Source organism: Gymnogyps californianus, chromosome Z (genome assembly GCF_018139145.2).
Source record: "Gymnogyps californianus isolate 813 chromosome Z, ASM1813914v2, whole genome shotgun sequence".
NCBI classification, from domain to species: domain Eukaryota; kingdom Metazoa; phylum Chordata; class Aves; order Accipitriformes; family Cathartidae; genus Gymnogyps; species Gymnogyps californianus.
This window is the reverse complement of record NC_059500.1, coordinates 55852455-55923704: the sequence shown is the minus strand read 5'-3', so window position 1 is coordinate 55923704 and position 71250 is coordinate 55852455. Positions and strand designations below refer to the sequence as shown.

The following is a 71250-nucleotide window of genomic DNA, read 5'->3' as shown; positions in this document are numbered from 1 at the left end:
CTGAAATTCCTAACCTTTGCTGGCTACCGTCCTCAGCTGAGGCTCACTGCCCCAGGAAGGAAAGAGCCCTGTGCTGGCAATGGGATGACCGCTCTTTTTACTCAGTGCAAAATCCACATCCTGTATAAGATGTTGTGGATGTTACTGTACGAACACCCAGTAAAACTGGGTGTTAGTAACACTGGACGTTACTCTAACATGTATTGTCCCTCTGGACTGCTGGAGAAAGAATTTTTGGAGGTATTTAACGATGTAAGTCAAAGAGAATAAATATGAAAACCATGGGTTTACAACTTGATTCTTAGTTCTCTGCTGCTTCTCTTGCACTTGAGGTTCCCAAACTGGTTTACAAAACTACTAGTACACGACTAGTAATCCAACAACAACAGGAAGCAATTCCTAGCTGATGGGTAGTTGACATTAGACTTGGGACTCGAAATGCCTCCTTGGGAAACACTCAGCCTTGCAGCACACAGCAGCACAATCTCTTCCCCCACCAAAGGACTTGGGATGCCAGGAACAGCTCTCGCAACAAGAGATTCCCTGTCCCAAGCCTCACAGCTGCATTCTGGCCTTCACAGAAAAATATTTGACTGCCAGTACATTGCACAGCAATTGGCACATCACCTGAATGATAAGCACTGATTTGTAATGAAGAAAGGTTTATCTGACCCCTCAGATGATGGTGAGTGAGATACAGGGACAGTGTCTTTCCTCTGAAGAAGAAGGAACAAGTTGCTTTACTAGAAAAAGTATTGCTACTACAAGACTTAAGGGCTGAATGAAACTGTCGCACATTTTTGTGTTTAGAAAGTCTAAGAGTCTGTTTTAAGTAAGTACAGAAAATGTGCAAGCACTTTCTTTTCCCTGCCACGTGCCGTCCCTTGCATACCCACAAGTCTTACAGCTCAGTTAAAGGTTTGCATACAGAAAAGACTCAGATCCTGGGAGACAGCACAAGGTACAGAGAGAAATTTATTAGGGATCAGTCTTATCCAGACCTGGGATCTTGGAGCAAGTGTGAAATACATGTGGGGCATGCATCTCATGTGTGAAACATGAGACAGGCGAGGGACATGTGCCCGTGGGAGAGTGCTGTGTGCTCTGGAAGGAGAGAAAGAAGCAGATATGAAAAGTAATGCCATGTGTAAAATGCAGTGCACCCAGGTAGAAGAGAGCAGGTGCTTATAACCAGCATTGCGTCCCAGTGTCGCAGCCGATGCCTGGCCGCGTAGGGATCACTGTTGCCATCTACTCCAACAGGCCCCAGGTACACAGCTGTGGGGAGGGCTCCGCACTTGCAAACAGACCTCTTGCTCACCTCCGACACCACAGACATCCCAGGCAGCAAGTCGGGACAGGCAGACCCCAAGTGCTAACTCATGGCAGTGCCGTGCGCCCCACAGCCCGGAGTAAGTGCAGAGGTGCTGCTTGCTTTGCCATTACAAGAAATGCCAGGCTCCGAGGTAAAGTCTGGGACCATGCTGGTGCGGTGCCCACTGCACTCAGCTCTGGTTAACCTGCTCTGTGGGCAAAAAAACCCTCCAGGCAGAACTCCTGACTGACACGGCCACGTTGGGTGGAAATACCAAGATACCAGGTTAGCAAGGCAGCAATGCGCGGTCTGCCAGCTGAGTGCTGAGACAGCCCGGGAGAAACCCGGGAGTGGAGAGGAGAGAAGGACCCACCGTCTCCCCCTGCATCCCACAATTAGGGGGTATCACCCACGGCAGCCAAACACCGCAGGGGTTGAAGCACAGGGGGGAGCCGGCACCACCCGCAGCCAGAGAAGGAACAAGGTTTTTCAGGAGTAGGGGTGAATCACACAATTAACACTTACTCAGTTGTATGGGCTAAACTAATGTTCTGCAGTGGATGAACCTTATGCCCCTTGTTATTGGGCAAATTGAGTGTTCTGGGAATGGGTACTCTGAAAGGACAATCTGGGGTAGCTAGCTGGGGTAAATGGGAACTTGGTAGTCCTGCCATTAGAGGAAAGACAATTTGCCACATGATTAAGCCTACAAATATACTACAAATAGCCCCACCCCTGCCTAATAGTTAATATTATCCATTAATATTCATCAGTATAAGCTACTTGCTTCTGCTATAAAACCTGTGACAGAATTAATCAAACAAACAGAGCAATGGGGTATTACTGAAAAAAAAGAAGCATTCACCATATAACAGCCTAGTATGGCCTGTTAAAAAAACTATTGATTATCAGGGTTGATATAAAAACAGTGGCCTTTCCACTGCCTTTGTTGCCAGCATCGTAGATATAGTCAACACGATAAATTGACCTGCTTTTCCGTGGATAGGAGTGCCAGGTATAAAACACATGTTCTTTGTCATGATGACACAAGAGCAAGACAAACCAAACTTTGCTTTCATCCAGGGTGTAACATAATGCACCTTTAACCGCCTGTCCTAGGGCTTTAAACACTGCCCCACCATTGCCCTTACCATGTTAGCTAAACAGCTGGAATCCACCATCCTCCCACCTGAAGTAACTGTTTCTCAATATACAGTTGATATCTTAATCGGAGTGCCAGATAAGGAAATAGTTCACCAAACTGTTTTTAGGTACCCAATGGACAGGAGGGCAGAAAACTGCCAGGATCTGTTTCAGCAGAGGGCACCTTGTGATAAAAAAAAAAGGTGTTGTGGACTTCACCCGGGTCCTGCGGGTTTTGGAGTCACATGTGCCAGGTGTCCGTATTCCTGCAAGACCCCTGTGCAATTTGCTCAAGAAAAACATGGTGTGGAACTGGGAAAAAAACATTGTGAAGCATCCAGTGCTTTAGAAGATGAAATTTTTACTTACCAATCTACGAGGCCCATTCTCTCTACTCGCCCCTTTACACTACTGGATATCAATGGAGATGATGGCAACAAGAAGGGCAAGGTAAAAAGGACTGCCCTGCTACTGCAGGCTGTAAATCCTGGCCAGGCTCCCTCTGGGAAAGCGCTGCTGGCAGCGTGGGCAGGGCTGCTGTGCTAGTCTGGTCACTCGAGGAAGGGGAATCAAGCTTTGTGCACCCACTGCTGACGATTTTAACCAGTGAGCCGTTTCCCCTGGGGCAGCACAGAAAACTACTGCGCAGCTGTATGGGGGAAACACTGGGAAAGGATTTGTGCTATAGCGCCATCTGGGAACATATCCATAGGACATGTACATGCCCACAAAAAAAAAAAAAAAGAAAAACCAACCGAAAACCACACCACCTTGGACTAAAGTGATATCAGATGATCAATGGTTTGGCTGAAGTAAACGGCGGGGCAGCATGGCTAGGAAGGGGCTACCCGGATGCCAGTCTGATGCTTCTCCCCCACCACAAGAAACACCCTCTGTCAACAGGTCACGGTTTAAGAATAAAGAAGTGCAAACCTGGTGTGGCTGGGACGGAGTGCATAGATTTCCCACCTGCGGTGGGAGGGGGACAATAGTGGGAGGGACTCTAGTCCCACCTCCCAGTGCGGATCCCACCATGGGGAGTCATATGCCAGCTAAACCAGCGGCAAACCCCTGTGGGAAGTCCCATACAAGGGGTTCATGTCAACAGCAATACAAAATCCTGTTAAAGCTGAGGTAAAACCCCCCTGAAGACCTGGAGCTGAGGTTGTGGTTAAACATGCAACTTGGGGTACACCAGGTGACCCTTGTTTCACAACAGAAAAGTGCAGGATGCTGCTGACATCAAATGCAGTAGGTCAGCCATAACTTGGGCTTGCATGACACCCAAGACCTCCAAGTCTTGTGTCCAGGTTTTATTCTCTTGCAGGAAAATGTGGAGATACCTGACCACTGTGGGAACACTGGTGGTTGGGGCATAGCCCTGAAACCAGTCCCCTGTGTGTTCACCTTGCCCGTGGAGCAGCTCAGGTATTGAAAATTAACCACTACCCAACTTCACAGCCACAGTTAGATTCTGCTCTGCTACTGGTGTCTGGCAACATGTCTGTGGTAACGAGACATGAGTATATGACAATGGTTTGCAGGCAGAGTATCCACCTTCAATACTATTTGCTTCAAAGGCAAAATAAATTTTGGACCTGGCAGCATTTGCCATTGTAATGTGATGTGGTTTTGACCAAACTACCAAAAGAGTTGTTAGTTAACCTCTCACACAACTGAGCAGGAGGTGCCTTATTTTGCACCATTTAAAACCTCAGTAGTGATTGGAGTAATCTTCGGTATCATAGAATCATAGAATCATAGAATAGTTTGGGTTGGAAGGGACCTTTAAAGGTCATCTAGTCCAACCCCCAATATGCTATATATGCGCTATGTGTGCTATATAATTCTCTCAAACTAAGTAACAAGGTTACTCAACATCTGTCTGAAATTGGAAAATGCTTAGGGGAAAGAGAAATAAAAATGATATATGGTAGTATTACACTGATTCAGCTGGTGAGGTAGAAACCATCCTTATTCAGCGTCATCAATATGATGGCTGGTCACCAAAAGCTACCAATGTACTGCAATGGATGTTATACCTACACTAATAATCATTGTATTGTTACCTGTAGTAAGTTTATTACTGGTTTGTTGTCTTAAAACTCAAATAGTACATATGAATGAAATAGTAATTCAAGTTAAATCACACACCAAACTGTTGTAAATTGCCATGTCTTCCATTATACACATGCTCACTCTCACAGTGCACAGGCAAGAAGGCTGGTCATTCACATGACGAATTAATGAATGAAGCTCGCAGTGCAAAAATGGTTAACAATGGTTAAATGTTGGTCTGAGCCAAGGGACCAATCAAGGGATCAGTCAGCTCCGGCAAAGGCAGAAGGGCCACATAAGGGCCACTCAGGGGCTGGGCAGGGGCTCCATCCTCATGAAGCTCAGGGAAGAGCGGATGAGTGACTGGCCATGGCTGTTGAAAAGGAAGCTGAACTTAGCTTTAAGTAAAGAACCCGGAGTGTGGTGTTGGCTCTTGACAAACAGCTGGTCGGAGACTACTGGACTTGGACAAATAGTTTGCCTTATTTTTAAATCTATATCTTCTAAAAAGTATGTTGTCCAAGTATGTGGAAAGTCTCACCTACCAAGGAGGTATGTTTCATCTGCAAGCATGCATTAGCACTGGACTTCCCTTAACCTGCCAGGCGATTAGTTGAAAGTCAGCTTCCAAGGCAATACGAAGCCCCAGTCCTCCAGGGACTGCCACAAGTGTTGTGTGGTGGCTACGTCGGTAAACAGAACCAGTCCTTCATTTTGACAAACTCCATACCACAGATACTCTTAAAGCATGCAAAAGGATTTAAAAGATTTTCGATTTTGCAATGCTTATCCTGAATTGGCTACTGTGAATGATGGGGGGTTTTATGATAAAATCAGTCATGGATTTTGTATCTAAAAAAATCATCTTGCTGCAACAAAACAGATGACCATAAACACAATGCAGAACACTACTGTGAGACGCTCCATGAATATGCCAACATTCCTCTTTCAGATTTGTTTTACTTTACTTATAGTAAAAAATACAGAATCAGCACTGTGAATTCATTTTAAAAATTACTGACTTGATAGGCAAAAAACTTAACAGGAAAAAAAGTTGAAGTCATAGGTTCTTAGATCAAAAAAATGCAGTTACATGATATCTGATCTGGCTTTCCTGCATGTTATGGTACAACAACCTGTCATATTTCATCCAGTAGCTCCAGGTTGCTTCAAATTGTTAAATATCTGAAAGAAAACTTCAGCGTTCCACTGCTCTGAATGTGTCTAGATCCAGCTGTGGTCTTCAGCTCTGGTTGTCACCTCTCCTGCTAGACTAAGAACACTTTAATCTGTGAAAAGTCTTTCACAGTGATGATTAAAATAACTGACAAATAGTGCAGACAAAAAAAAAAAAGCATAACATTAGAAGGGAAAAGCAAACTAAATATAGAAAGCACAAGCCTTCAAGTCATTCTGATAGCTAAAGGTTACTTCTAGAGCTGTGAATTCATCTTAGTTCCTAGCAGAAAAAACAGAGACCAGCAATCTCCACTTTCTCGAGGGGCAAAAAATTCTCATGTCTTCAGCGAATTGAAGAGTTTTCCAAAGCATGTTTTAGCACCAGCAGACAGAAAGAATTCTAATTGACTTTCATATGTTCCCTTTGAGAACTCTGTTTATTTTTTTGTGCTCTCTTCTGACAGAGAGAGGTTCCAGAAGACAAGCTGTTTTTAAAAAATGGCACCTGCTAACAATGCCACTAAGAAAATTGTGCAGTGAATTAAGCTATTGTAATGTAGATCACCCCTTTCAGCTAGCACGGTTGAAAATATTATCTTTTCCAGGCATGTATTGCTGTTCATCAGCTGAGGTTAATGCTCTTATCAGTCAGTGCAAACATGATCTTCAGTGCAGTGTCAGACCAGTTTGATGTTCAGGACAACCTGACCTAACTGGTTTGACCTGGCACTGAAATGGTTTAGGCAGCACTGGCTGGAGCCCTTCTGCAGGGAAGATGGACATCTCCAGGAGAGGAGCAGTAACTGTTCACACCATGACAGCTTTTTTTTTTTTTCCCAAAGTGACCGTGTCAGTGCGTCCTAAGAAAATGTGCTGACAGAAAAGGGGGAAGAAGGCTTAGCTGGCAGAAAAGGGGGAGGAAGGATCAGCTGGGAGACCTCCTGGTGCAGGAGGCCAGCCCTTCCACCCGCAGGCTGCTCTGCTCTGCCCTGCTGCCACTGCACAACAACCAGGCCGCTTCACCCTCTTATTACATTATAATGGCATTACATTGTTATACATTGTTAGGAGCTAACTGTAGTGTTGGGTTTTTAAAAAAAACTTTCTGCATAAGGAAAGATTCAATGCTGTGATTCTGAGCAATCTATTGTGAATTAAACTTCTGCACTGGACAAAACACAGAGAACTGTAGTCTTTCCTCTTGCATTTAACTGAAAATGAAATTATAAAAATACCAATATCTTAGTCATTTTAAGAGTATAATAATCATCATTAGCTGCTCATTCCTACTAAAAAGAAGTTTCAAACAAGAACAGTACAGAGAGAGTAATAAAGAAACCAATTAACAAACTAACTGTGCTTGTAGATGAACAGATTGAAATGATGAAATTGAAACAGATGCAACAGATTGAAATCCTGTTAAGAGAGCAATGTGAAAGTAGTAGGTATTTCAGACTACCTGAGTGAGGACAGTAAGATCACTGGGACTCTCCATTATGCGCAAAGGCTGGAAGCAGTGCAATAAAACTACACTTTAGACCAATATTTATAAGTGAATACAAATGGCAAGTGTTTTACTCATCTCTTAACAAGCAACACATGTCCTAGACTGCCTGATGCTAGATCTGTTACAGCTCAGTTCTTTTCCCAAAATTTCCATGGATGTCTGTGGATGCAGGACTGAGACGAAGCTGCACTGGAGCCCTGACACCTTGAGCGGGCTGCCTCTGTGAAGCTGCTGGCCCTAACCAGACTTGGACTTCCTCTTTGCTCCGTTTGCCCACGTGTCTGCGGCTGTCTGAAGGGAAGGACCATACGTAAGGCATTGGGATGGGAATGTAACCATGTCATCCTGCAGCATGGCACTGCCGCTGCCAGTAACAGGCCATAAGCTTTGTACTGACTAGGCAGGGCCTCAGGGCTGAGCTTTGTCACATCTGGTCTGGCTGACCTCTTCTTGACCTGCCCACAGCTTTGTGTTATTTGGTTTACCTGTAACAGCAGTTTCTCTAACTGACGAGGTGTCTATTGCTAATATGTTTTACATTTTTATCCTTGTATGTTACAACCATAGTTTTTTATAGCTAGCAGGAACAAGCTGACATTTTGTGTAGTACGAGATATTTATGGCTGTAATGTAATGATGCAGCATAGAAAAACACATGCCTGATACAATATCAGCAGCCTTGACAAGTGGAGACAAGGATGTGGTGTAGGGGAGTACAGGCATGGGGTCAGAAGAGATGGGGTACAAGCTTAGCACTGGGACCCCACTGCTATAAACAATTCACCCATGGTCGGTTAAAACAATGCAGACCTGGACCTGGATAAAACTGGGTTTAAGGGTAAAAAAAGAGAACAAATGCAAGGTATCTAGGATTTGTAAATGTATATAGCAAATTGGGATGCAATGTGGAGCTGCAGAGCAGTGAAGGAAGAGCAAAGCATGGTAGCAAACATACAAAAATGATGCTCAAGTGGATCTGAAAAGGAGAAAGAAGAAAAAATGGACGCTGCTCAGGCCAGCGCTCCCAGCAGCAGGGCAAGTGCTCCAGGTGGAGGCCCGGATGCCGCCGCTGTGGGCTCTGCAGGGCAGCCGGGTTGATGAAGGCGGTGGAGGAGCAGGGTGGCTCATGGGGACAGCGGGCAGCTGGGACCCCAGCCTGACCCGTCCTGTCCCCTCCAGGCACATCCTGCCCACGGGGGACAGGACGGGACATGGACAACGACCCGCTCCCGTGTGGTGGGAGGGTGGGGAGGGAGGTCATTATACTTAAGGATTAGAAAGTAAGAATCTAGTGAAAATCTAGCAAATTCAGAACTGCTTATATTTTAAAGGGCATAATAAAACAGAAAAATTAAACCTCATCCATCTGCCTGGGTAATTCCTGAAGATTAAACACCACAGGTGATATAAACAAATGGCATGACGGTTAGCGCAAGGAGATCATTTCTGTGGTTTATTTTCGAGTTTAACAGAGCCTATAAAAACATGTGGAAAGCAGAATACAGTGGAGAAAATGCTGTTTTGGAAAGGCAATTTCTGTACATGTTTGATGTTCATGAGGGTGCAGAAGTGATCAAATCATTGCAATTTGCCTCTTGGAAAGAAACTCCTCTGCCTCGGCTAGGGAAGAAAATGAGTGGGTTTTGTTGATGAGATCGATGCCGAGTGCATACTTAGTGCTTAGCGTGTCTTGGAGCAGCTGAGCGAAGTGTCATTATCCTGGGAGTTATTTTGGCTTGGAAGCAGGCCCAGATGTGGATGGCTGCCCGACAGCCACGAGAGCCACCGTTTTCTCATGAGAAGGTGCAGCTCGCTCCCCGCTGTGCCCCTCTTGGGACCTGTATGGGGAGAAACCTGATGCTTTTTCCTTGCCAGACTCCTCCTCAGCCCCCCTGGAGCATCCCTCGGCCGCCCCACCATCCACGCCACTGCCAATCCAGGACAGGGCTGAGCGGTGCCCACCTGCTCCCTCCGGCCTCCTGCGCAACCTCACTTTAACCCAGTCCCAGTTCCTTGGAGGCGGCCATCCGTGATATAACTGCCAGTAAGATAAATACCGAAAGCATCCAGCAATAGTTCACTATGGGCAGCTTTTACTGGAGCTCTGTCATTTACCTTTTCTCCTCTTTTCATTTTGGCATGATGTAAGAACAAGACTTAGCGCCCTAGGCCAGATGTGTAAGAACAGACCAGAGAAAGACAGTTAAATAAATAGCCAAGCAAAGAAAACAGCAATCTTCTTGGGAGAAGAGGATAAAGAGCCAGCCCTTGGCTGTGTTACCAGTGTCATTATGTGTGAACAGAATAGAAGAGGACAAGGCAGAGCGGGCAGACGGACAGACAGCAAGGATGGAGAGGTGCATATTCTCACGCTGTCCGCGAGCTGCTTGCTCTCCATCCCAGGGGCTCCCTGGAAATACGCAAGCAGTTTACAGGAGACAAGGAGAGACAAAGCTGCGCACACTGACTAAAGCTTCTCTGACACTACTACTACAAGCAGTGCAGGGAAAGGCCTACAGAGAAAGAATGAGTAATAGCAAGCTGAGCTATACAGAAGAAGATTCCCAGCTGCAGAGATGCCCCATTACAGCAACAAAAAAAAATCCCAGTATATTGGCAGTCATTGTGGGAATTTTGGAGTGTGTCGTTGCTGAGCAAATATAAAAAATAAGCATCTAAAATATGACAGTAAGTGTGTAAGCCATCCGTGGCTTGTCCCCTTATGACTCACGGTTGAAGCTCTTCCCATTAAATCTCTGGACTTTCTTTTCAAATGGAAAATGAATGATCAGTTGGGCACTACAGAGACTAACATTTCTAAAGATAACAGAGTTCTTCAATTACATGAGGCATTTATAAGATAGAGGGTATTTGATCGCTTTCTCTATGACAAATGGAAGTATAAGCAGCAACAAATACAAATGTATTATCCACAATTTTGCATTTACATGATGTTTTATAACTCAATCCATAGCACTGATGGCACTGATCAGGGAATGGCCTCCTTTCTTTTTTTTTTTTTTTTTTAGTTTGAGGCACCTTTTATCCTAAAGCAAATGTTAGCTATGTGACAAGTACCACACCACTAGTACTGAAAACAAATTTCTACTTATCCAGACACATCAACAAGCATCCATGTAGCACTGTAGCTAAGAGTCCATTCTTCAGAATATCTGCTGCATGTCCTAGAATTGTTTTGAAACATTTTTAATTTCACCTTATCTTCTTGCATTCACTCGTTTCACATTCACCCAGCTGTGGTCAACAAATCCCTCTAAAGCTAAGAGGTGAACGATGACTACCAGAGAAGGTACAGGGCAAGAAGTTCAACTCTAAATTGTAAAAGTAATGAGCACAGAGATAAAAGCTTCAAACTAAGTTTTCAAAACAGCACCCAAAAGCAGTGTCAGAGAACCCTGTAACAAATCATGCACGGCAGCCTAGACAATGCAGTGAAAATGTGCTGCCTCCGGTCCCCCAAATCCTGAACTGGCAGGCTCATGGCCTAGAAGATCTAGGAGGTCAACCACATCTTTCAACACGGCTATGTGACTGAACGCTGCATTCATAGCTGTTATGCAGACAGTATATATTCCATGTGATCCCGAGCCTCTGCTGTCTATGTATTTTTAGTTTCATTTATACAACAGGTTTAGCAGTACCTGGGATGGATGTATACATTCAAAAATCACAAAACAAGTGGAAAGAGATGGAAGACAGTTTAATAGTAAACACTACATACTTTTTAATGTGATTACATCTCTGGCAATAATCCCTGTTGCTTCATTTCCAGTAGCAAAAGAGAGTCAGCTGGAGAAAGCACTAGGCTTCAACATGTTTACCATGTTCCTACTGTAATACTTCACATACAGCATAAACAGCCTTTTGCCTATTTGCATTTCTGCACAGCTACATGATGTTACTGACATAACTTAAGCCAAATCCAAAATGGTAGAATTCTTTGTGTTTGATTCTAGACCATAAGAACTAATCTTTACGCAGTAAGTCAGCTGCGATTCTTAGGAGGACTTTAGGGTTTAACTGTTGTGTAAACTGCAAGAGGAAAAACAAACTACTATACTGCATAACATTCAGTCTTTTCTGTCATAAAAAGCTTGCAGGGTTAAGCACAGACATTTCATCTTTTTTGTAGTTTGATGTCAACTGTTCTCTTGTTTCTCTCTCACGGTGGCTATGAATACTTCTTTGATGGTCTCCTTCTCCAAATTCCTGCCTGTAAAGAGAAATAAATTAGCTAACTAGATTTTATAGTGTGTTACAAAAAACGCATGCAAGTAGCAACCTGCCAGTCTTCTCAGCAAAGAAAATGTTTATTATGCCAATAAGTGAAAACAGCAGTATTAAAATTAAGCTGCAGGTAACAAGATAACTTTAGATTTTACAGGCAACAACAGACTTCAAGCTGTACAAATAAGGGAAAGGAGGAAAAATAGGGATTTTTTTGCCATAAAAACACTTTGCAAAGCAGAGAGTAACAAGTAGGAAATAGAAATGTACAACCTCCGCATTACAAGCTTTTCAGAAACAAAATGGATTTTATACATTTTCATGGCTATAATCACCTTCCTTACAGTTACTGAATATTTGATCAAATATTCAAACCATTCCCATCACCATATTTATTATGGATTTTAAAAATAATATTAAATATGCCAACATAATTTATAAATACTTAGTATTTTATTTTATTTTAATGTCACTAAAAGGGGTACTGTAGATTCCTCTCAGCTGGAATATAAAACTGCAGGAGGTCTTGATGGATAAACCTTTGACTGAAGGTTATGCTGAACATACTCACTGCTATTATTCTGGCCAGTTTAGGCCAGTTGCTTTTCACTGGACAAGTCACAGGACTGTCTGCTGAAACAACAGGTTCTTAAAAGTCAAATGAGGAGATATGTAATTGCCTCTTACCTATTAGGACCAGTCTATTTGTTCTCTTTTCGTTTTCTTTCCAGGCTACTGCAGTCTCTTCCAGATCATAGAGTTCATGGACACCTTGGACTATCACCTGATGAGATTTGCCTTGAATAGATACCAGTCCCTTATCAGAAAAATAACTGTTAGGATATATAAACAAACCTTTAAAGAGGAAATACATAAGAGGGAGAAAAAACTTTGAAACTAGGCCAAGCAGGGAAAAATATTTCTGGCAACTATGCACCAGTTAGTCAAAATAACCATGTAGTATGATCACTTCTACTCATAAAATCCATTCTCACATCTTCTTATTTTGTTAAAGACTAATAATTACACTTTGCCATACTCTGCCTTCTGTTCCTCATTTGGCCAGTATCTAGCATGTTCGAGCAAAAATAAAATGTCATCAGCTACTATGCCACTTTGAATATATATATGGTGTATGATGTATGAGTCCATGAAAGATTGATTGCCAGCAAAGATGATGTAAAATGAGCAAAAATGTTTGATTTCAGATTATTCTGATTAAGCTGTCATGCTCAGCATATTCACTATTCTGAAACAGCATCTTTGAATATCGGAGAATAAACAAACACTTGTGAAATAAAATGACTAGCAACAGAATTGGAAGGGATTACTGTCAGAGTGAGCCCATTAACCCAGGTACCAAAAGTTGTATTAAAGAGTTTTCATCACTTCATGTAAAACTTTATAAAATATTTTAGTGGAACACATTCTGTAAAACATGTCTTATACTTTCCTAAAGAACAAAAAGTTAAAAATATTTCATTAAAAAAGGTCTGCATTTGACATATTAGTTGGAATTCTACGACTATTACTGCCAAAAGGATTATGACTGCAAGTAAGATATAAATATAAAAGCAACAAACTTTGGAACCCATTCTATAATTACCTGGGGTTCATTTGCTTTGGTGCATTTGTCTGTTACTGAGGGCCAGCACACAGCTTATCACAGGCCTCAGATCTCCTAAAGAATCACTTTGATTCCAATGCTTAATACAACAAAAATGTACTTGTGTGTAGTAGTAGTGTTTTCAGACAGCTGAAGATGCATCAGTGGCTATTTTCTTCTATTTGTCAGGAAGGGGAAGACAAGGATATTCTCGTTTTGTTGCTGAAAGAGCCAGAATACAACCTTTCTTCCAATGAAATGAAAATAATTATGTCACTATCCATGATGCACAAGTGTTCTCAGAAAACAAACCAGAGCATATTTTCTTGTAGTTCTTACAGCCTACCAAATGACAGACTTGATTCTCATTTTTTAATGATTGACTTGGCTGCTTGGTATAAGGAAAATGAAAATATATCCTAAATTGTCACCTATACTCCTCTCAAAACCATGCAACTGAAAAACATATGAAGTGCCCATGAAGATTTTTTAATACTTATGGGCTGCATCTTTAAAACTACAGTCTGACAATACTGTAAAAAGTTGTACTGTAGACCACAACTAGTATTGCATTGCTACGTTATGCCAAATTCAACTTCTGCATATTATGCCAACAATTATAAATACGGATAGCAATCTATAGTATCCAATCTATAGTATCCAATCCCTAGATAAGGAGACATTTATGTGAGATGGATGGAACCTTTCAAAGCAATGGACATGAAAAATGAGACAGTGATTTAACTATGTCCTGATTATTAACTCTGCCACTGATGTTTGGGACTGTACATCTTCCCTCTGAATTCAAAACAAGTAGGATCAATGTTAGCTTCTCTGCCAGCTAACTCCTTTTGAGTTGTTCCACCAGGCAGCAGATAACAAACTGTCTCTACACGGAAGAATGAAAAATTGCTATTCTCCATTTTGTCTGCTCTGCTATAGTGATCCAGTAGCACCTTTGATAGGTCCGTAACTGACAGCACACTGCAGTTTTTTAGGTGTAAAAGAGGAAAAGCACAAAACAAAGAAGCTGGTAATTTCTGACTAACCTTCAGTCTTATGACGTCCATGGGGCGCCCAGTCTTATCTTTCAAATTCTTCTCCCACAAAAGATTCTATGAAAAGGAAAAATGTTTTCATAAACAGAATGGCATGGGATGATTTTCTATAAAAAGCCACAGTGATTTTTCAGTTGACAGTGATGTATTACTTACCTGAATAAAGAGATTTAAGTTTTCTTCTTTTATATTTCCTGGAACTTCAAATGTTACTGTAATTATACCCTGCAAATGGAAAGACCCATTTATTATTACAAAACTGAATAAACATTTCATTATATTAATTTCAAAAAGTCTTCTTTATAACTTGGCCTCATAAAAAAGCAACTATACACCCATGTCAAATTTAAAAAAAAAAAAGAATCTCCATTTCTGTTCTGCTCTAATTTGGTTCCGTTTGGGTGTGCCCTTAAGGGGCATAGCAATACTTTGAATAGTTTAATGCCATCAGCTTCTACTGCATAATTCTTTGCTGTAGCTGATGTTTGTTCTCAAAGAAAGCCTAAGAATTTTAATTCTTATAGGCTAGTAAGATCAATCTTTCAAGTATGTTTAAGAATGCTATTTTCTTGGCATACTGATCTTTGTCACAATTTCTGATCTTCATCACAATTCTATCAGACAAAAATTAATCAACATATTTTTCACCTATCTGTATTTGCCTGTTATGAAAAGCTTTTTATATATAGACTGTGTAGGAATAGATTCCAAAATAAACATGTCTGAAGTGATGTTTTATTCCAAAGCAACCACCAGCTTACTGCTCAGAACCAATTATCATCAAAGCAGAAGCTGAAAATAAATGTGTAATTTAAAATTAACAATTTATTAGCAAATAAAGGAAATAATGTGTCTTAAACTTATTTTTGTCACTGTAACCTCTCAATGGCATAGAAGAACATACAGAGAATTACTTTTTGTACAATCTAAAATTCTTTCAAATTATTACTACTTTCAGATGACTAGTCTAACTTAAGAAAAAAAAGCACAAGCAGCAAATCTAAATGTTTATCTAATGACCAAGTAAACTCACCAAAACAACCACGAGCTAACACTTTGAGCAGCTTCAAAACAAGACAGACAAAAGTTCACTGTGCTCCACGCATAGTGCAGTATTGCTTCTGTTGACCTTCCACATGAAGATAATATGCACACTTTATCATCCAACAAGGACTTGCAGCCTACTATGAGAGGTGTTCTGCTCTCATTTATGCCTCATCTGTCTCAACAACTATCTTAAAAACGTAGGTGTTTAACTAAACAGGGATAGTAACAATGAATTCTCACTGTTTCCTACTTGTTGAACAGCTCCACACTACAAAAACAACAATAATTTCCTTAATAATACAAGCATGCTATAACTCTCCTAACATTCAGGAAGGTTTCTACTTAACTTTTTTTCTACTTTAGGGATCTATTCAGACTTTTATTACTATAACTGAACATATTTAAGATGAACACAAATTTTAGTTAAACAAAAAACTATGAACTTAAGATTCTGATTGCAATTACAGTTAAACATGAAACTGATTTTATATTTAATCTTTAGTTCCAAAAGGAGATTATAATTGCCTTTTGCTGTTTTCAAGACTACCAACTTCACAGTCAAGATTTGCAGTTCAAAAAGGGAAATACAGGCATTATATGCATCATATTTTAACCTGAAAATTGAATGTAATCATAGCAACTTTCTAGAAGGAAAGCACACTTTTCTAAGGTACTGCATAAAAATAGAAGTTTTTCTTTTTTTGCAGCCCCTGAGGGGACTGTTGCCCATGGGTGAACCACACACAACTGGGGATACCCCAGAGAGGACTGTGACACAGAACTCATCCACAGAGGAGGGTACCTGCCTATGGACTGGGGCCCGTGGGTGACCCATGGAGCAGGGACACTAAGGACCAGAGCAGTGACAAAACCACTAAGCAGCAAAAAGGAGCAGAAAGCTACTATACAAAACTACAGGCCATGGTAAAAAGTCTCTCTGTCTTTCTTAGAAGCCCCCTTTAAGTACTGAAAGGCCGCAATATGGTCTCCCTGGAGCCTTCTCCAGGCTGAACAACCCCAACTCTCAGCACCTGTCCTCACAGGAGAGGTGTTCCATCCCTCTGGTCATTTTTGTGGCCCTCCTCTGGACCCGCTCCAACAGGTCCATGTCTTTCTTGTGCTGGGGGCCCCAGAGCTGGATGCAGTAGTCCAGGTGGCGTCTCACAAGATTGGAGTGCATTACTGCAATGACCTCGGGAATCCAGAAGGAGCCTTGGTTCTCGTACTGGGAGTCTGTGATTGTATATTCTGGTGCGAGTGGTGTACCCATTACATGTGTGAGGATGTGTGTAGACAATGTATAAACTGTTGGAAAAAGTAGGGACCTGTGAAAGCCCTAGTAGGACAGGAAGATGACTGGGAAGACACAGGATGGTGCCAGCTTCAAGCCCACGCGCCCATGGCATGGAGCCTTAACAGTCCCCTAGGGCAGCATCCAAGAAAATTAGCCCAGGAGTTGCAAAAGGGATACAACTACCACCTGTAAAACACTAGGAGGTGTGCTGCTTGGCTGTGGGAGTATGCCAGAGTTCACCATATGCTTCAAATGGAGCCTCAGAAAGATTGGGACCGCTTAAAACTCATCACCGTCAGACTGACAGTCACTGTTAGACTAATGGTCTGCTAAAAGATGCACTAGCAAGTGCTCAGCAAGAATGACAAAACCTGGATCAAAACTTAGCAGCTGGTAACACTGAACTGGCCAAAGGGAAAGCTGTGTGACAAGCCATCCAATTTACTATGGAAACAGTAAGCCAGTTTAAAATTAAAAGAGTCCTATCAGGCAGCCCATGTTACAGTGCTGCAGAAATGGGAGCACTGCTCCCCAGAATGCAACCACTCTACAACCTTTTACTCGAAGTAAGTAAAGCGGTGCAGGACACCTACTGCTGCTGCCCCCAGAAGTTGCTTCTGCAGTGGCTGTGGTGGTGCTGGGAAGCTAGTGGAGGGCATTTGCAAAAGTAGGAAGCTCTGGGATTTACTGATGGAGCAGTATGCTGAGCTCGATCCTTCTGATCCCACAAACAAGACCCCCATGGAGGGACTGGGAAGAAGGGGCAATCGACTGTGGTCACTTTGATTCCTGCTGTGTTTACAGGCAAGGGGTAAGGGACCCCAAAAAGGCTGAGGCCACAGACAAAAAGCTGACAGCTAGGCACAGTCACTGTTGCCCCTCTGGTATCACCTGATAACTGGTGGGACATCCTATTAATCAAGGAGTGACCTAGAGTATCATACGGGGGGGAACATGCCAAACGCAGGTGTGAGATCAGCCTCATGGCAAAGCACAACAAAATTGCAGCTGTGAAAGTGTCAGGAGGGGATGAAAAATCTCCATGCTCCCACCCTACAAACTGGGACTTGGAAAGAGGAAAAGAAGTCCTTCAAAGATCTACACCTGGGAGCTAAGGAATAACAAGCTCAGGAGAAAGGTCAGAGCTCAGCTGATATGGTTATAGGATGCAAATCAAGCTCTGGGAAATCTAAGTCATCTGATGCATCATCTTACTCCCCAACTGGGGAAGTGCCCATGTAATATCAAATCAACATTGGTCACCACGCATTTGGCTTCTGGATGAAACTACAGCTGTTGGACTCAGAAACCAAGTGGATATCCAATAGTAGTGTTACTCAGTGGTTGTATTGTTTGTTTGCTTGAATATTTACTTGTATACTAAGACATGGTGAGTAAATTAAACAGCCGAGTGTCTTGGTGTGGTGTTTTGCACGAACAAGGCCTGAATTTTGCAGTAAGCAACGCTAACCTTACTAATCTACACCAAAGGGTGGAGTCTACAATGGAAATAAGTAAATTCAAACACTTATGATACTAACCTCCATTGTCCACTTGGCAGGAGATGGAGGTTAAATACAACAATTTTTAACATGTATATTATGACTGCTACATTAACCCCTACAGTCTAACTCCCAGTGGCAAGGAGTGGAATACATGCTAGGTGTACATTCAGTTTCTGATGATATTAAGGGTGGAGTCTATAACCAATATATGTTCATACAGTTCTTTAAGTATGTGTAAGCTTAAGAGGCGTATGTAGCAGGGGGCTGCAGTGCTGAGGGGTATGGGAGGAGGCCATCAGCTGCCTTACGTGTCTCACAACCTGTTCCAGTCAGCTCTGAAACCATACAACAGTAAAAAAAAAATCCCACACATCTTCAGGCAGAGAAATGCATGGCACCCTGTTACAGACACCTCCAGCCACTTGGGAATGAAGAGTCTTTGGAGGAGGCATGCCATGCCATGCTAAAGGGGTACATACACCCCTGAGAGACTACAGCTCGTTGTTTACCCACAGAGCAGGGGCACTCCATGGATACTAAGGGCCCTGCATGAACCACAGGAAAGGAACCCTGAGGAACAGAGCAGTGATGAGGAAAAGAAAATCATTACAAAAACACCTCCAACTTCCTATGCCACATGTGGCCTCGCTGCGAGAACTTGGACAGACTTAAGTGTAATCCACTGAAAAAAATAGGGGAAGTTGGGGGAGAGAGGGAGAGAGAAGGAAAGGTGTTCATGTAAGTGTTTGTGTAATTGTTTTGCATTTCTTTTTTTCAGAACTTGAATTAGTAATCATAAGTTTTTGTTGCCTGGCAATAAATTCAGTAATTCCATGACTTAAGACTGTTCTGTTTTTGAGAAGGGTCTAAGCAGGAAAAGATGCTGTGATCAGAAAAAAAAAGAAAATCAGAAGGGATCCTTTCTAGTAAAACCTGTACATCATGGATAAGAGAGGTGCTTAAAAGTAGCAATTAGCACAGAACTGTTTATATTCTGTAGGGATGATGGATGAGACCTTTTTTCCTTAAATTAATCTTTGAAATTCGGTATGTTGATCACAAAAAATACTCTATTTGCTCAAACAAAAGCCACAAAAGCAAAAATGCTATTTGCAGTTGCACACAGGGAGAAAAAAGATTCTGCCCTGATATAAACACACATTGGGTTGAGTATCGGGGCTGCGGTGGGGAATACATTTTAGAATTTAATTTGACATACTAAAAATAACATCAACAGAACTGTTTCTTTTTTTTTTAGCATACATGTGCTTACAGGATTGCTACCTAGTTTATAGGGCCAAATCTACTTCATTGTTACAAGTTAAATTGTTGCTATTTCTTGTGAAAACAATGGGAAGCACTCACAGAATGGAAATCTACACATGCTTAACTACCCAGTGAAGTTTTATTATTACAGCTTTAAAGAATGCAAAGTCACGAATAACATCTCCCTTATATCTACATACACAGACAACATTTGGACAGAAAACCTACAGGATAAAGACTGGCTACAAATTTAGGACTTGATTCTGCAAATATTAAAAAAAGTAGTGCTTTTTGTCTGTTTCAGTAACACTCTCCATGTGAATCAATGAATGATGTGACTGTCAGGAGCAGTGGAAGCCTATAAGGTATTTTTGAAAGTAAGACTTACTGTATCCATTTAGAATCTATCTACAACAAAGCACATTCCTGTATGTATTCTATGTAATCTTCCAAAGATATTAAAAACACATTATTGCCTAACTGAAACCTTCTGACAAGGTAACATGATTAGCATGCAATGCTTGCAATTGCCCTGAACAACCTTGTTGTTACAAAAAGACTGAAGCAGTATTTTTGGTAATTACCTTATCTAGATGTGCATGTGTTGTCTTTACATACTCAAGCTTTTTCTGCAAACTGAAAATAAGTAAAAGTTAAATGTCGCATTTGAGTAGGATGGACAAAATGTCATTATTTCAAAATTTATTTAAACTCTTCAGTATTGCAGAGCAAAACTAAAATATCAAAGCTAGACTATATACTCAGAATAAGCTTCAACCGTTAATTGAGTTTTAATCTCAAAATAGAGATGTTTAATTATATTGGTTTGATCTAGCTAATGATTTGTGTTAGAACGTTAGGTTTTTTAAAATGTAAACACAATTAGATTATAGCAATGATCTGCAATATCTTTGGGATTTTAAATATTTCTACTTCAAGAAGTACACCTTTGATACTCCTCTGTGTAGGAACAAAAGTCAAACTATATCATTAAAGCATGAAGGGAAAAATAAATCACTAGAATTTGTCAATTTATTAGACGAATGATTTATTAAAACGATTTGAAAAGCAAGAAGAAAAAAAATGTACAAATCTGTTGCTTGTGAGAATGAAATCTGTAACACTAAGTGAAATACTATGTACTAGCTTCCATTTCAGCTCTGCTGTACAGCTCACTCCTACTGTGCAGTGTGCCTGCTAATTTAAAACTGGTCCTCTCTACTTCATAAAGGAACTTGGGGGCTTGTTTCGTAAACTAAGATTCAGGGTCTTACTGTATCATTTTGTGTGACAACATAAAATTTTACTGCAGCTTTAGATTACACACCCCCATCTGTCTTTAATGAAGACAGTGCAAGATTTCTTCAAATACTGTTTCTGTACCAGAGAACATTACCGCTGTCTTATGTCCAACACACAGAAAAAAGAATACCACAGCAAAAGTCACTACGATGACAGCTCTCTGCTACTTCAGAGAAGATTGCCCATAAAAATCTCTCCTCCTACTTTGATGACTGCAAATTTTAAGTGACTGCAAATTTTAAGAAGCCTTTAACGGTGGGGAAAAAGGTACTGACTGCTACTGTCACACATTTCACACTCCTACTCGCATCTTCTTTGCTTTGTTGTCTTCTTCTCATACTGCGTTCCACAGAATCCAGAACTCTTGATGTGTTGCCTGTCACTTCAGGGCATGTATAGACTACAAGGTTCTACCAGCACAGTCACACCGATCAGATGTTGTATCTGTCTGCTATGCTGGCAGAAATTCTTACTGTAGTATGCAGTTAAAAGAACAATTTTATTAGTGTACTGGTGTGTATGTGTGCTCAAATGGTGCTGGATGCAGAGGTTTTCTGCTACAGATGATAGGGCAAGAAGCCACCGCTAATATTTTATGTAGGGATTTCTGCATCTATGAACTGATACAAGGGTAAGCAATTCCGCTGTACAGAGCTCAAATAAAAACAAAAGAAATGGAACTTCATTTAAGTAGTCTACAACCTTCTTGGTGCTTTTAGAATTTGTCTTTAAATGCTGCAATTTTGGAGTGTTTCTTCTGTTTTAATACCAAATATTGAGAACCTCTAAAGGAACTATGAGTGAGATAAGAGACAAGACTAGACCAAGGAAAGCAAGAAAGATTTTTTTTGGTCAGCTCCTTAAGGACTTTCTCAGATTTTTAGAGCACAGCACTTCCTCGTAAATCCTGCAGAATGCCACCTAATATTACAGCTAATCAGATCTAACTGTGAATTGCCATTATCAAGAACGATCCTTTTCTGGTTCACATCTTACTGCTTTCTCTCTGTTGTGTGGCTCCAGGATGAGTCAGTTTAGCTAGGTGATCCATCACAAGAACGCAGGACATGGGTTTATGATCTGGTTTATGACCTAATAGTTATCTATTGCCCATAAAGGATATATTGGCCTTCCTCCTCCCTTCACTTTCTTTTGGATGCCTATTCTGATAGCTCCCTGATGCTGCCATTGGTACAGATCGGACTGGTACATTCAAGGAGCTCAAACACACTACTTTTCACAGATCAGAAAAAAGCCAGTGCCAGCAAAAAGAAAGGGCAGCAGAGAGTCAGTAAAAGCAGGCTATCCTTTGGGTAGCACTGCACCAGTTCACTGGGAAATCTCACGAGTGCATCTCATCTACTAGAGATTACTAGCTTGCATCTTCTGCAGTGTCTCCCTTCTGTGAATAAGGAAGTGGCTACCTTCCTTTACCTGCAGTGAACAGTGTGCGTCCAGGAAGAAAAATGAAGCTGATACTGCCAGTTGCATAATCTCTCCTTTCCTTACTATGCTCTAGTACTCGTGGCTTTCTTCACTGAACAACTTCAGCACACAAAGTGAACAGAAAGTCCTTCTCCCCTCGCCTCTAATTTTACTTTTCCACCCATCTAGCATGCTGAAGCACACATTTGGCATTAAAAAAAAATCAAGAACATGGAACACAGTAACCAGAATTTATAGTGGCTTTGTTTGTTGTCGAACCTCACTCCCTCACTGTTTTCTGAGAAAACTAAGGAGGCCTCCAGTTCATCGTGATGTGAAGTGAAAAAAATTTTGAAATCCTTTAAGAGAATCAGGAAAGAGTGTACAAATCTACTCTACTACTGGTATTAAAGCAAAACTTGTATTTTGGGAAAAAAAGCCAACCAACCATGCACACTCTGGCTCATTTAACTTTACAGGGTCAAAAAGCTTTTGTTGCACACATTTCAAGTGGAAAAAATTCTCAGTCTCAGATTACCACTTACAAAGTGAGAATTTTAAACAAGTGACTAAACTAGAATTTCTAACAGAAACTCAGATGCAAGTTTGAGCCAGGATTTGAGTGTGTCTATTTCATGCATGTCTTTATACAATGGACACTATTTCTAATAAAAGATAGTGAAATTATCACCATACCTTATTCCAGATAAACTGTCAAAAGCATGCAGGTCCAAGACATTGGAGAGATCAACTCTAAACAGAGGGAAGAAAGAAAGCTTTGTATTTTTGCTATATTTAAATATTGTGTATACTTAAATAATTATTTTTAAAATGGTTCACTGAAGCTTATGTTTGTTTTCCTGTCTATCATACTAATGCCATCAATCCTTAGCCTTATTTTTGGATGTTGGTGGTTGGTATTGTCTCCTACAAGGAAACACAGTGTTTATTTACACAGTAATATGTAAGCACAGAAACGTATTTTTAAAAAATATAGTAAAATACAAGATATTTCCAAGAAAGATGATAAAACCCCTCATACTGGATGCCTGAATAACAACAGATTTTCCCTAAATGGAAAAAGGAACCCTGAAGTTCTTCCCAGCAATTATTCTGCACCCTTGATATAGACCCTCTCAACACACACACAAATCCCTGGAATACATGTAGTTTATACTGACACACTGTTAGCAAACAAAACTGAAATATGCTATGAGGCAAGTGCTACTATGAAGAATTTCAGCCCTAACATCTGAAACAGACAAATGAAAAATGTAACACGGAACAGACAGCACAGATCATATTTACTTGTAAGCACAGCTACCTATAAACTTGCATAAGAAACTTTTCTTTTTAAAAGCAATATAGACTATAGGTTTCACTGCTAACAGCAACTGATAGCTTTCTAAATGCAATTAATGATATGTGGCTAAATACAAGGAACATGAGACGTTAAAAAAAAAAGACTGCTGGAGTGTAGCCAGTATCATTAAAGTTTTACACCCAACAGTAGCTTTACAAAGCAGTTTCTAAGATGAAAGTTTATAATGTAACACACATAACTAATCCCTCTCTAAGGTTCATGACCAGCTCAGTGCCAGTTGTTTGTTCTCAGCAGTGTTCTGAAAAATCATATAGAAACACTCAAGAAAGTGCTATATTGGTCCCTTTTAAACATGGGCTTTTGAGGGACAAAACCCCCTAATTAAAGAAGATAGGTTCTCAAATACCATCCTAATAAATTAATTTTGTGCTTATTTCACTTTTGGAATGTTTAATCATGGGAGAGACAGTATGTGTCATTCACTAAAGAATATTTACTAGTAACACAAGAGTTGTCATTGAGGACTGAATCTGAGGTCCACTTAATCTAATATCCAAAATTTAACGCTGGCTGGCATCAGCCACCAGAGAATGATACAGATGTGGATACTACACTTCACATACTGGATCTCTTCCTAATGGACATGGACACAAAGCCTCTTCAAAATTGTTAGCCATGCTGGATACCATCATAACCTTTACAGAAAACCATTTTTTTTTCATGTTACAAAAATCCTGGCCTCAAACTTGCATTAATTTCCTAGGGCAGTCAGACCCATGCATATGCAATTTATGAGCAATTTAACTTTATCAATAAAGAGTTTGCTTCTTTTCCCCCTCCAAAGCATTTCATTGACCATTTCTGTACTCTGCCTTGCAACTAAAGAACAAGGAACTCCTGATCTGCTTTCTCAAAACCACTGTTTGTTCTCAGTAAAATCATCATGTTGCCACTTCTTTGATTTCAGCTGGAGCAATCTCTTGCAAATCTTTTTCATGTAAGTGTTTTCCTAAGCCTTGGTCATCCTTCATGATATTCTTCCCCAGTCTGTGGCAAAGGTAAAATTTCCCATTCTTCATAATATGAGATAAATTCCAGAATTTTAAAAACGAATATCACGTTCGCAAAAGTTTACTAAACAGGAGGAAAGGGAAATGCTACAATTGTATCTCTGCAACTCCATCCCTTTGCCGTATTTGTTCTTCTTTTGTCTTTCAATCATTTAAGCTGCACTCAAAGTACATACATTAGATGAAGAAATATCACACTGCATAGATGTCATGAAAACTGTAAGTAATACAGAGGTCTCAAAAATAAAAGATAGCCAAATTTAGATAATGTAAAATTACCTATGAGTAAATATCTAAGATTTACCATCACAATAAAATCCTGATTAAATTTAACCTGGAGTCATCAGAGCATTCTCACCTCCATTTACAGACAGAGAAAAATGCCAGTAACATTATTCTAATACAACTGAACTTTACCAAATACTAACTTAATAATACTGAATTTACAGAATAGGACAAATTAACAAAATTCTAAACTTTGCAGCAGAATCTAGAGTGAAACTAGACACATTAAAACTCTTAACATATCAAAAAAGCTGATGAACATTAAAAGCTTGATTATAAGAATTGCTCACAAGTTTATTCACACTTGCTGTTTTGAACGTAAGTCCCTAAACGACAATAAATCCGTTGAAGAAAATAATGTTTTATGTAATAAACACACGCGCTGACCTAAGAGAAATGATTTACTGAGGATCACTAGAAGAGCAATAAATGAATGAATGTGAAACACCTCTCAGTAACAGAATTTATGATCCCCGTTATAATATTGTTTATTCTTGTTCTAAGCATTCTTCAATAGATTTGCAAGTTAACAAGAAAGGAGTGTGAAGTTGTCAAAGCTACTTAAACATTTCACCTTCCTGCTTGAACAAAGTAATGAAAACACTATGAGAATAAACCTTATAAACTAACAGGATAGTCACTAAAGAGAATGCTTTCCATAGTGCAACTGTTCAACAGCAGAGCATAAAACTTCCAGTGATCAGACTGTAGACAGCATTCAAAATAAGTTAAAGCCAAGAGAAACGTTAACAAGATTAACATTTTTGGAAATGTAAACTGAGCTGATCTTTAGATTAAAGTCAGACAAGCACCTGTCTTCAAAACCCTGGGTTACCAAACAAAATACATATTGTACAGTCACTTGCTGGTCCTATCTGATCAGCCAACAACAAATATTCTTCTCTACGCTTTCCAACTACGTTTGACAATAACTTTAAAAAGCCAAGTATACTTTATTAAGATTATATCTACTACTTTCCCTTCAAAAATTGCTTAAAACAGAAACCTGTATTATAGGAACGTTTATCACAATATAGTCAAATAACAGATGTAATCGTACACAAATCAGTCCTAGCAGTCTGAAAGATACACTGCTCTCCTAATATCCCTGGGAACACCATATCCTTTTAATTCCTCATTAAAAAAGAAATCTAAGTCAGAATTTCAATGAAAATTAGCAAAAGCAATGCAATTACTTTTCCTTCTTATAAACTTTCTTGCACTGCTTTCAAAGTCATTTTGTAGCAACAACTTATTTGCAGCAGCCACCGTAGAGTGAGAAAACTCCTTAAGCTGACACAACAGAAAGAAACATTACGGTGCATGTAATCAATGATTAGCTCAGAGACAACTTGGCCTTGCAAGTTGCTCTTTAGTTACAAGATCTGGTTAACAAGTTACAAGAAACTTTGAATTTCTACCTATAACATTCCCTTAAAAATCTGTTACATTTTTGGAATATGCTGAAGCCAATTAAACTACATCTGTATTAGCATTTTTCAGGAACTTTCCAAATGCTATTACTCCATAAATGGCAACATGACTGAAATGCAACTTTAATAATTAAAAGCCATATTCATATTAAACTTAGAACAAAATGCAGGTTTGGGGGGGGGGGGGGAATGCTCAAGCTTTTGTAAAATCCACTTCTCATGTAAATAAGAAGTATTTACAGTTATATCACGAAGTCCAATAAAACCTACTAGTGGTAAGCTCTGTAAACTAAGCTACATCTTAATACTGATTTTTTTTAAAAATAGTTATACACTAGAGCATAGGATGTGAACAGTAACAAAGAAAAATACAAAAGAAAAATACATTTTTACTTCTTTTAAAAAAATTCCTTTATCTAGACGCTTATTTGTAAAATAAATATTGAGTTTAATATTTCCAATTCAATAGTTTTCCTTTAAGCAAACTGATCTAATAGTATACTTAAATCTGTCACAAAAAAAGTAGGATCTGGTACCTAGTAATAGTGGCCATTTAATACCTTGATCTTTGTGTCTCTAGAATTTTAACAAGTCCATTTATTGACCTAAAATAAAATAGAAAAACCAGAAGTTAGATGAAAATGCAACCGTAATATATTGCTTGAACAAGTTAATCATGGAAAGCAGCATGAGAAATAGCACCACAACAATAACCCCAACTCTGTTATCAACTTGTTGAACAAACCAACAGACATCCCAATGGACTTCATTTTTGTGACTTTTTCATCTCCTAAGTAAGGGCTGGGGAACTTTACAAGTTCTGACAACAAAATACTACCAGTGAGAATAGCGTTTTCCTATCCAAGACTCCTCATGATACACTCTGCTGGGTCTACGCATTTTTATTTTTAGAATTCAAACCACTAATAAAATTGTAAAGTATTTAAAAATTCTAATGTTTCATTTTGTTTAGCATGGTATTGATAGAAAAAGATGGGGCATGTTTTTGGTCACTAATTTGATTCAGACAATTGGTTCTTCTGCACCTATGACAATTATTTGGGACTTCCTCCATATATCTTCGCATTTGCTAGTGAACTCATATCTACTAGCATATTTTTTTTTTCCCTGGCGCTAATTGTGAAAAATGGGAACAGCTGCCCAGAAATGTAAGAGCGTGGACACTTAAGACAAAGGCCTGTCCTTAGTAAGTAACATCAGATCTTACCTAGATATGCAAACTGCTAAGATTGTGTAAGCACACAGAAGTACTGAAATGCCTTTAGAAAGGGGCAGCCTCTTTCCCCTTCTGAGCTAATGATTTGTGTCAATGTAATCCTGAGATCTAATTTCCATATTAACAGCACAAAGGAAGTAACTATGTTTAAATAAATATAACCTTTGAGCCAGTACAGTGTTACAGTTATGCCAAAAGTTTCATACCTGACAGATGTTCTGACTTTATTCAATTCTTCCCCTGAAACCAAATCTGTTTTATTGATGATTACAAGATCAGCTAATGCAACCTGCCTATGCATTAAGGGGGGAAAAAAAAAACCAACATCAAAACAAAATAGTTTTTCTGTAAGACACAAACACCATCTCTCCCACAGCACCAAAAAAATAGCATGCACATTGTTAGTAAAGACAGGCAAGCGTTAATCATCATGGAGCATGACTAAAGTACTACTGGCTTCTCCTTGAGGTGCTCTTCTGTGTCATAAGAGAAGTCTACCAACCTACAAAGGCTTACTAGTTTTTGTTTTGTTTTAAAATGTCATCTAATCCAAAGTGCTTACTGATTTATGAACGTCACAAGCCTCTACTCTCTTGCATGTAGTCTTCATAAAGTCATACTTCAAGTCTCTTTGCTTTATGAAGAGTTCTATTGTTACAGTTACCCTTAATCATTGTGGCTCCACATCTAGCAAAATATATTCCTCTATCTCCAGTTCTACTTCAAGCATCTGATAGATCCTAGTATGCAATTCTTTGTTCCCCACAACACAGCTGGTTCCCCTTCACTTACGTAAAATCCCATCCCTCTTAAAATATGTATTAGAAGAGTCAGATCTCAGCAAAAAGACCAAATGGAGCATGAAGTCACTTTTCTATTTTCTACCTCATTACACCAATCTACCTTGGTTTAAAAGCAAAGGAGGAGAAAAAAGCCTTATAAAAGAAAAAGAAGCCATTTCTAATGAAATTCTATACAGCACAGTTCCTAACTGTGATATATAAAATTAATTTATACACCCATACCGAGCTGCTTCATTGACAAGGCCTTCTGGCTTTTCCTCTGTCAAGTGCTAGACAAAAATTAAAACAAATGGATTAAGCATATTGAAATGACATTTAAATTCATTTGCAATTAAAGGAAGTCAAAACCAATTCAGCTGAGGTATGTTTTTCAACAAGGTATTGAGGAAGATGGCATCTAGAATTCTTCCATAAAATGATGGTGAAGAATTACATTTATACATTCACTAGTACAGAAGCTTATAATCTCTTTTATGAAAACTCTTTTAATTAATTTTATGATTAGAATGCTAGAGTTGGAAAATTGTATTATATTTAATTACTTTTCAGATATACGATGAAGTAAAAAAAGTCACCATGACATACAGTAACCATGGAAAAACATATCTGAAAAAACAAAAGTACATTAATTTTACTAATGAGTGTGATGTCAACTAACTGTTAAAGATGGGTTAGGCTTGCAGTACAGGATTTCGTATACATAACGGCATACTCTTTCTCTGAAAGATTTGACAAACCATACTTTTATAGTAAAAATTCATAACTTTTTCTGGGTTTGTACAAATAAACCACTACTCCTTGGCAAGTCTGCCCAACATCAGTGTTTGCAGCCTATTCAAGCTGTACCTGGGCAGAAGAGTCAGTCAGCACTGACAAAAGCAGAAGCTTCTGATCATGCTGCAGCAGTTTAGTATCATCTGCGGCTTTGTGCTCCACCTGTCTGCCCAAGCTAATGTCCTCACAGAAGAATCAGTGAAAGGGAAAAAAAATCTGCATCTCAAGCAGAAGCGTGAAGTTTAGCAACATAAAGCCTTACTTAATTTAGGCAGAGCAACAGACTACACTGAAGCAGCAAAGGTTCAGCTACAAGTTATTTTCTGCTCACTCTGCCATGGAGGCGGCAATCTCCAGGAGAGAAGCATCACAGACACCTGGAGGCAGTAAAACTTCAAATTTATGCTGTAATATTAGTAAGAGCTCACCACTTATGCCTTACATCTCTGGGAATATTAGAGAGTCCTGTGCATTCCTTCATCAGCCCTAAATGTACCAGGAATATTATTTTAAAATTTGGTTTTAAAGTCACAGGAATACCAAATGAAAGTGGAATTAACATCATGGGAAACATATAAATTAAAAAACCCTAGAAAACTATTTTTTCTTCAAGTGGAATTATCAGGCATCTAACATTATTTGAATTGAAAAACAAAAATAGATTATTGCATACTGTCAGTCTGTCACCTTAAAAAAAAAAAAAAAAGAAAGAAAGAAAAACCCAAAACTATTTCCTGATTGTGCACAACCTAAGGAGAGCATAACAACAGATGACTGGGAAGGAACCTCTCCTCTGACCTTTTCTTTGTAATCCTCTGTGTATTGATTCTATTGAATTAAATGTTGTCAGATTGTTGCCCTGAAAAGAACAATGTCAGTAGTCCAGATGTCAAGTCTTGAAAGTAAAGAACTGTCACTTCAAGTTGTACAACTGTTTGCCTTTGCTTAAAAAAAAATGAGTATTTCAGATTGCTGGGTGACAAATCCATTAGAGTGATAACCCATGATATCAATTACCACTTCAGTTTCAATTTGGCTGACTGGTCACAGGGTACTATTTGTCAGCTTTTCTTGTGATGGGTTGGTTCTTTGAAGCATGACACCCTTAAATTGCTGCCTATTATCTCAATGTCATTACCTGTATGGCTTTCAAAATTCTTTGAATCACAAGCAGCTGTTGAGGTCAAGCTTTGCAACCAGAAGAACTGCACAAGTTAGCAAGGCAAAAGTTGTTTAGTTGGCATATAACTGAGAAAGGCTCAAGTTTCTATTTATTCTGAGTGGATGTCAGTGTTGTACAGGCTTACTGATTAAATAATGCAAGAGTTTTCAGGGAGCTGTCAAAGATAATAATGGATAGAAGAGCTGAGTGTTTCAAAACATTTTTGTGTTGTTTCTGACATATTACTTGAAAGTTTAAAGAGTAAAAATTTTATTTTTTAAACAATAATAATTTAATGTTGCTGTGTGCAACAGAATTATATTTCATTCAAGCCAATAAATCAGCATTGCATGAAGAGAAAGATAAACAGAACATTTTTGCAAGTAATAAAACACATCCCAATTAGTATGAGGGCACTCAGTTGAAAAGGGGGCTGACTTAAGACATGCTGTGGTTTCTGGTGGTAGCTGAGCTAATTTGAAAGTCGGTTCCTGCTTAAAAGGGCAAACCAGCTCACTCCCTTCCTCTCGTTCTTCTACCAACTCCTCCGCAAAAGTCCTTGCAAAACACGATGGCTTAACTTGCCAAACTGGCTTGCTATAGGGTTACATTAGTTCTGTCCTGGTGCAACACAAACTGACGAGAGGACAGGACTGCCCCCTTTCGGTAAATTAGCTATTAGATCAGCTCAACTGAAACGAGAAACCCAAATAGTCCAAACAAAATAAAATCTTATAAAGGAGGGATCACTTCCTTATTTTTTAACCATTATTCTTCAGTTCTCTCAGCTTTTTGCAGCCATTGTAAAATACAGAGATATTAAAAACACTTCCACAGCCTAGTGGGATTTTTATACCATGGAGGCATCCTTTCTTATGGTCACTTTTATTTTGAATCCTGCAAAATCAATGCCTAATCAAAGTAGTCACTTCCTAAGTTATTAAGTTGCAAATAATTATATTTATGACTAGCTATTACAAAAAAAGTTGAACTATTTGATTTAACCGCAATTACTGCTGTTATCCAAACTGACTGTTCTATAGGTCTGTTCTTACATTACACTTTATATAGAGGTCTGTTCTTACTCCTCTCAAGTAACATGAACCAATCACACACTGTAAGACACACTTCCCCACTGTTTTTACAGTAATCCAAATGCCTATTGTGGAATACAACCAAGATTCCCAAGTGAAGTGACAGAACTAGAAGGAATCAAGTATCTAGCAACCTGACAACTCTTAGCAGACACGCTGCTGTGTTGGTAAGAATCTGACTTCCTATGAATATCAGTACTTCCTTGTTCTCCTTCAAAATATAGTACTAATGTACCACAGCAACCGAAATACATCCTTATCCACTGTAAGAATTAAAGCTATTGTAAAAATGTAATTCATCCACAAGAACATTATTGCAATACTTGTTCTAATGTTGCAGTTTTAAACCATGTAACAAATCCAGTAACTTACCTGCAATCCATGCTTTGCATCAACAACAGATACAATACCTAAAAGAGAACATTAAAATGGAATAGAAATGGGCTGGAAGCAGCTAACAGTTTAACAACTTGTAAACTTCCTGTACAACTACGAAAGTAACAGTATCACCACATTTACAACTGGTTATAATATTTTCAATGCTTCCAGTGTATCTGAACATTAGACTCGTCAGTAATTATTTTCTTACCTGTTACTCACATTGTGGTAAAAAAAAGTCTACCAAACCAGGTGAGAGAAATTCTTAGAAGGTGGATGCCTCTCCTCCTTCCGCAACAGCAAACTGGCAGAGGTATGCTTTTACAGGTTATCGAACAAATTCAGGGGACTGACTGACGTATGCAGTTATTCTGATTGTAAGTGACCAGGAACTTGCAATTCTCTGGCAGAAATTTAGGAAGCTGTTTCCTATTCAACTGAATGTTTCCTTGGCTAGATGGGTATTTCACAAACTGACCAAAGTGTTAGTAGGATTTTTTTTTTAAGCCAAAAAGTTTTTTACCTACATTAAAAAAAAAATTTTAAAAATCAACATTCAACATACTCTTCAACTACACAGCAATGATTTATATTACAGTAAACTCAGATTTTTATTGGAACACAGCAAATACTAGAGCTAACGAGTACAATAGGCAAAGAAGCCAGAAAACAAAAGGCAGGAGAGTCCAGATGTTGACAAGTTAAGAATTCAGAAAAAAGGAAACAATTTAGGAAACACTGCATTGCAAAAAAAAATAATGAGAGCTGTAATATTACTCCTAAACAATGTTTTATAACATTTAACTAATGAGGTTTTTTCCCCCCCTTACACCACAATCAAGATCTCTCCATATCCGACCCCTTAGCAAAGCATTACACAACTTTTATTGGATTTAGCAAACTGAAACAGCTCACCCGAGTAGATAAACAAGCATCAGAATAAGCAAGTGGATCTCTGTGGTCAAATTTGGGGATGTGAGAACCAAGATCATGCATTTTCTGAAACCTTGCCTTAAATGATAAGAATACCTTACACTAAATCCAGATATGGGATGCCAATACGTTGGAAAACAAGCTTGCACTTCTTACCATCAAGATAGATGTCACTTCCCAGCTCAGAATCAACCCAGAACATGGATGCCACAGCTCCTAAGAAGTGCAGTACATTTAGTTGCAAAATTGACATTTTCCAGTAAACTATCAATATTCAGACATTTCACAGAAAAACTCTATTTGTAGTGCTGTATTTGAAACTCCTCTCATCCAAACTCAGAAAGCATCATAGATGTCAAATACCCAACCACATATTTGACCTAACAACAGCTATCAAAGCATCATACTTGTGTGCACATCAACAGCTATGACTACAAAAAGCTTTAAAAATCTCACAATTCCAGATGCATGTAAGTTGTCTAAATTACCTTTACTCAGTAGCATCAACTATCTGTCATTACTATACTACAACGCTCCCTCATTTCCAAAAAATTCTGTACTCCCCCTCTTCACCTTTCAGCCACCATTTCTAGGTCATGGCGCGCGCGCGCGCGCACACACACACACGAGATAAAAAAGGAGATAAAACAGTTAAAGAAAAATGGAATTGGCACATTTGAGAGAAATCAGCTCCCTCCTAGGGACCTTCTCTTCTTCACTGGCTTCTATAAACTCTCCTATGCAGTTTCTTACATCATAAATCAAAAGGATGAAGAAAGTCAAGAATAATCGGATATAGAAAAGAATATTTTCCTTAATATCTCAGGTCTGCACAGGAAACCTTTTGGCTTTAGATAATTTTAAGATAGATTGAGTTAAGAAGTATCTAATCCAGGTTCAATTTGCAAACAGATACTGTACTGGAAGGGAAGTTTTACAAGGGTAAATCATGCCTGATCAATCTGGGAAGGCCATACCTGGCCTTCTGTGAAAAAATGATTGTATTTGTGGACAAGCGGAGAGCACTGCATGCCATTTACATCACCTCTAGCAAATTTTTCAACACTGTCTTCAAAGATATTCTAGTAACCAACCTGGGACAGTCTGAATGGAAAGACAAATAGGTAAAACTGGTCAGATAGTTAAGATCTAAAAGTTGCTGTTAAGAGGTCATACCCTACCTGGAAGCTGTAAATCAGTAGGGTACTGCAGGGATCTATCCTGGGACCTGTCCTGTTCAACGTCTCCACCAGGAACCCAGGAGGGGATGGAAGACATGCCTGTCAAGTTTGCAGAGAACACCAAATTCGGAAAGGAACAGTTGATATATCTAAGGGCAGAGCTATCTTTCAGAGGGACCTGGCCAGGCAGGAAGGAATGGCCAACAAGAACCTGATGAAATTCAGCAAAGAAAAACATTGAGTAATATGCTTAAGAACAAAGAGCCCCTGGCAATGACACAGGCTAGGGACAGACTGGCTGGGGAGCAGGTCTACAGAGAAGGCCCTGAGGGTCCTGGTAGGCAGCAAGCCAAGCAAGCAGTGTGCCCTGGGATCAGAGAAGGCCAAAAGCACTCCAGACTGTTGGAACTGAAGCATGGCTGAGGGAGGTTATTTTCCTCTATTTAGCACTTTCAAGCCCACATCTGGCTAGCACTTCCAGTGTGAGGATCTCCCATACAGGAAAGACATCAGCGTAGGATCACCAAGACAGCTGAGGCCAGAGCACAGGCCCTACGAGGAGAGGCGGGGGAACTGCATTTGTTCAGCCTGGAGAAGGGACAGCTTCTGCAGAACCTAATAGCAGCCTCCCTGGTACCTACAGGTGAGTCACTGAGAAGACTGAGCCAGGCTGTGACAGAAGGATGGGAGACAACTGTAGTGAAGTAAGCAAGGTTCAGACCACATATATCAGAAAAAAGTTTTTTGACCGTGAAAAGGCAGGCACAGAACAGGTTGCCTGGAGAGGTCATGTCATGTTTTATCCTCAGAGGATGGAGATATATGACTAGATATCCCAAAGAACTTGGTCTTGTCTTATAGCTGACCCTGCTTTGGGCAGGAGGCTGGACTAAAGACCTAACATCCCTTCCAAACTGAATTATTCTATGATTATATGATTCTTGTATTTTTTACATGCTAGGTCTCATTATCCACTGAATTTCCATCCATATGAGATGCTTCTGGAATAATGAAATCCGTAGTACTCTCTCTTCTTTGTATAGACATTTGTATTTCTTCAGGATGTAAAATGGAACATAATAAACTGACAAGTCTTGAGCAAAAAGAATCAGCAAGTATTTGGACAACTGGGACCACATTCTATCAAGGACTTGGAATCTGTGACCTGATACCTGTGTACTACACATGGCCTAGGAGTATGTTACTCCTGTTTTCTGCTAAAATGGCCCTGTAAAACAGATTCTAGCAACCGTAGGATGTGCTGTATATTTTTTTTTTTTAAATCATAATTTGTTATGAAACAAACCAATTTAACATATATCAGTGCTGCAATATGAAGGACAGGAGGAGCTAACAGCAAAAACAGTACTTGTTTTTTTTCAATTACAGATCCTTAGTTACTGGCAGGCTGTCTAAGACTATTAAGCACATCAGAAGAAAAAATATCAGTAACTAAACTCATTCTAACACCTAAAACTGTCCACCTGAAGTGACAAGATGCAGTCCTCCAAGCATCACTCTGTATCAACACCACTCTGTATCAACACCAAATACCTGTCAGTTGTTCACAGTGCTTACTCATGCAAGATATAGCAAGGGCCACAACATCTAATGGTTTTCTGGTATCTATTGATTTTTTTCCCAAAAAGCTTAATAGTTTTCCAATTTGACTCAAACAGAATTTGTGTGTAACAGAGGCCAAATCAATGCCCCTTCTTTTGAAGAAAATTACTTTACCATGACAACTATTTAGCTTTGAGCTGGAAAGTGTCAGTCTCCTAAATGGGAAACAATTGAATTTCTGATAAGAATTTCCTTCATTCGATCAACAACACATTTTTAATTGAGACGGTTCGGAGAAAATTGTTTTAGATAGCTATTATTAACATGAGCTCAAGTTTAAACACCTTTTCATAATAAATATTACTAAAGAGCACACAAGGAATTTGTAAGATCTATTATTGTTCTGTACCTACCAGAAGAATGTATTAGTCTGTTTCACAGCGTATTTTATGACTTCACAAAATATAAGACCTATCACAACCAATGTAACAATACATCAGATGCTAATAATTTATACTTCAGAAGGAGCAAAGTAGCCTACTGAAAACTACTAGTTTCAGAGTGTGCTTCTCTTCTCTAAGTCCAGTGTCTTCTCTTGATAGAAATATATTTTAACTGGATTTCTGTTAAGCTTTAGAGTCAATTTAGAGCAAGTTCAAAAAAACAAAACAAAACATCCAACCAAACAACCCCACCTGCTTCTGCACATTATCCAATTCAGTTTTAGTCTATATAGCAATCAAAGCATGTGCCTGACAACTCAACACTTTATATTATATTTTGCACAGTGAACTGACTGGTGAGCAAATAAGCACTTCATAAAAACAGAATAATTATGATGGTTGTGAAAACCATAATGTGAACTACCTGGATCTGCCAAACCAGTTGTTTCTAACAATATATAGTCAAATTTTCCTCTCCTTTGCATCAGGTTCTCAATAGCCTTCACACCATTGTCCCTGTAAGAAGACACAATTAAACCTGAGAACAGAGAAAACAAGCTAAAACATGTATAAACACGTATCTTCTGATGCAGAACACAACGTCAGTACCATCAAAACAAAGCCGTGAGTCAGGACTTAGAGTCTACAATGACAATTCAGTCATCAAGCTGCTGCTCTAATATTAAGCAAACTGTAGTTTTGTTTCATTTTAGTCTGAAAATAGTATTTGCCTACTCCTGACAGGCATAATAAAGGTGATTTATATGAAGATTTGTTTTCAAACACTGAAAACCCTGTAAAGGACAGTAGGGCTGTATAAATACGTAACTATTTGGTTTGGCAGCTGAGATTACAAAAAGAAAGGGGGGGTGTGAAGGGAGGTGGGGTAACTGAACCATGTTCTCCTGCCTTTCCACCTCACCTACAGCAAAATTAAGATGTGTCATTTATTCAAATCTCAGCTGATGAAGTCAGCCTGAAGTAGAAATGTACAGCATTTTATACAAGAAACGAATGTATATAAAACATAGCAGCAATGGCAGCATTCCTTACATCCCCGTAGAACACAACGCAATAGGGTCTTCTGTTTTCCACTTACTATCCCAATTTAAGGCATAGGACCAGTTCTTCCAAATTTTCAGGACAAACAGGCCATCACCTTTATTACAAACTTAGCACAAACAATCCAGCATTCAAACAAACAGGGTAAAAACATGTCAAAGAAACAAATACCTTCCTGCTTTTTAATGTGACCACCAGCTTACAATTTGGAATATTGTGTTTCATTAGGTCACCAAAAGGTTGTCCCTCCACCCTTTCTGAGGTATACAATATTCAAGTATTAACCAACATACAGAGAAAGAAACACAGAGTAAGTATTTAATGTGGAAATTAGAAAACTTGAGTCCTAGTTCCAGCCTCCTTGAATCTTTAGCTCTGTATATAAAAGCATGTAATACTAACAGAAGAGGGAGAGCTCCCTGCCCTACAATACCCCAATGGTGTATAAGTTGGTATTTACATTATTTTTCTGAAAGACGCTAAGTCCAAATCCAGTACAGCAGCAAAAGGAGATAAATTTCTATCTCCCAAATTCCAATTCTTGTTTTATCTGACGAAAGAAGTCTCAATGAATACTACCATCAGTTTTAGGAATCAAATCCTGGACGTCTTCTCCTCAATTCCCCCAAAACCCACTGTAAGAACTTGTACAATAGTCCTTCCTTACTTTACTGAACAGCACAGGCAGCCATTTCTGAGCTCCAGCCATTCTTCATAGAGTTCTCCCCCTTGACTGATTGCCAGGGATTTCTCCAAGGCACTTCCTGGAAATATAAGTAGTATGATAATTTTAATCTACAAATTTGCATGACAATGCCTGCAAAAGATATATGAAAGATTTAAGGTGGTATACATTTTTACTCTTGGATTGTATTTTTTTTCTTCAGAGACTGTTTCTGATGCGTTCTTCAGAAATCAGTGTTTTCCATTTTATGAGAAATTGAAAAGCCAAAGTCAAGTTGGTTCTACAAAGACCAAAACCCAGAGGATGAAAGTACAGCATAAGTGCCATAAACTTAGCTAAAAGAAAGGGAAGTTAGCTTCTACCTCCATATCAAATAAAGGCTCTGTCTATATGTTTTATTTCAGGCTGCATGACCAGAAAAGTGGCATGCATCTTTGTCGATGAAAACAAACAAACGACCACCAACACAGTGTAAACTGTAAGCAACGCTGGCTATGGTACAGATATGAAATTATAGCCGTAACAGTTAAAAATCCTGAGAAGGAAAGCAAAGAGTTCAAAGAACCACAGACAGCAAGCACACATCTCCCCATTTTCTTGGTCTAGAATAATTTGTGATCTGTAAGTGGCTGAGGGGAAAGGTAAGAAAAGAAAATATTAGCTACCAACACGTTAGTTTAATTTCCATTTGCCTGAAACTAGAGTAGGACAAATGGAGATACAGCACTTCCAACAGGGTGACATATTCGTTCACTTGACTCTGAGGGACTGAATTTATGTACAAAACAATTAATGAATAGCATTATTTTATGAACACCAGCCAAAAGACTTTTTGTCCTTCTGAAGACTACGAGGTATGTCAATAATTTCAGTAATGGATTTAAAACTACAATGTTCTTGGTTTCCAAAAGTTTTATATATTTATCATTTTATGGCTAAAAAAATGTTTCTGCAGGTTTACATACCTTCTCCAAACTCATTCAGAATAACTGCTATTCTTTTTTTATGCTGTTCTGTCAGTATGTAATTTAGAAGAGTTGTTTTCCCAGCTCCTAGAACACAGACCATACTACTATTAAAATGTTAAAAAAAAAGCTTAAATTTTCAAATTAAAAAGCAAATACTGTTGTGCACATGCACACTTCCGACAAATCTGATCTCTTCTGAAATACGAGTTTTCATTCTTGTATCCTGCATTCTACTATAACACTGTAGAAATTAATTTGTAGCAATATTTGACCCCCATGGAACTATCAGCACATTAAATCTCAGCTTTAAAAGACCCATAGTTTTCCATTCACTAAGTGTCAGTGCTTGATAAACTTACAAGTCTTCCTAGAAAACTCATTTTTATGTTTCTCTCAACAAAAGCTACACTTGCTCTTCTCCCTCCCACTGCCTTTTCTGACCAGCTCTTTTATCATCAGTAATCACTGATGTGCTACTAACTGCCATTAGATGAGGCATTGTTAAGCAAGGTGTTCACAATGTCTGTGTGGCCACACTACTAACAGTTTCATCCCATGCACAAGATCACAACTAGGGGAATTTGGTAAAGCAACCTTCCTTCCCTGCCCTTAGGGTTTTTTGAGAGAGTATGACGCAGTACAAAGTTACAACTTTTAGAACGGTGTTGGCGATCCTAAATTTAACCTGATCTTTACCATACAAAACCATACTTGCAGTTCCCAGTAACTGTGTTGGTTTAAGAGAGGGAAGCCAAACCTCACATTTGCAAGACTGCAATTCAGTCTGCATTCAACTGAGGGAAATACGTTACACTATCCTGACATTAAGTGGCAAAAAGCGATTTGTCAAACATGACCATAACAAATCGGCCCCTGAAAACAGGCTGGTAAAAGCAGCAACAGGAGCCTGTACAGCTGTTCAAAATCGTTCTGCAAATCTAACTAGAACGGCGCTTACTAGGAGCGGCATGAGCACGTTGCGCGGAAACCGCGGCGAAGCGCTGAACGGGCAGCGCTAAGGACTCCTTTCTGCTATGCCGTCAGGGTCTCGCCTACCGACCCAGCCCGTGGGCACGGAGGCTGCCGTCAGACCCGCCGGGGCACCTCTCCGCCCGCCTGGCGGCGTGCGGGCCGCCCTGCAGCCCAGAGCCCCGTCGCAGCCCAGCCCCTCACTCAGGGGTTTCCCGACGCCCACCAACGGAAGCCCGCAGGCCCGCCGTACCGCTCTCCCCAGCGCCGGGGAGGGCGGCGCGCCGCTGGCAGGGAAGCGGGGCAGGCCGCTCCTCACCTAAGTATCCCGTGATGATCGTCACGGGGATCTTCCTGCTGGGGCTGGGCTCGGTCTCCTCCGCGCCGCCGGCGTCTATCGGGACCAGGTCGGGGCACTCTTCGTCCTCCATGAGAGCGCGGGCGCCTGCAGCTCGGCGCAGCCTAGCCAGCCCCGGCTAGGGAAGAGGGAGAGAGACGGGGCAGGCGATGCGGTGCTGCCAGCCGGGGCTGGGGGCCGCTCGCCCCTCAGCCGCATTCCCGCGCTCCCCCTCCGGGCGCCGCCGCCCCCTTCCCCGAGCCCCGACAGCCTCGGCGCAAGCCGCCACTCACCTGCGCCCGCCTGACGTCACGCAGCCCACGTCACGCAGGGCCCCAGACGCACCGCGGACATGCGCCACGGCACGCGCCGCCCCTCCCCCCCCCTCCGCAGCACCTCCCCTTAGCGCGTGCGCCCTGACCCTCACGGCGGCCTCCCGCCGGGTTCTGCCGCGCAGGCGCAGCAGGCGGGAAGGCGGGGCGGGGGGCGGGGCTGGGCCGGGCCGAGCGTCAGGTGGTTTGTGGTTGAGGTGCTGGTTGTGGTGGGTGGTGCGGCGCGCGGCGCGGGCCGGCTGGCTGCTAGCCGTCTGTTAACGGCCGGCGGCTGGGCGGTCTCCCGTCAGACGCGGCTCCAGGGAGCTAGGTCCTTCCGCCCGCTACTCCTCCTCAGCCCGGCCTCAGGAAGAGAAATGTCGGTTCTTACCCACGGGGAACGCTGAAGACGTCTCGGTCTGGTCAGCAAACCTTGTGTGGGGTGGATGTGTTGTCTTTTATTTATAATCAAATAAACTTAAGCTACAAATTGAATGTTAGCTTTCTCCGTTTTCCATTAGATACCGTGAGGAGGCATGTACCTGTATAAGACATATCTATGGTTAACTTTAACAGCGTTGTGAACGCCGTAGCTTTTTGTGGGCTGTAGGTTTAGCAAATTGGTAATACATCTTCCATTTCTTCACGTCAAAAGTTGTAACAGTATTGGAGGAGGCATGGAGAAGAGATTTGCCTGATACATACATACATACGCATCCTCCTCAAAACCCAGGTGTGGTTCTCTGCTTTCAATAGAAGGTCCAGTAACACCGGTTTGAGTACAGACTGATAAAGTATGTTGGGCTTCACCTGGTTTGTATGTTTGTTGGCTTGTATGGCAGTAAATATACTTAGTATTTATCCTTGAATCTTCTTATACTTGTGTAGGTTAAAACATTCCTTTAATACTTATGATATTTCATTATATTCCACTCTAAATAGTTTGCTTTTACTTTAGTCATTCTGATTATAACAAGCATGTGAAAGTCCAGTCTACAAAAATTATCAAATAACTTATATAATCCATTAATTCAGCTTGTCCTTGGAGAGACAGCTGTATTTATTCAACAGAAATACCTATGGCTACATGATTATCCAGATAATAAGTTCAAAAGCAAATTATTAAAATCTTGATTTGTGAGGGAAATAAGGTTTTTTGCTTTGGTTGTAGTTAAAATAACTCATATTGTCCTACACTATAAATCTTCTGCCAACTCTGTGGAATGTCAGCAGCAGTACAAGGGTGAAACATGTGAGTTTAGCAAGGTGACAGGCTTAGGTGTCTTTAGTAAATAAGGGTAGCTGACAAGAATCAGTTGTGGAGTTTCTTTCCTTAACTGTGGAAGGCAGTAAATCTCATCCATTCATTATAGGGTATAAGTATATAGTCTGTTGATTTGTAGAGTTTTAGGACCAATAAGTGGTAAAATGCATCTTTTTGCGTTCTTGTTCCAGCCACTTGGGTCATCCCCTTGTATGACACACCCTGTTTTAAAGGAAAAACCTGATCAGTTTTTCAAAAGTTTTACCTGTTAGAACCCTGACCGGTGGTATATGGTTTTGCTGTCCTGAGACTGCTCAACTTTACAGAGTTCTGTTATTAAGGGATTGATTAAGAAAAATTTTAAGATTTTCACTGCAAGAAAGCTGTGGGGTAAAGGAAGAAAAAATCAGAAAGGGGTTGGGAACTAGCAGCTTAGCATCACAGAGCATATAAAAGGCTGTAAGTTGTCTTTCAAAAATGGGACTATTTGTAATACTGAAATTTCATTTACATGTCAGTGAGACATCTGGTATTGGGGAAGAATGGTGAGGAAGAAAAAGGTGATGAAACCAGTGTCCTGGTTCTTTAAGTTGTTCTGCTTTTCATCAGTTCACATGACACTGCTCCTTTTTTTTTTTTTTTTTTTTAAAAACAAAATTACCTAAAATAAATACTGTGGTTTCTGCATTTCCTTTTGGTGTCTTTAAAGTTTATATTCAAACATTAGAATTTTGCTCTAAGTATTAACTGTCTTTGCGTTTCTACTGAACTGTGTAATAAAGCCTACTTTGTAAAGATAAATGCAAAACCTGCGTATTTTATTGTAGTGGCCGCTAAAATGAGCATAGCAAACCTAAATCTGGGTGGCACAGTTGGAATGTTTTCTTCTAAGATATTTGTAGACCAGACATACAACATCAGAAAGCAGCAAAGTGTTCATGGGTACCAGGAAGTCATATTTAATTATTCCTTTAGGTGGCTGCAATTGAAATAAGCTAGTCCCTTCCCAAATACTGAAGATCTCAGTGCAAGCAAAGCTGTTTGCTTCAGACTGATTTGGATGGTGGATGAAAGTGTTCAAGGCTTTTTGAGAAGAATTGGGGAAGAAGACTGTGAGAGCCATGAAAATAAGGAAGAGGGTGCACCGAAGAGCATTGCAACTTACTGATTCCTGATACAGTAGCAAGGGGAGCATGGTCTGATTGAAACAACAGGAAAAGAAAATCATTGGCATTTCAATATTATGCAGAATATAAGTGTCTTAAAGCATCATGGCTGCTGGAGAAGGAGGTTCCTTTACGGTACTACTAGTCTGTATAGTACAATGTAGTTCAGCATCACAGAGAAAGGAGTTGCTGCAAATTCATACAATGATGCCGTAATTATAGTTAACCTGCAAAACAATGCAGAAACAGAAATTAAGTTCAGTTTTGTGATCAGCTCAGCAGCTGCTGAGCAGGCCCATGTGTATCTCAAAATATAAGCTGGTAAGCAGAGGCATAACTTCACTATGATTTGCATACTCCCCTGGGTACATTTACTTCTTTCTTGCCTGTTATCTGTGTTTAACTATTTCTATATTGAACTATCTATATTTTCTTATCTGTATTTGGATTGACAGCTTCTCCAGACAACACACTGTATTTTTCTTTGAAGAATGCAGATTATTCACGTGGCATGTGAGAAGGAAGATCTTACTTCAGTCAGTACACCTGCTTTTCAACACTGCTGCTTTTTATGACTTAGGTGCTCAGTATGCTGTTATGATGTGAAACTTAGTGAAACTGAAAACATTAGAATAAAGATACGGTTTATAGGTAGGATTTAAATATCAGCATATATCATCTATCAAGTTGCCTAATTGTATGTAAGAAGATGGTGACAGTAGGGGAAAATTTTATCAGTGTTGTCTCTGCTTCAGGTCTGTTTACTGTGAAGGTGAGCAAAGAAATGTTTCTCTTTAAGAAACTCTCTGTTGAGGATGTGGCCAGTAACATTTTTATTTCTCCAGAAGAATTTGCACAGACAAATGGAAAAAGAAGATATGCGTTCACATAGCCTTTTTTTTTTTGAGTCAAGTGTTTTATGAAAAAAACAGAAGGTTGCAAAGTGATCTAAGTTCCCTTTCTCCTGTTTCACCAACACAGAAATGAAACTCAAACCTAGGAGTGACTTTTTAATTTTTTTTTTTTTTTTTTTAAGGAAGGTTCAGTATTTCACTGCCAATCTATTTAATGCATCAGTAGGAGTCATGGAAAATTACACTGATTTTTCTGAGATTTAGCCTACTAAATTTCATATAACGTTTATTGTTTAAAACAATCTTGAATAAATCACTTAGATTTTATTGGATACAGTCAAGATCTATGCCAGTGAGAGCACTGAACTTGACGGCAGGTCAGCTTCCTTTAAGGAGAGAGTGTCTAGTTGCACTGGCTACATTATACTCTTCTAGACAGTGATGTTGTAGGAAGGTGGAATATGAGCAAACCTTAACAGGCATTGTGTGGTGCCGGCAGGTACTGAGACCATCACAGTTTTCCTGTTGGTGTGAACCTCCAGATATTCTTACGAGGTAATCAGATAACAGTCATTCGTTACCGAAGTTATATACCGCTGGTGTGTTTTGCCAAGGATGCAAACTTACCATTATAAAAGATACTGAGAAAACTCCCATGGACTTAACTCAGTTGCTGGTCGAGTATCCAAGGTACATTCTCTACAAATAAGGAGGCAGCACTTAAAGCTTCAGCAGGGCTTTGTCATCCATGACTGTCCTGGGATACAAAGTTGTGTTTAATGATGGGTGTGATGCTGTAATGCTCTATCATGCAATAGCGTTCTGTGCAGGGATACCACTGCCGGTGAAGAAGTGACTGCTAATTTACTCTTTTAAGAAAAAAGATGTTTGGAAATCTGTGTCTTAACAGAAAAAAAATCCCCTGGTAGGTGGCGTGTAGACATGCCGGTTATTGTCTCTTCCCCAGCGTTTCCCTAACCCCAGCTTGCAAACTCCTCCAAAACAATACACAGCAGTAGCCGTTCCGCCCAGATGCTCGTACCCCACCTGTGCTGTCGTTACCACCACTCCGCTGCTCTTTGTGGCTGGGCCTGCAGCTCCTCAGCCTGCGCAGGTACAGCGACCAACCGCTGTGGACCCACCACCTCCAGGTCAGGTTGCAGCAGGAAGGCCAAAGCATGGTGAGAGCATGTGAAGCCCAAGAGGAATTCGAGGGAAGCACAGCTTTACAACTGATTCTAGGGCTGAAGCGATGCAGCGATGATTAGGACCACCATTTGGGATGCATGTGTGTGCGACAGGAGGATGGGGATGAGGAAATGGTGAATGTAAGCATGTTTTCTACTGTCTTGTATACAAGACCCACCAACAGCTGCTGCCATCCAAGCAAGCTAGGTTTGGAAAACCATGGTCTGTTCTGAGTTGTGTTGTTTTCTTCACTTTGGATTTTGTGCTGCCTTCACTGGCACCTGGTTTGATACCATTTTTTTTATAATCTCCTGACTGGAAAGGTCTTGTTCTACTTCTTGTTCTGAAGGCATGGTTACACTTCATGACCTTGTATATAGTAGGTTTGTTTGTTGCAGGAATTCAAACAATAGTGTTTAACAATACGCTGGAGCAGTACTATTGACAATACTTAATTGGATAAGATAGCTTAAAAAAATCAGTTTGCCAGCATCTCATCTGGTAGGACTCCAATGAGTTAAAACCATGTAAACTTCCTTGATAAAATTCCTTTTTTTTCCTTTTTTTCTTCTCCCCGCCTGGCAATGGAATTGCTGACATAATAGATGAAAAGGAATATTTGATGAGTTTTGCTGCTCATATGCTGAAGTAGGCTGCTGATAATTCAGTTCATCCAAAAAGATGAAAACTTAAAAGGATCTAAGTGTTTGGTCTGTACCTGCTGAATATATTAGCAGTTTTGGAAACCTTACTTTTGTGTGTCTCCTCAGGCATTTTTTCCTGCATGTGACAAAGTATTTTTGAGTAATCCTTTTGTCCATGCTTACCAAGAATGTATGAAATGGCAAAATAAATAGTTGTATCATTCATAAATGGGTATATTTGTGCAGGTTGGGATGTTATCTGCATTGCTGCTAGCTTGATTTGTGTGGTCAGATTTGGCAATCAAGGAAGGTCCTACTTCATGCCACATGAGCTGTTAAGATGAAGCCTGGACTCTTTTTTTATAGCCTCAATAAAAAATGAGGTAGTGGTTTCTTCTTGAGTAGTTAGCAGTTCTGGAGATACAGCTAGAAGAATAAACATCTTCCTCTCTTAAATAAACAAACAAAAAACAACACCCCAAACCCAATTAACCACAAACTTCAGCAAAGGAAGCATGTCCAATTCCTTTCGTGGGACCTCCCATGAACAGAAAGATGGGTGTGAAACCTATCTAGTACCAAAACTGTTGTCTTACTGTCTCTGCAACCAGACAATGTACAGAATGGTTAATGGAGCTACCTCCTTTATTTTCATTGCTTACATTTCTCCTCCTTAGCTTGTAAGTTGCTAGGAACAGAGGCATAGCACTTCATGGAAGCTTTTGAAATTAAACAATGAAAAGGATGGTTATGTCTTTCAAGAGCAGTATTTTGAGAAACAGAAAAGACCAGACTTCTTACTGTGGATAAGCAGCTCTTCTAGTGACAGGTTATCTATAATGCACGGTTAAGCTACCAGAAAGCAATTTCATGTGATAGCAAGGACCTACTGTGCTAGTGGAGAACTGCATAACATTTTTTTCCTCCAATTTCCCTTCTTTTATACGGGAGATAGAATGAGGTGGAACTGAGCAAGCCACCTCGACGTGTGCCAAGAGTAGATCAGAAGTGTTTCTTGCCCGTCCTGCAGTGGTCTAGACAGCATAGAAAACTGACAAACTGGTGTTTATTTCATGGCATCATCTTAAGGACAGCATCATTTGTATTAATATCTCAGCTAAAGCTTTGAAAAGCAAATAGGAGAGAAGCAGCTTCTCTGTCCACCAACTTCCTGTAAGAGCAAAGAGAGGAAGTATACTAGAAAGGCCAAGACGTTAAAATAAATATTTCAGCTGGATTTGGGATGTGTAGCTTTCAACGGTAATGAGGCCCTCGACTCCAGGTAGAGTAGGTAAGAAATGCATACCATTGATCCAGGAAAAAATTAAACATTGGGTGTCTCAAATTAGGCTCTCAAAAATGGATGTGTCCATTTAAATTACATGGGTCTATTAAAATTTTAAAAAGGTTACATTTTTCTTGTTTCTTTCCACTGTTGACGCAGTGTGATCGCAGCCGCCTGCCAGAAGGCAGATTGCATGCTTTGAGTTTCTTGTAGAGCAGTAACACATCTATTAAAACCACAGCCAGTTCGTGCACTGAAGACAGTTGTGAAGGCAGTGGCCATCTTTCAACAGACACGTGCAAGTGCAGACAAGAAGAAAGGCGGTGTGAAGCAGTGTCTTGCCATGGCCAGTATCTCTGACACCCAAGCGTTTTCTTGTCACCGACACACATGCCAGATCATAGCTACGTATCAGTGATTTGTAACTAAGTGACATTTAAGTTCAAATTACATGTAGGTAAGTGGACTTAGCTTTATCATGGCGACGTAAAGAAAGGATGGGTGTGGTAAGTTCCGTGCAATAAAATGTCTAATTTATTCTTCGCAAAGCAAATGTTTGTTAGTTAACACCATTCTATTAATAGTAGATTTTAATATTTTCTTTCTGAAGTTTTCAGACTCATATCTGAGATCTTATTCTGCTGTAGATCCTTGCAGGTTTTTTTCCTCCAAAATACTTCCCTATTTCTTTGCATCTTCAACTCTTTCTATTGTCTTCTGTTTTTTGTTAAATCTTTCACCTCTTTAGCCTTTCTGCACTTCCCTAAGGGCCCACAGCCAGTGCTTTTCAAAGACCGTAGGGCTTAACATCCATATTTGAGACCACCCATACTTAACAGCGCTCTAAAGAATGGTGAATCCTGCAGAGTAAAAGGTAATTGTTAGTAGCACAATTTTAGGCCTTCACTGTTTGACAATCTTCCACTCCTTGCCTCAAATCATGCTGTTTTCCTCTAGATACCCTTCAGCTTACTGGGAATGGAGAGAGAAGCTATGACTGCCTTTCAATGGGTGAATCCTAATGTCATTGCCACCAAGGCCCGGATTTAATAAAAGTGGGACAACCTAAAACTGAATTGCCTCTGCTACCCCATAATTCATCTGTAGAAACCATGTTTGGCTTCTGTTTCCCCTTTCAAATGAAGTCTGAGTTCTGCTTATCTGCAGAAGCAGTGAAATGTGCACCAAGGCTGAGAGAAAAATACCGGTCAGGAAACACCACTTTGTAGCACAACCACAAGATACTTGATAAAAATGGCCTTTTTAAAAAAGAGCTGTAAGTGCAGGTGAAGAGAACAGCAGTGGAGCCCTCTTTGTGCCAAGCTGAGCTGGTATCTGGTGTTGGTATGTGTGAGTTTTCCTTACACGCTCAAGTAGTTCAGGGGTAAGAGAAACATATATCCTGGGTGCACGTGTGTATTGGCAAAATACCATCCCAGGTAAAGAGCTGGCATCTATTTACGTCTTACACGGGGCCGAAGGAAGGACCCCGGCTATTTCCTCTGCCTGACGGCCGGTGGGCACCGCTCTGCCCTGCCCTGAGCAGCCCTGCCCAGGCCTGCCCTGCCCTATCCTGCCCGGCGGCCGCGCCTGCTCCGCCGGGGGAGGACGGGCTGGATCGGCGGCGCCCGGAGGCGGTGCGGGGCCGGTCTGGCGGCCGGCGGTGCGCGGCGGTACCCGCTGCTTCCTCGCCCGCCCCCGCAGAGCAGCGCTCGACCCCGCCGGCGGGGGGTGGCGGGGATGTCTGACACCCGCACCGCGGTTTCCAAACGAAAAAGGGTTGGGGGAGATGCGCAAGGATTTCCGCAGCTGTGCGCGTTCACAGGTACAAAGCGCCTTCCCTCCTCCTTCCCTTCAGGCGCTTGCCTGAATGCTTGCCTTCCCCGCGGCTTCCCTCCGAAATATCCACGGGCGGTTCGGGGGTCGCCTGTGTTAAAAAAGGAGGGGAAATTCCTGCCCCCTCCCAGTGCCCGGGTGCGCTACCGCCGCGGCGGGCAGCTTGTGGGCGCCCTCGGGGAGAGGCGCAGCGCAGCCGGGGCGCCGGGGCTGGGCGCTGCCGGCCGGCGGGGCAGAGGCTGGCAGGGGTGAGAAGCCAGCTGTGCACAGGGGCAGATCCCTCCCACTCCGACCGATTTCGGTGAGGAAGGTGAAATGCGGAAGTTGCCACCCAGAACTGTCAGAGGACCGTCGGGTTTCTAGCCCGGAGCATGCAATTAAGAAAAATAAATAAATAAAATAAAGCCGCCCTTCGTGCGTACAGCCGGCGTCGGTTCTCCTCGGCAGCCGACATCCGCGGCTGCTCTCCCGCATGGCGACTTTACCCGCCGCAGACAGGAGGGCGTTCGCCCTGAAAATCAACAGGTAAGGGGCTTTCCTCGTACCTCGCAACTATTCCTCGCCTGTCTTCGCCTGAGACCCGGCCAAGGCAGGCGATCGGGCTGCGGGAGCAGGGGCGGGACGGCTCCTCCCCGGGAGACCCCCGGGACGTGGAGCCATCTGCCAGCTCCCAGATAGCGGGGCTGCCGCCGCCGCCGCCCGCTGCCGGCCAGCCTTCGGGCGGGCACAGCACCCCCCCCCCCCCCGCCCCGCCTGGCTGCTCCTGCGGCCGGCAAGCGGCGACCCTCGGCGCCCCGCCGGTCCTCCCCTGGCAGCTCCAGGGTGCGCTTCTGCAATAAAGTTTGCTCTGACGAAGTGTACGCAGACGAAGCCGGCTACGGGTTCATGTCCTCTGGCAGGGAAGAAACGTCCAGTCTCACCCCAGGAGTTTGTTCCCCATCTGTTCTGCCCGAGCAAGCCCCGAGCCTGCTGGAGGGGCTGCTCGCTGGCGGTGGGGCGGAGGGCTGGGGTTCCTCCTCCACAAGAAGCGGCAGAATGACCTGGTGCCTAAATTAGCGCTCCTGGGAAGTGAGGGTTTTATGTAGGGCGTCAATACTGCGATGACATACATCCCTGGGATTTTTTTCTTTTTGCCCTTTCATCTATGAAAAGAAAAAAGTCTCCTGATGATTGAAAATAAATCTACCTCCCCCTTCCCTCCCTAAACCAAATAAATTAGAGTTCAGCTGTTGGAACACCATACTCTTGTGACTGAGGTTGCTGTCTGCTAGACTTTGGTGTCTTTTCCCAGGGAAGTGCTGAGTCTCAGCTGGTCTGTGCTCTGTGGTGGCAGTAAGAAACCAAGACAATTATTTTCATATTATTAGGTTAAAGGAAAACAGAGGCCTCTTTTTCAAGAGTCTTGTCATCTGAGACAAAAACTGTGTTTCCAGGGTGTTGATATAAGTACAAGGTAACTGAGTTTGCTGACACATAAAAGAACAAATAGCATAATGGTAATATAAACTGAGGATAAGTGTCTGTGCCAGAGAGAAAAGTATGCAGAGAAACTCCACCTCCTCAGCAATTTATTGGAAGACATGGGGTTTGCAGTCGCAGAGGATAAAATTAGCTCCGCTGTGATGTGCCTTTCCCATGGCACAATACGCATCAGTGTACCTTTCTGTACCCTTTGGGAATTCATTTTAAATTTATGGTGGAATATTCACAAGAGTGAGACATCATATTGAGAAGCCATCAGATGAGCAGTTCACTACAGGATCTTGCCACGATTCCTCATCATTTGGAGACTTGCTTGAATAAAGAGCATAACTGGCTGATATTTAGAGGGTTTGGGTTATTTTCTTTCTTCCTATTTTTAGGGTCAGCCTTCTAGCAGCTTTTCCCAGCTGTGGTGATGGTCACTGTTCATCTGTATGACTAAAGCCTTACAAAGTAGTGGAATCATAATAATTAATCTGGCTTCATTTCACAAAGGCTCACAAAAGTTTTACTAGTAAGAACTATTGTGAAATTAAAACATTGTTATAATTTTTTTTATTTTTCTTTTGATTCAATAGTGAAATATTCAGTAATTTTTGTAGCAAATTAAATGTTCAAATATGTTATTCATCGTGTTCTGAATATGATTCCAATTTAACAATCTGCATGTTTATTTTGCAAGTAAGAACATACTCTTTCACACAGTATGGTAGAAATTACATATATTTGCTAGCAGAACATCATGTTTCCCTTTCTTCAGAAGGAGCAGGTCATTTTCACATGACTCAAGTGGAGTTTGTTCTGCTGACAGTAGAGTGATATATCTTCACAAGAAGTGTTTTTAACGTAGTGGCTTGGGTTTTTTTAAAGGAATTTTCAAAATAAGAGGAATAATAGGTCAGTGTGTTAGCTTTCTTGCCTGTACACAAAAGGCTAATTTACAGCTATAAAATTTTGTTCCTCTTTCTTCAGAGTTCCTGAGTTCACTTCTTCAAAATGCAACTCTTAGTGAAAGTTGGACATTACTGACAAGGCATCATTTACAGGAGTTATGACATTGCCTGTATAATTACTCTCCATTCACTACAAATTAGCATGCAAGCTCCTCTCTTTCTCCCTCTTTCTCTTGCCAGTGACTTGACTAAGCTATATACTGTTTTTATGAGGACCAGCAGAATTTTAGGCTCTGTAGTGGTTCTTCAGGACAATCACATCAGGCACCTCCCTGCTAATTATGTAAGGTGTATCCTGGTGTGTTCGGTGAAGCATGATAGATATCTGACCACCTTATGAACTATGCTAAACACTGTTCTGTAAAAAATCAGCAGTGACGTGATCCGAAATGTTGTGTTAGTGGTCTCATCATGATTTAAATTTAGTGTGAGTTATCGATCATGAGCACTGGAGCTGCAGATGTTTCAGGAACAGCTGTTACATGACAAGCATCACATTTTTTAAAACAAGGGCAAACTTTAAAATTAGGCCTTCAAATGCCTTCAAACTTTTAAGTTGCATATGCAACCTGCCCACATGACCATGTCTTCCTATCACTTTATTCTTCCTTCCACCCATCTGGTGTCTGTTGCCCCAACCTGTTGCTTCCTGCCTTTTTAATCCTGCAAAGACTTGCACATATGTTTTTAATGCATGTATGTGAGTAGTTCCTTCTGTTTTAATGGGATGACTTTTATGTATAATGATGTTCATCTCATATGTAGAAGTGAAGGAGCAAGCCTTTAGTGTCCCTCATGTTAGGCAGCATTCCTACTACTTACCTGTGTATTACGCAGAGCTAAGTTGCTGAAAACTGAGCAGGACCTCAGAAAACATCCTCTTCACATAACATTTTTTTTATTACGTGAGAAATTAAATTCCTGTCCAACTTCATACATTCTTCGAAATTAAGCCTAAAGTATCACTTAACAGTAAGTTGTAACTGTATTTCCAAATGGCCTCCTGCGTTGGACAAAGGAAGGGGAGGAAAACCCTCATTAAAGTGCAACACTAGGAGACCTTTAATGGTGCTCTCCGAGAGAGTTAGGTATCTGTGGTGGTTGGAAGCCAGCATGGAACATGAAAAAGCAGGTCATCCTTGCTGAGTAGAGTCCTAGATAGTAATTAGAAGGTATCTGGATTGCGTGTTGTAAATGTGTCTACTTTGCAATCACAGTATTTATACCCAGAAACAGAGAAAGCTGAAAAATAATTTTGCAAACTGCTGAGAAAAAACAACTCATCATTGCTAAAAGCGTGGGCTTTAACATGTACCAGCTGAGCAGTGCACATTTGAGAGACCATAAAAGCTAAATTTTAATCAGTTTGCCTTAGCAGTGTGTTAGGATAAACACAGCATTCACGGAAGAGATATGCTATTTTTATTGGTTTTATTTAGCTATTGTAGTTCACTATTTTATCTTCCACATAGATCTTGCAGTAGTAGTTATTTGTTTTGACTTCAAGTAAAGAAAATTGTGCTTTAGGCACCTACCTGGGGCCCTGGCCACCAGTGCTATACATTCAAAACATTTCAACACATAAATTGTAAAACAGAAAACTATCAAGAGCAGCAATGCAGCTCCCTAACATATCACTTAACTTTCAGTCATGTGACTCATGCAATTAAAAACCCTCCCAATAGACATAATCCTCAACTGTCTCTACAGATAACCAATGTCTGCATTTTACAAGTGTTATAAAACAAATTTTTAGCATTTACTTCTATCATTTCAATTCCTTGTCCCTGAAATTGTCCAGTTGCCAAACAAAATAAAATTTTCTTTTCCTGTTCTAGTTTTAAGAAGTGTACTTCAGGATGAGTTTATATGAATAGTTTTATATTTAAAAAAAGAAACAACCCACGCTACCAGTATTAAAGCAAACATTTAGCTAAAGATTTCAAATTTTAAAAAGCCTACGATAAAAGTCAAACCCCTACTGAATTCTCAAATTGTGCCATGAATTCTACTTTACATTAATGTTGACAATACATTTAAATTATTTCTACCTGAAATGAAAAGGTCACCTTAAATCTTATATTGTACAAAGTCTCAGTTCTGAAGGTTCACAAGAAATTACCTTAAATGGCAAAGGCTGTTGCAGAGGGGTCAGGTACAGTGCAAAATAGTTTCAGTGGCAGAACAGGCCATTTCCTATGTACTCTGATAGCAGATTTCTGTGCAGTGCAACCCCTTTATGGGGCTGCGGCCAGCACCTTTTGATTAAATTTCAATAAGACCCTTATTATAGGGATATAATAAAATGCTAATTACTTAAAAGCATTGTCCAGACTCCATTGTATAGGCCAAGCTATTTCTTTTAATTAATTTTTCATTTTAAACTTTAAATATATTAAATAAGCTGCAGGGAGAACCTCAGTCCTTTGCATGTACAATAGATTTATGTAGTAAGTATAAAGATCTAGTGTATTTTTAAAAAGATGTGGTAAATTCTCATAGTCGGTTTCTTACCTAAAGTAATACATTATAAAAACCTTAATAAAATTACCAGTCTGCTAATAGCAAAGGCATTTTCTGTGTGTTTGCTGCATACCTAAAACTCACATTCATACTTTATCATCAACTTTTAAAAGCTGTTTGTAGATATATCCTTCTTATCAAGTATGACCATTGAGCCATAGCCTTATAATATGTAACGTCAGGACAGTGGTACTATTAAAAATCCTGTGTTCATTTTTACTGAGTCAACCTCATTCAAGAAAAAGAGTCACAAAGGAGAGCACACTTGATGAAAGTGTTAAATCCTGCTTTACTCTAAGGAGTTGCACCCTGGGAATCTATCTAAGTGAGGATAACTCAAGTTAATAAGCCTTTGCAGGTTTATATTCAAGTTTTTTCAAACTATCCAATAATAACCCATCTGAATTCATCTAAAATCCATACCATAAATATACAGTGCACTATGGCTTTTAAGAGAGGTTAAAAAATTCCAATTTGTAATTGCTATGGGAGAAGACTACTTCTTACATACTACATGTGTGAAATAGTAGTTGTTTCGTATTTGGTACAGAGAATATTGACTGTACCAATAAACTGTTAATAAATAAACACTAATAACAGATTAAAGACAAAAAAGTGGGATGCATGTAAGTTTCATATGTTAGTATGTTAACAATCTGTTAGTAACGGTTTATAGTAAATGGCCAGTTTTCTTAGACTTCCATAAAAATAAATGAGAAGCTGATTTTTTTTAATCCTTTGGAGAAAGTTACTTGGAGTTGTGTGTGCAGGGAGTATAAAGAACAGGTTTGCATCTTAGAACCATAGAAAGGTTTGGGTTGGAAGGGACCTTTGAAGGTCACATAGTCCAACCCCCCTGCCATGGACAGGGGACATCTTTCACTAGATCAGGTTGCTCAGAGCCCCATAGAACCTGACCTTGAATGTTTCCAGTGATGGGGCATCCACAACATCTCTGGGCAACCTGTTCCAGTGTTTCACTACCCTCATCGTAAAAAATTTCTTCCTGATACCTAGTCTGAATCTACCCTCTTTTAGTTTAAGACGATTGCCCCTTGTCCTATCGCTACAGGCCCTACTAAAAAGTCTCTCTCCATCTTTCTTATAATCCCTCTTTAAGTACTGGAAGTCTGCAATAAGGTCTACCTGGAGCCTTCTCTTCTCCAGGCTGAACAATCCCAGCTCGCTCAGCCTTTCCTCATCGGAGAGGTGTTCCAGCCCTCTGATCATTTTCGTTGCCTTCCTCTGGGCCCGCTTTGACAGGTCCATGTACTTCTGCCCATGTACTTCCCATGTACTTCTCCCCATGTCTCCCCCCTACTGGGGGCCTCAGAGCTGGACGCAGTACTCCAGGTGGACTCTCATGAGAGCAGAGTAGAGGGGGAGAATCACCTCCCTCGACCTGCTGGCCACGCTTCTTTTGATGCAGCCTAGGATACGGTTGGCTTTCTGGGCTGCAGGCACACATTGCTGGCTCATGTCCAATTTTTCATCCACTAATATCCCCAAGTCCTTCCCTGGAGGGCTGCTTTCAATCTATTCATCCCCCAGTTTGTACTGATCTTGGAGGTTGCCCTGACCCAGGTGCAGGACCTTGCACTTGGCCTTGTTCAACTTCATGAGGTTCACATAGGTCCACCCCTCAAGCCTGTCAGGATCCTGGCATCTCTTCCCTCAAGTGAATCAACTGCAGCACTCAGCTTGATGTTGTCTGCAAACTAGCTGAGGGTGTACTCAGTCTCACTATCTATGTCATTAAAGAAGATATTAAATAGTATTGGTCGCTGTACTTACCCTTGAGGAACACCACTCGTTGCTGGCTTCCATTTGGACATTGAGCCGTTCACTGTAACTCTTGAGATGCGGTCATCCAGCTAGTTCCTTATCCAACTAACAGTCCATCCATCAAATCCATGTCTCTGCAATTTAGAGGTAAGAAAGTTGTCGGGGACTGTACAGAAGTCCAGGTAGATGACATCAGTTGCTCTTCCCTTGTCCTCTGATGCAGCCACTCCATTGTAGAAGGCCACTAGATTAGTCAGGCATGATTTGCCCTAGGTGAAGCCATGTTGGCTGTCTTTAATCACCTCCCTGTATTCTATATGCTTCAACATAACTTCTAGGAGAATCTGTTCCATGATCTTACTGGGCACTGAGGTAAGGCTGACTAGTCTTTTTCCTGCATACTGGTTTTGTTTGAAAGCCTTTTAATTTGGCTATAGGAAATACTGGGGTGGTTGTCTTTCAGGAATATCATTATACTTTTTTCACCTTTCAATAACTTTTATATTCAATTTTTTCCAGTTTTTCAGCTGAGTTCAACATGTTTTTTCTTTCCCAGTTGCCAGAGCATGTATCTCCCATTTCTGATTTATAGGGATAGATTATAAACTGACAAAAGTATCTGCTCGTTTCTTTCACAGAATCACAGAATGGTTGAGGTTGGAAGGGACCTATGGAGGTCATCTTGTCCAACCCCACTGCTCAAGCAGGGCCACCTAAAGCTGGCTGCCCAGGACCATGTCCAGATGGCTTTTGAAGACCTCCAAGGAGACAGACTCCACAGGCTCTTTGGGCAACATGTGCCAGGGCTCAGTCACCCTCATAGTAAAAAAATTTTTCAGGTGGAACCTCCTGTGTTGCAGGTTGTGCCCATTGCCTCTGGTCCTGTCACTGGGCACCACTGAAAACAGCCTGGCTCTGTCTTCTTTATGCTCTCCCTTCAGATATTTGTATACATTGATAAGATCCCCCCCGAGCCTTCCCTTGTCTGGGCTGAACAGTCCCACCTCTCTCAGCCTTTCCTCATAGGAGAGATGCTCAAATCCTTTCATCACCTTCGTGGCCCTTGGGTGGTCTCTCTCCAATATGTCCATGTCTCTCTTGTACTGGCGAGCCCAGACTTAGACACAGAACATGTCTCACCAGCACTGAGCAGAGGGGAAGGATCGTCTCCTTCCACCTGCTGACAATACTCTGCCTAGTGCCCCCCAGGATAGCATTAGCCTTCTTTGCCACCAGGGCACATTGTTGGCTCATGTTCAATTTGGTTGAAGTCATGGTCTCCTAGGACCAATGTGGTCATGATCCTCTAGGACCTCCAGGTCCTTTGCTGCAAAGCTGCTTTCCAGCTGGGTGGCCTCCAGCATATATTGGTGCATGGCAACGTTCCAGGTGCAGGGCTTTGCACTTCTCCTTGTTGAACTTCATGATGTACCTGTCAGCCCATTTCTCCAGCCTGTTGAGGTCCCGCTGAAGGACAGCATGACGCTCTGGTGCATCAGCCACTCCTCCCAGTTCTGTGTCATCAGGAAACTTGCTGAGGGTACACTCTGCCGCATCATCCAGATCATTAATGAAGATGTTAAACAGGATTGGACCCAGTATTGACCCCTGGGGTATACTGCTAGTTAATGGCCTCCAACTAGACTGCATGCCACTTATCACCACCCTCTGGGCCTGGCTGTTCAACCAGTTTTCAGTCCAACTCATTGTCTGCTGATCCAGCTCGTACTTCACCAGCTTTAGACATAAGTTTCCTTTAGACATATGAAGAACCCAATCTTCTAAGTGTTACATCTTCCCAGAAAAAGTCACTCCTGTCTTCCTGACTTACTGCAAGCTGATTTCTCCTAGCTTTTTATGGTATCATTGTCTTGGTGTCTTCTGGATTTGTATTCAGCATAAGGAATAGATTGTACATGGCTCTAAAGCAGGCGCAGAGGAGGGAGAGAAGACAGGGAGCTCTGCTCCTTCATATGCTACTTATAAAGGCCAGTCTCCATTACAGCCTCTGCACACAGATGCTTTACCTCCCATCCCACCACTGTTTGGATTCAAGGCAATCTGAGCGAGCAGAAAAGATAAGGAGTTGAGACCATGGTTTCACCCCTGTTGTATCAGTTATGAGTGCTCACTGCATGTGAATGACTAAACAGCCATTAAATGCCTCAGATGGCTGTTTCCTTAGGTATATTAACCTGTCTCTCTTGGGATATTTTTACAGGTACTCCTCCACTCCAAGGGAGAGATGTAACCTGCAGGAATAACGACCTTCTAAATCTACCACAAAGTCAAGAATATTAAAGCAGGCTAGGGATGGATCCTATCTACTGTAAATAGCTCTAAAGATAATAGAGGGAACTTCCTAATGCCTGTGAGGTTATCTTTTCATCAGCCTTAAAGATAATTCATTTGCCTTTGCTAGGGTGTTTCCAGTGAGCAGTCAAATTAGACTAAATCTATGTCAGTGCAGCGCTTCTAAACATGTTTTACAACCACACTTGAGCAAATGACAAATTTAAGTGGTATACAGTTTGGCTGGCCACTATGTATAATTCAAACCAGTATCAGCTGATTTGCATCTCACGTTCTGGCATTGATAATTGTTGCATTTAAGCCCAACTATGTCAAAGCCTGTCTGCATCCACATAGCCTGTTGAATTATACCTGGGAGTAAGCTGTGCTGTAGACCATATGAGCTAGAACGTAGCTGGAGGCCATAAGAGAGACAGCTGCATGAAAGGAGGAACACTGCTGTAATATTTGTTATGGACTAGGCTTAGATTGCAAGCTGTCCTGTTTTATATAACAAAATTAATAAAAAGAAAAGCAAACAATGCGCAAAGCCATGTTTGTCTGTGCAAAACTGTGTGTATGTCCTTAAGATGTTTCTAATTCTGATGGGGAACTGTGTGAACATTGCTTCCTCCTCTAGCAGAGGTGGATTGTAAATCAGTTACAGGAGTAAGTTGAGGAAGAAAGCAATATTATATATCAAGATTATGCCATAGGGTATTAATTCATAGTGCTAATATAGATTCCTGTAAGTATCTGCTCATTTTTCAAAGATAAGATTATTCAGGACACACTTACTAGATTTGACATCCTATTGTCCATCACAAAGACTAAATGGGCAGGCCTTTCCTCTGGTACACTGTGTGAAAGATTACAACATTTCCTGCCTAAAATACATCTAACTTTTAGGAAGTAGAAAAGAAAGAGTAAGAAAATGCCCTCTTACCTACTTTTCAGAGGATACTAATGCCTTTGGTTATTCACAGTGTTTTACTTTTGGTTTGTATTGTTTACTCCGAACTTTATGATTACCTTTTCTGGAGTGGTCTGCCTGCTATACAATCAAGGTGATAGTAGCCACTTAAGTAGGGGGTTGATGACACAGGCCCATCCAGCCAAATCTCTATGAAAAAGTACAAGTGCAGGAAAGATAGGCTCCATAATACAAGTGTACTCTTTATCAGCAAGTAGGCAGCTGTAGAAACAAAGCCTTTAGAGAACAGTTGGTCATGCAAGCAGAATACTGTTGTTACTGTTGAGACAGATGTTATTGACAGCTGTTGTTAGCAGGAAGCTAATCTTTTCATCTGACTGTGTACTCAAGTTGTGTTTTAAATATAACCATCTATTTTCTATTACAGTTACTGAAGACTGGTATTATACTGTACTTACATATCTGTGCAATCACTGGAATCAGACATAATAATGCCTGCTACATGATTAGAGTACCGAGGTTTTTGCTTTGTCTCTGGAAGATGGCTGGTGAGCAGGAAATGGACTTTAGGCTCTGAGCAGAAAAGCTGCATTTTAAAATCCTGTTTTAAGATCTTATGTCCCTCTTAGACTTTAGACATCTATGTGCACGGCACAGTCTAGGCTGCAATTTATGATGAGGTTCTTTTTTTGTAGTACAGGACATCCTAAGCTTGCCCAAGAAAAACGTAGTTGCAAATGAGAAACATCTTTATGTTCACCAAGTCCCACGTATGAACATTCCTTATTTATCTTTCCAAACAGTTTTCATTTTCAGACATGAAGTGAAAACCAGTAAGGAAGAAATATTTAATGTTGTATTTTATACCGTCTACCACTTTTGGGTTTTATAACCATTAAAAATTACAATTCATGAGCATAGTTCAGCATAGTTGTCCTTTTTTCTGTTCTGACTTGATTTTTTTTTTTTAATTTGATTTGAAAAACACACACCAGACTATACCGTTGTCTGTAGCAGTCAGAAAAAGGATAGCCTGTGAAAAGTGCTTACCTGATAACATACTCACACTAAATGCTTGCCACCATGAATGCAGTTACAGAAAAATAGGTCCAGGCCTAGATCAGCTTTTGGGCCAAGTTCATATTAAAAGGCCACAATATTTTTTGTCACTGCCTTTGTAGAATAATACTTGCACGTGATGAATCACACAGTTTCCTGAGCTTCAGTAATAATGACTTGGAGACTTTTTATAAAGGAGTCAGCACACCTGGACTCGATATTAGTATTTTTCCCTAAAGTCAAGCAAACTGGATTAGGTAAGAGTATATTTTATTTCAGTTGTCACATGATCTGAGCTTTACAATCATCATAATAACAAACGGTCATGTTTAGAACATTGTTAGAGTAAAATTTAACCTTTCCCCAAGCTTGAAATTTTCCAGATGAATTGCGAAGTGAAATTCAATTTGTATCTTACGATACAAAATGTCTTGCATCATCCACTTGTGTTTGTGAGGGTGTGTAATTTCTATGGAATTTGTACCTGTAGTGATAGCCAGCAGATACAAAAATATATTATTTTTAACAACATAGTTGTTAACATATGCCAAATTCTGTGGACGTTCTTATTTTTAAAAGTGTGAGTGGAAGATCTAGCTTTCAAGTGTATCTTAGTTACTGCTCAGGCTCCCACTGAAGTTGAATCAAAATTCCCTGTTCTAAAAATGGCAGTACCTCCTCATGTACTTGAAATTCAACCAATTTTTTTCAGGTATAGTGCCCTAATAAAAGATCCTACTTTTTCTAGCTAAACTTACAGCTATAAAGAAAAAATGTTATTCTAAGAAGTAACTGAAAAAAACCCAACTCATGGTTTTTGTGTCACAGAAGGGTCACACAAGCTCCACAAATCTGTGTTCTTAAGAAATGAGGGGCCAAAATATTAACACAAATTATTTTTCCAGCTCTGTGCCATTTGCATTATCTCCTGCTCTGACTTTTGAAGTACACACAGTATTAAAGACCCATCTGTGAATATATTGTGAATTTCTTTGAAGTTGTCAGTCATGAAAGAGACAAAACACACATTTTTTTCCTTGTTGATAAAAATACCAACCATGACTTTGATAAAAATGAAAACAACCCTGTAGGAGCAAAAAGAAAAAATTCCCTAGAATAACATTTACATGGTCTTTCTTATTATTCTTAATGTCTGACTTTTTTTTAACTTAAAAGGAAGATGGCATGTATGACCACTAATGCTTTTGAAATTGCCCTTATCATTGTTGTAAAAGATCTAAGATTTTGAAAGACATTTAAACAGTTTAGCAAGGAAAAGCCAAAAAAAAAAAAAAAAGAGGTAGGCCCTAACTACAAAGTTTTGCTGTGGAATATAGACCTGTAGAGTCTTCTGGAGACTTTAGGGGCACATTTGTTAGAAAGCTTTTCTTCAGCCATTTCAGTTGAAACAAACATTTAATGAGGAACCAATGTGAGCTTTAGTACTTCAAGCAGAGAGTGCTCTGAGCCAACCACAGAAAATTATCCATAGATAAATTGAGGTTAATCCCTTCAGTATGAAAGATCTGTGTATATATTGCTGTATGCTGATAGATTTTAAGCTAATGGGCACAACAAAAGAATTCTGTTGTTTTCACACAAATTTATCTCCTGTTAGCATCATTAATTAGCATCATGTGAAATATTCATTAGAAACTTTGTATTGCATATATAAACTATCATGATCAGTTTAAGTCTATAATAGGATAACAGATAAGATTGATTTATACTCTCTGCTTTCCAGGAGGGACCACTAAACTATCATATGAAACATTACACCTAAAACCACTTTCATTGCAAGAGCCAACCAGTCAACAATGCATGCACGATGCCTTCTCAAATGTTATATCGTAGCTTTTCCATATTATCCATAGGGCACAGTGATTAAAAAGCACATAAAAGCATGGTTCATCTGGACCAAATCCTAAGTCTTCAGTTTCTTTGCATGGCATGAAAGTATGATTGTCCCTTTCCTCCACTGCCAGGGTTAGAAAATTAATTTTAATGTGAAAAATCTTCACTGAATGAATGGCATACATAACCTGGGACAAAAATAAAAATTTACCTCTTGCCCGTTTTACTTTGTAACAAGCTGCTGGCATAATGAAGTCGATGATTTCCTCTCCTAGACTTCTTTGTTCCTGCACCATCTCCTTTGAGAAGATTGTGGTTAAATTTCAGCTGTCTCAAATAGGATCTTTATTGCCTTAGCTGATACAGAGTGGTAATGTGGTAGACCCCAAAGTAGGGGTGTGCCAGAGGGTGTATAGCCTACCTGAGCCATGAAGGAAATAGCAGCTAGTTTACGTCGACCACTGCTGTAAGCAGTGACTAACAAAGCAGAGCTCTGGTGCCTTAAAGACTAATTAGAAACTGAGAAGAAAAACAGGCAGTTCCACTGGCGGTAAGAAAAGGACTTCTAAGCAAGATTCCCATATTTGCTAGTTAAAGATCTGGATTGTTGCCCAAAACTTTGTGTGTGTTTGTGTGTAGGAGTGAAGGAGAGGGGTAGGTAATTGTTACCTTTTTCTCTTCCAGAGTTTTTTGTTGCTTGTTTTTAGTTGTAACTAGGGAAGTTTCATGTTAGACTCAGAAAAAAGAACAAAAGCTAGTTGAGAATTTTCTGTGTCAGTGTCAGATGAAAGGGATTACTCCTCAGGGTAGCCAAGACTCAGTATTTTACCTGTTAAGCAAAAGTTTTCACTATTTTACTGTATGATTTAAATGTATACATTTAAATGTGAATGTTTCTCTGTCCTTGCGGATAGTTCTTATAGTCTCTTTTTATTTCATTTTTTCATCTTTCCTTGCTGTCTCACTGTGTATACAGCTCTTGCAGAAGAAAACTCACTGTTCCTCAGAGTCTGCTGGAAGGGATTGTAAGGGTGTTAAGGATTACTCTTCCTGCCTCCCTCTAGTAGGTAACAACTAATAGTAGGTAACTTTGGATAACTTGATCCAGTAGGCGTGTGAAACATACTTTTAAAATCAAGTTTTTTTCTTATGAAGTTTCTGATTTCCAGTTAATAGATGATCTTTAAAGCTGTTATCTTTCTGTTTTCTTTTATTCCTAAATTGCTGTTCTGTGTTTAAGTTTTCGTATTATCTACATGCTAGCAAAATACCCATTGTGCCTGCTTTTAAACTACGTATTTCAGAGAACTATACTGTTGAGCATAATTTACAGAACCAGCTTTATGCATTATGAGCATTCATATGATTTTAATTATAGAACCCAACAGTGTTCATCTAACATATGTTAGAGAGAGAAAATAAATGGCTATTTTATCTTCCTTTCCTGATACCTCATCTAGGCCCAACCAATAACCCAAATCTCCAAGTTCCCAATCCTGCAATGAGCTCTGCCCTGAGAAACATCTCAGAATTTGACCTACAGGTTAAATTTCATTTTAAGAACCTCCAAGTGTAGTCTGTTACTTCAGTTACACTGTTGTTTTAATACATTGTGCAAACTGTACATTTTGCATTGGAGAGTATTTGTGAAATACAGGCTATGTCTCAACTTTTTGTTAGCAATTCAGGAGAATTGCTGGAGGATTGCATCTATGAGTGGGACAGACACTGGTGAAATTCTGATTAAGCAGCACCAGAGGTTTTGGGGTTTTTTTTGGCTACCCTCCAGTCCCATCTGGGTGGATCAGGAAGTCTGGTGAGTTCCAGCTTTTTCAAGATTTACACCAGAGGAGTACAGCATCGTCATTCAGGTAGGGCCAAGGCAACACAGAGTGGAGCAATGAATTCCAATTGACATTGTTTTGCTCCAACGTCACGGAGCAGCCAAAGATCTAAAAAGTCCAGAAGAGCCTTAGGCTGCCATCATGTCCCATCTTTCCACAGGTTTACACTATCTTGCAACATGCCATGTGAATGCTGACTAACTGTGAATTCAGAAGTGACTTTTGTGGAAAAATACTCCCCCAAATCTACACCATTTTCTTTTCAGCTAGTGTTTCCTCTTTATCCTAAATAACGGGACAGGTGCTAATGTGAGAGGTCTTTGGAGCTGTTAATACTGCTGAGTCCCATTGCTGGCCTCTGAAAGGCTTGCAGTTGCCCAGATGCTGTTCACCAGGTAGTTCAGAGACATGATCTGCATTGCCAGTGTGCTCTTGTCACTGTGACATCACCAGATGGCCACTTCCAGTGTTCTGCTGCTGTTGCAGTGGAACATTTTTCCTAATAGCTTATTAAATCTTTCTTGCTTCAATTTAAGCAGATTACTTTTTCTTCTTCTTCTTCCCTTTATGGACATGAATTGCTCATTGTTTTCTTTATAGATTGCTACCTTTTACATAGTCGAGGACAACTGCTCTCTCCTCTCAGTCATCTCTTTTGTAACATCTTTTTTTTTCAGTCTTTCCTCATGGGTCATCCTTCCCCAAATTTTTAGCATTCTGACTGCTCTCTTTTGAAGCCTTTTAAATTTGATTGCATCTTACTCTGTGGTGTTCGAAGTGTGTACATCAGCCTAAGCACTGTCTCATTGGCTTAAGTAAACAGAAATAATTTCTCTTTTCCCTCACTTAAGGCACCTGGGTTGTAAGTGTCCCAGTATACTCTCCCAGGGTCTCTTCTGTGGCATGGCTATTTCTTTAGACAGTTCATTTCCCTTTCTGTATTTCTGCATTTGATTTTCTTTTTCTTCCTAAGTTTAGGGGTTTACATTTATTTTTATTGAATCTAACTGTGCTGATTTCAGACTGTTTCTAAAATACAAGATCATTTTGAGTGCTAGTCCTGCCTTTCAGAGCACGCACAACTCCTTCCAGTCTGATGTGATCCACAAATTTTATTACTATGTTACCTATACCATTGTCAGAGTTGTAAAATAAAATATGGACTGGAACTAGACTGAGAAAAAATTAACTTGCTTCTCACTTACAGTAGTACATTGTTCGAAATCTCTTCACAATCTTCTTTTGAACTATTGATGACTACACCTTGAATATGTTTTTTTAACCAGTTTTGGTACCAGCTGTGATGATTCCATCTAGCCACTATCTCTTTACTTTGCTTATAGGAATGTCATGAGGGACACTATCAACAGCCTTACTGAAGCCAGTTAAACTATCACAGAAAAGTATTAGATTGGTTTTACATGACTGCCCTTTGATAAATCCATATTGGCTGTTCATTATTACCTAATAATTGCCAATAACATACCAATAATTGCCAAAATTTTGGGACAATAGCTTACTACAGTCCACAGTTTCTAGTTGCCCACCATACGCTTCATCATCAGACTATTAATAAACAGGCATTACTAAGGTGATGTACATTTTAATGTTAAGTATAATTTCATGGTCCCCTTGCTTCAACTGGAGTTTGGGACCTCATGTTTCAGCTACTTTTAAGTTGATTGTCCAGTAAGTTGCTCTACTACCTTTTTGAGTGTCAGAGACCAGCTGGCTGGTCCATGATTATTTGAGTCCTCCTTTCTAGAGATATAGTTGCCTTTTTTGCTTGGATTTTTCAGTGACTGCTTTGCATTAATCACTTGCCTTCTTTCCTTATTGCTTTTAGCATATAGCTAGACCATCCTTGCTGCTAAGGGTGATGGTAAAGCTCTCCTCGGAATCAGACACGGCTGCTGTACAGGCAGGAGGGGCAAAAATATGGCCATGGCATAGATGGACTGCAGCCTCCGTAAAAGCTGGGATACCACATGCGCTAGGTTAACAGGGACCACCATTTTCCTGCGGGTACCCAGACAGTGTCTGAGGTAGCTGTTTGATCAGAAAACAGGCATCTCACAGACCACAGCCATTCTGGCATTATTGAAGAGCCGTCTAGAAGGACCTCTGTTTCCACCTTGTTTCTCAGGTTTTCAAAACTTTCCATGCTGATCTCTGACTGTAACACCCACCTTTTCTCCATGTTGGAGTAGCTGACTTGTGCTTTCGGTTTAGTGTCTTTTAGCAGCTGTGTCTTTCCTTTACCTCTTCCTGGTAGATCCTGCCAATCATTTCTGAGTTGGTTCAAACCGACTTTGCCGTCTTCTGTTATTCTTACTATATTTCTTCTCCCTTTCTTCCTTCAGTGATATGAAAAACATGAAATCAATCAATTGAACTACTCTTAAACTATTTGAAATTCACCTTTGTAGATTACAGGATTCTTCTTCCATTGGACTGATTTATTTTGCAGGTTCTTTCTTTGAATATTGGGGAGACTCTGGAACTAATGCCAGTGCTCTTGAGAAACGTATTTCCTCTCAGCTGGGCTTGCACAGGCTTTTACCAGACAGCATATTTGGCCCTTTATCCACATGCATGCTTCCTCTTTTGTAGATGAAAATTCATACCATTTCCTCTTCAAAGAGTCTGATGACCCCATATCTAGTGTAATTCAGAGATGTGTTTTATCATTGTTTACAGCAGCAACTTCTGCAATACACTGTAACACAGTTTTTTACGTGCATTAAGCCAACATCTGCTGCTGCATCTATTATTTACGTCAGTAACAGATATTTCTGCACAGGGCAGAAACTGACTCAGTTTGAAAGAAAATAATAATTTTGAATAATTTGAGTTTTGTGTTATACCTTGCTACATACATTCATAGTCAGAGATTATTTGCAGTGGGAAGATGAGTAACCATAACTTTGATATACAAGCAGCTTTTCTTTTTAAAATAGGACAAAAATAATCTAAGGAATGCACAGACTTCCTCACTTTCCCTACGTAGCTTCTTGCTTATACAATTATTGAATAACCTTTAAAAAATTCCCACTTCATCCTGTCTGATTTTTTGAATACCACTGATGAGTAGGAATTTCTCGTCCAAATGGATCTCTCTTCTTTCTCTATAACTCTGGCTTTGCTTTGTCTGCAATTGCTGCCTTCTTCAGATTGGAGCAATGTCCCACTCACACCTGGCGTGGCCGTTTGAACTACAAGCAACTACTCTTATTTATGCATCTTTTATTTTAGAAATCAGGCCTAATACCTCTTAATACCTTTAATACCTTCTGTGAGATGCCTGTCTCTCAAGACAAGCAGAACTGCATTGAGTGGAGTTTAGGTTTTTGTCATGCTTGTTAAGAAAAGCAGTAGTAAGAGATTAAGTATCACAGAATAGGCATGGTAGTTGTAGAAATGAAGAGGCCACATAGGAGAGAAGGTGCAGACCAAACAGGCAAACTGTCCTGTGGCATCTGGTAATTCTAAGATGCCTATTAATGCTTGCTGGAATTGGAAGAGAGTCTCATACGGAAGGGAAAGTCGTCTTACCTCTGTATTTTCCTGTCTCCCAGTTGGCTGCCCTGGTGGGCTGCAGGGTTTTTTTTTACTTGGAATCTGCTCAAGTGCATCTTGTTCTTATAAAAATCTTGTCCTGAACGTTCATGGTGAAATATATGGTAGATGTTTTGTTACCATTTCATGGCTGATTAAGAATAAATCGTATTCAATATTAATAGATTTGTTTCCATGAAAAATGACCAAGCTACTCTGATTACTGAATTTTCAGACTGGGTACATGCAACTGTACTATCACTCTGGGATTTCTGAAGAATTCAGTACTGGCCTCTTTCCGCTCCCATTAAAATCAATTGATTAGCACTTAACAAGTCTTTTCATCAAATGTTCAGCTGATACAGTATAGGCTGATTTTTAAATTCATGCTTTGGGTTGTGCTTTTCACAGCAGACTTCATTATTAACATAAGTCTGGGCTTACACTATTCAGTGAGTGGTCCTGTCTTGTTTTTATCCCTTGGTCAATTACTCGTTCATTAAAATATTTGCCTCTGTGATGTTCATTTTTCTTTCTCTGCTCTATTATCCTGTATCTTTGCTTTGCAGAAATGAATCTGTAAGTATTGCTGTACAGGTTGCAGTCACACTTCACTTAAGGGCAAGGTTATTCTTTCTTGCGTAGCCTTTCCCAGTTGCGAGGACGGCGATATAATGATAGAAATCTGTTGGAAGAGCATCAGAATCTTAATTATATAGGACTGCAAATGTTTGTTGAGGTTTGCATCAACTACAAAACAAGAGGTGTCTCAAACATCATCAAAATACATTTCTAAACACTGGGACAGGAGACTAAATTGGCTAAAGTCTGGCATTTGGAATTTGTGTGGGGATAATTGTAGTTATAAGGGTTTTTCTCTGCTTAATTAAAGGCACTCCTCTGCAGAAATAAGAAAGCAATTTACTCTCCAACCAGGCTTTGCGCAGTTCTGTCAACGAAGCTTAAGTACTCCTGGCTTTTCTACTCTTCATCTGGTAAGTTCTGGGTTTATCTTCTTTACACAGGTTCGGCATCTACATTGCTTAATGTTTATAGGGTAAATTAAGTGATCTTCTTAAGCTGTCTTGCTTTCCACTGGCTTTTGCCTGAAGCTGTTAAAAAATACTCCCTGGTGAGCTGAGGAAATTATGCACTTGAAAAAACTAAGAATGGTCCTTGGAGCCTGAAACAGACAGTCTTTCTGCATACTACCATAAATCAAAGTTAATTTGTAAGTGTTGGAGCATATTACATCCTTTCCTCGCTGGAAACATTCAACTCCATCAAGTAAATGCACTGTGTGGTGATCACAGATGATTTGCAAAAGGACATCAGTGAATAACGAGAAAAAAAGAAAGGTAGAGGCTCAGCTAGCTTGGCTTAACACACAGTTTCCAGAGCTAACAGCAGAGACAGCACACTGACCTGTTTTTCAGTGCTGTAGAGTAAGCATGTTAAGTGAGAAATGCCAAAGTACGCCCTGATTGGCATAGATAGAATACAGTGAACTGTTATGTGTCTCTGAATCATCTTCAGCCTTCCACATGTAATCCCCCTCTAAAGAAGTCAGGCCATATGACACTGCCCTTATGACAAAGGGAAAAAATACCAGATCTTTTAAATAGCCTTTCAGGAGGATGGGTATTCTGCAAACATACTATGCCATAAATAAAACTGACTAAGATTTTGATACTCTCCTTCTTCCTACCCTTTTAATTTTTTCTTATTTTTGTGAGACCCGATAAGTAGAAGCAGGAAAAGTCTTTGTGCACCAGTGATTGTGAAAAATGTAAAACAGTAGATGTAAGCAGTTACTTCCTGTGTGTCAGGGCCTCCCGCCACTACTCACTTCCTTAATCTGAAATGCTGTGGTGTTTTAACTTGTTCCCTGCGGTTATTCAGCCTGGGGAGGCTAGGTCCCTTCATCTACATGCAGACAACTGCTTTTGCTCTTGAGAAACTTGATAACATTTCATTTACCGAGTATAACGCCGTAGCTGCCATTTTGTGTGCTGTCACAATCTACATGCCTCTAGTCCATCATCCTTAAACAGGTATGTTTGCAGTAATGATTTGTGGCATTTTCTGTAGAATAATTGTTTTACACACTTGTATGATGTGTGAAAAGGCGTGTTGGCTTCTCAGTTGAAACAGTATCTCTGTTTCCTTTGATAATTTGCACCAGTCGTTAGGGAGACCATTACCCTCCACCTGCTTGTACCTTTTTCACCATCTTTTTTACATTTGCGTCTAATTTACAATAGTCAAAAGCACACATATCTAGTGATTAAAGATTGTTGTTAACACTTCAACTGGAAAAAGTTAGAAGACATAGCGAAATGCAATGGAATTGACTTGTCAATGGAAAAGTGTGATTTCTGAAAGGAAGTGCAATGCTTAATCAAAAATTAGATTGTATTAGGCAAAAATATTTTGCATGCAAAACATTACGTCTTCAGCAACTGAAAAGATGTAATATGCTTTTGTATACTTTAAGCTGTGTTTTACTTTAATCTTTTGTGAATTATTTTTTTAGTAGATCTTCGTACATATATACTAACATGTAATGTTTTACCCACTGGCAGTACAGTAAGTGAACTTCAAGGATATTATGCTGACAATTAATAAAAAAAATAGCTAATAAAGATCACTATTTACTCATAACCGTTGATCCAGTATGCTCAGCACTACACTAGGTACAAACCAGAGATAGTGCTTAACCTAAAAATTTATTAACAGCACAGTGAATTTTTTCAGCTGGCTGCCTCATGATTTGTTGGACTTACTGTCAGGTTTAGGTTTTCCCTTTGGATAAAAAGAGCAAAGAAAGAGGGAGATTTTCCCAAAGGTGTTTGCAGAGAATTCAATCAATCCCTTAAATGTACAGACAGACGGGTGAGCTCAGAGATTTTATTTATGCAGAGACCAATACAGTTTCCCTATAAAAGGGGAACCTGGGGCGGGAGATGGTGGTTGGTTGTGTTCAAAGGTCTCTACTACATCATTTGCAGGAATATTTACGACATCTATTTTTTCCAAAAGTTTAAATTGGTTTGCTTCTCCTAGATGTTTTTAGCACATTTCTTCTAAATATGCTTCACTTTCTGCAAGAAGTTTCTGGGTTTTTATTAGCTGAATAACTTCCTCAATTATATTTCCAGAACACTAAAAAGGCTCCAAAACTCGTATTTACCACTAATCAGCTTTAACTCATCTTCCTATCTACAGTGACTGACGTGGCATATTGTGTGTGAGCCATTTTAGTTCAGAGTTACCGAGAGCTTTGCCACTGTTGAGCACCTTTGCATGTTTCATAAATTGTGGAATTCCTCATTGTCCTACTGAGCTAAAATTCCTGATGTTGTGGGTATAACACTGTTATGTGCAGAAGTCACTTCATGCTCAGGCGAAAATCCTGTCAACTTCCATGAGAGCCTTGCACGAGTAGGACTCAGTAATAATGAGTGAAGACTTCATGATTTTGGCCCACAGATTTTACGTGTGGAGAAGAACACTGGAGTATGAGGAGGATAGCTCCAGAACGCATGTTGGATCAGACAGTAGCCACAGTAACATTGACTATAAAGGTGGTGTTGATATCAGGGACATTGGGTGCCTTATTTTCCCCACACCCCATCAACAGCACCACAGAGGTAGATTATCTGATCTACATTCAGACTATTTATTGCTGGCAGCTTCAGAAGGCAGTCTTGTGAAAGGTATTTGGGCTAATCAGTGCAATGCAACCCTTGCTTTTTACAGGCAAGGATGATTTGATAGCTATTTTTCCTAGAATTCTTCCTCCTAGTAAATAAGTTATTCCAGTGCTATTATTCTAATGCTCTAACTATTTTTCTGTGCTCTTACTGTACTGAGGTGTCCTCAGCCTTTCTGGAACTTACAGAACATAAACTACAGGTTTTCTAAAGCTGTAGCTTTTAGATCTATTTGTTATTTGGCAAGCAAATTAACAATATGAGATGCTGGTCTCTGTACTCAACTGAAAACATGTTTTATTTTCTAAACATGTAGAGGCTATTTTTCTTGGCTGTATAGCAAGTAAAATAATTTTCAGTTTTATCTATACATAGAATAACATATACTTTTAACATATGAAGTCACGTTTATGTGTACGTGGAACATTTCTAGGTACCATATCAAACAACATTTTCTGCCTCTGTTTTTGAGACTAAGCAGATAAAAAGAGACAGATGGCTTCATAGCGTGTATGAGTGGCAGAGCTTGTACTTGTTTAACTTTGTTCTGATCGGACGATCTGTGTAAGAATGGCTGATTAAATGTAATCAGCTACAACTGCTCTCTGTCAAAGTGCAATGCCATGTGCTGTAGAAATGGTGGCTATCTAAGGTTTGCAATAATAATGTTAGTAGTTCCATGTAATCTTTTGTGTAGTTACCATACTAACCCTTGAAAAATACAATAAAATTAGAACTCCAATAATATGCAAACCAGTAACATTCAGAGATGGAACATAATAATTTCTTCTTGGGTGTATCTTGCCCTCAGCTTGTTTGGAGTCAAAAGCACACAGCATTTCTAATAGTCAGTATCTTTCAGGCACAGCACCTCAAATGAGTGGCATCTTCATGATGGCAGCCATGGTGCTTATAGTTGGTCCTTAGCTCAGTATAACCTCCGAGACTTACTGCCTTGGCCTTGTAAGCACTGCTAGTGCCTTTCGTCACATGTGTTGCAGAGTCCATTGGCAGCTCCCTGCCAGCTGGTGCTGCCTGTCACTATCAT

At 40.2% G+C, this 71250-nt stretch overlaps 1 protein-coding gene across 14 annotated transcripts; it reads right to left on the bottom strand.

Annotated features, from left to right (window-relative positions):
- Positions 1-10906: 10906 nt before the first annotated feature.
- On the bottom strand, positions 10907-39789 carry LOC127027150 (COBW domain-containing protein 1-like). Of its 14 annotated transcripts, none has more exons than XM_050912674.1 (15): positions 39637-39789; positions 38346-38432; positions 37363-37459; positions 36058-36149; positions 32603-32662; positions 31508-31545; positions 28328-28374; positions 27509-27595; positions 26626-26670; positions 22650-22706; positions 19811-19862; positions 14271-14339; positions 14106-14171; positions 12138-12267; positions 10907-11436 (listed from the first exon to the last, which is right to left on the bottom strand). In XM_050912674.1, exons 1-15 carry the CDS (start codon positions 39746-39748, stop codon positions 11363-11365), a joined length of 1113 nt encoding a protein of 370 aa, XP_050768631.1. In that variant the 5' UTR covers positions 39749-39789; the 3' UTR covers positions 10907-11362. The 14 variants fall into 14 exon arrangements, 13 of the variants coding, with proteins under 13 accessions (XP_050768631.1, XP_050768634.1, XP_050768632.1 ...); XR_007767793.1 differs by lacking the exon at positions 10907-11436 and adding an exon at positions 13057-13278 and having other exon boundaries at positions 12247-12267; XM_050912677.1 differs by lacking the exon at positions 14271-14339.
- Positions 39790-71250: the final 31461 nt, after the last annotated feature.

What these genes read in the sequence shown, in the direction of transcription:
- LOC127027150 (XM_050912674.1), bottom strand. Translation starts at nt 39,748, where the DNA reads ATGGAGGACGAAGAGTGCCCCGACCTGGTCCCGATAGACGCCGGCGGC. An exon ending in GACAGTTTATCTGGAATAAG is followed by an intron (nt 19,863 to 22,649) that starts GTATGGTGATAA and finishes ACTTATTTTCAG; the next exon opens with TTTGCAGAAAAAGCTTGAGT. An exon ending in AAATAGACTGGTCCTAATAG is followed by an intron (nt 11,437 to 12,137) that starts GTAAGAGGCAAT and finishes TTCTCTTTACAG; the next exon opens with GCAGGAATTTGGAGAAGGAG.